The sequence below is a fragment of the Nuphar pumila genome, chromosome 2 (genome assembly GCF_984573655.1).
Source record: "Nuphar pumila chromosome 2, dmNupPumi1.hap1.1, whole genome shotgun sequence".
Classification (NCBI taxonomy): Eukaryota; Viridiplantae; Streptophyta; class Magnoliopsida; order Nymphaeales; family Nymphaeaceae; genus Nuphar; species Nuphar pumila.
In genome coordinates, this window is record NC_143250.1 from 43,005,391 (window position 1) to 43,077,479 (window position 72,089).

The 72,089-nt window shown below is 36.9% G+C and overlaps 1 protein-coding gene across 2 annotated transcripts; it reads left to right on the top strand.

Annotated features, from left to right (window-relative positions):
* The first annotated feature begins 16,734 nt into the window (after window positions 1-16,734).
* LOC149845356 (uncharacterized) lies at window positions 16,735-30,471 on the top strand. Of its 2 annotated transcripts, none has more exons than XM_089995711.1 (9): window positions 16,735-16,776; window positions 17,314-17,743; window positions 18,211-18,896; window positions 19,040-19,198; window positions 20,090-20,158; window positions 20,358-20,492; window positions 28,083-28,133; window positions 29,455-29,601; window positions 29,698-30,471. In XM_089995711.1, the coding sequence occupies exons 2-9, from the start codon at window positions 17,356-17,358 to the stop codon at window positions 30,352-30,354; spliced, it is 2,292 nt and encodes a 763-aa protein (XP_089851837.1). In that variant the 5' UTR covers window positions 16,735-16,776; window positions 17,314-17,355; the 3' UTR covers window positions 30,355-30,471. The 2 variants fall into 2 exon arrangements, with proteins under 2 accessions (XP_089851837.1, XP_089851836.1); XM_089995710.1 differs by having other exon boundaries at window positions 16,745-16,776; window positions 18,100-18,896.
* The last annotated feature ends 41,618 nt before the right edge of the window (window positions 30,472-72,089 follow it).

The window sequence follows — 72,089 nt, forward strand, 5'->3', positions numbered from 1 at the left end:
TAATACGGAATAGTGACCATTTACATAGTTTGTCGGAGTGAACTATCACTCACGGAGTTGCATATTTGGCGACACTTTTTTGTATGACCAAACTAAGAAAACCTTTGAGTGGTTGTTCAGAGTATTTATATAAGCAATAAATAGGAAGCACCCTAGAGTAATACTTACAGATGGTGATCATGCAATTACGGCTGCAGTGTCTCATGTATGGCCATATGCACATCATCGCCTATGTTTGTGGCATATCTTTAAAAATGCAGTAAAGAACACATGACACATTTTTAATAAGAAAACAAGGTTTGATAAAAAAGTTTAGAAAGTATGTACTTGAAAGCATAGACGAAGTCACCTTTATGTCTGATTGGGAGCAAATGATTCAGATGTACGACCTTAAAGATTGTGTGTGGTTACAACATTTATATGCAAACAAAGAGAAGTGAGCATTGACATATGGATGATAATACTTTTGTACAGGTATGATAAGCATACAAAGAGCTGAATCTATGCATGCCATACTGAAAAAAAACCTTGTATTCATGTTTAACAATCGTTCGCTTCATGGAACAATATAAATTATTTGTAGACGGTCTTAGAAAAAATGAGCTTAAACAATATGTGAAATGCTTCAACACCCGCCCTGTAAGTTTGGGCATAAAAATATTGACGTGACCTGCATATCTATATACACTAAATACATTTCAATGGACTAAGAAGAAGATTATACAGGTCATGAATTGCAACATAGAAGGACGTATGCAATATGAGAATATGCACAAATACCATATTGTATGGGAGAGCGAAGAGCATCCAAAAAGGAAAAAGCACATGTTACGTACAATGCTGACAATGGAACAATTGAATGTATTTGCAAAATGTTTGAATTCAAAGGTATTTTATGTCGCTATGCATTAAAGGCACTTAATCAAGAGAAGATACAAGAAATACTTGAGTTATATATAATGCGAAGATGGACGAGACAAACAAAGATTGAACTACTGGATACAAATAATGTTAGTTCATCTAGTGTTGATAAGAAGTACCACATAGCCTCTTGTTACCAACAACTATGTAAGTCACTTATGCATGTTACAGATTTGACATCAAAAAACGAAGAAGCCTATGCATGTATGTATGAGAAAATTGTCAAGGGAATTACTTGAAAAAATATAGTTAATTCACCATGAATCTGTTGCAGCTCATGAACACCAATCTAAGAAAATGGGATCGAACAACATAGGTGAAAATCATGCTTCCCCTGACCCTTATAAGAAGTTGCGCTGAAGCGTAAACATCATCTTCGGTAAGTCAGGAGTAAATGTTATAGATTATGATAAAAATATTCACCCAACGAAGGGTATCAAAAGGAAACCTGCCTCTGATCGCAGTCGTCGAAAATAAAGGGTGCACTAGAATTAGTTGACAAGAAAATGTCTAAGAAACAACCAACCCCTAAGCAATCAAGCCCTTCGCATGAACAGGTATGTAATACAGTATATTTCTTCCTATTTAAATTATATTACGTGCAACTTATCAATATCTAACTTGTGTAATTTCTAACATGCAGCAATACCCTACAGACGTGCACTACAACGTTGGAACCTGCAATCCTCTCTACCTGTTTGAGTAGAACGATGGCATGAGTTTGACAAATCTTTTAGTATGTAACAATTTCGGGAGGATATTTGCATTTCTTGTTGAACTTAATATAGTGTCTGATATTGTTCTGATTCATGACAGACTTAGTTCAATTCAAGAGTGAGCAACACACGTGTAGATTCTTCAGCTACAAAATAGTTGTAGCATTTAACTTTCATTAGTGTAAATCATTGTAATATTTAGCATTCTATAATTCTTTGTTGTAATTCTATATTTCTTTTTTGTAAATCGATAATTCTTTATTGTAAATCGATAATTCTTTGTTGTAATGTTATAATTCTTTATTGTGATACTATAATAGAAATCATACTACAAATATCATAAAAATTGACACTAGAAAATACATAATATCTTACAAATCGATATACAACAATTGAACATAATATATTATAAATCGATAATAACAAACAATTCAGTATAATATCTTATAAATTGATATACGGTAATTCAGCATAATATATTACAAATTGATATTAACAACCAAAATAATATCTCACAAATCGACACTAGAAAAAATATAATATCTTACAAATCAATATACGATAATTCAACATAATATGTTACAAATCTATAATAACAGGCAATTCAATAAAATATCTTACAAATTGATATACGACAATTCAACATAATATATTACAAATTGATATTGACAAACAAAATAATATCTCACAAATCGACACTAGAAAACATATAATATCTTACAAATCGATATACGATAATTCAACATAATATATTACAAATCGATATTAACAACCAAAACAATATCTCACAAATCAATACTAGAAAACACATAATATCTTACAAATCAATATACGGCAATTTAACATAATATATTATAAATCGATATTAACAACCAAAACAATATCTCACAAATCAATACTAGAAAACACATAATATCTTACAAATCAATATACGGCAATTTAACATAATATATTATAAATCGATATTAACAACCAAAACAATATCTCACAAATCGACACTAGAAAACACATAATATCTTACAAATCGATATATGGCAATTCAACATAATATATTACAAATCGATATTAACAACCAAAAATATATCTCATAAAAATCGATATAATATCCTATAAATTTATAGTAGACATCGTGTTAGGAAGCAATATCTCCAAATCGATGATAAAATATCAGAAAAATTGATAGAGAAATTCCTATTAATACCTTAGAAATCGATATTAAGAATAAGCACACAAATCGATATTAAGAATCAATTTGTAATATATTATGCAATATTATATCGATTTGTAAGATATATCGATTTACAAAATATCTGTATTATGATTTTGAAACGTGTGCCTGCAGAATTTACATTGTTGCGATTTGTATACTTGAGGTAGCAATTTGCGTATTTAACACACGTATGCCAAGTGCGTAATTTTGGTTTATGAATCAATGTAAATTTTGTACACAATCTTACAAAATTTGCATACACAGTCTACAAAATCTGTTACAAATGTCTCTACACAAAAAAATTGTCGTGTTCGAGAAATTGAATGTTGAACCAAAAATTGCTCTCTCTCTCTCTCTCAGCAGTAGAACGTAACCCTCTTCATGTTACCCTTGAGAACAAGTAGACGTTTAAAATGACTTCCTCTTACTCCTCGGGGCCTCACATCCTTCGTTGCTTTCTAGGTAATCTTGCGTTTTGGGTTTTTATATCTTCCACAATTAAAAAATCCATCAATTTTTTATATAGTTCAGTGTGGAATCCAGGTATATCATCCTAAAAAAAAACTGAAAGTCAGACCAATATAGAAACCCTTACACCAATAATATAGGATAATAAAACATGTTTAAGCGTACAACTGTTATTATCGCAAAATTTTTCCTGACCTCTGCGAGAGAGAGAAACGATTCTGCTAGTCAAACTCGACCAAAGTTTTGAAGATTGATTTTGAAAATTACTCGCCTCCATTTTTTAAAATTTGTGAAAAAATTTCGTGGAATGGGATCCGCCTGTCGGTACGAGGTTCGACCGTTCCTGACGCCTTTACCAGGGGTAATCGAACCAAGGATCAAACATGTGCTTTGACTAAGTTCAATTTTCTAAATTATGCTCTAACAACAACAACAACAACAACAACAACAACTATGCCTTCATCCCAAAATAATTGGGGTCGGCAATATGAACCAAAAAAGAAAATCATTATGGGTCTTTCACATGAATCCTTCTCCTCCAATCATTTCTATCCAATGCCATGTCCTTGGTGAGGTTCAAAGCATTCATATCCTTTCCTATCACCTCCATCCATGTCTTCCTAGGCCTACCCCGACCTCTTTTAGCTAATATATTTTCCCATTTCTCCATCCTTCTAACTGAAGCATCATTAGGTTTTCGCCAAATATGTCTCTATTTTCCTAAAATGCATAAAGAATCAAGCATGTGCTATGGGATTTTGAAAGGATGCAAGTTTGAGAAATATGATGTTTGCTTGAAAATTAAAATGTGTTTGGAAAAGGAGTTCCTGGGAGAATCATGAATTTCATTGGAAATAAGGAATTTGCATTGGAAAGTGACCTTTGAAAGAAAAATTGATTCTCAGGAAAGTTTAAACTTTGAGAAAATTATTTTTTTTTGAAATTTGGACTGCTTTTTTGAGAATATTGATTTCTAAAATGGATTTGAGAATTCTTGGGAAAACCCAGTTTTAGAGGTATTTCAAAGACTTTGAGAAAATCGATTTTGAACTTTGAACATGAAATTGAGGATGTTAAAACATTGGAAAATCATGATTTGAACTTGGGAAATACTTTGAAATGTCATTTGAAAGCTCAAAGTTTTTGAGAAAATCAATTTCTGAGGACTTAGAAAATTTTAGGAAAATCAATTTCTCTGAATTGAATTAAAAGCATATGAGTGTTTTGAAATAACTGAAATGAATGGATATGAATTTGAAAGATTTTTTTTTGAGGAATTGAGAAAATTCTTTTGAGTTTTTGAGAAATGTAGTGCATTATTGAAGTTAGCCTAAGAGTGTAGGCTGAATGTGGCTAATACGAAGATCACAAATCTAGGTTTTCTTCGTATTCTGACTATGGCCATAAATACAAATTTCACCAAGTTTGTCAACTCCCTAAGAGCTTGTGCAAGTGTGTGTCAACCATAGTGAATTTGAAAAAATGTGCATGAATCATACATTAGATATTGGATTTTACGAAAGCAAACTATATGCAATGCACCCTATTTTATACAGGAAATGTAAATTTTTATTCCAAATTTATATTTGATATTTACATTGAATTGAAATAAATAAAAAATAAATAAAAGTCTTCTTCCTGGATATTTCTGCAAAACTAAAAAATATATTAGCAAAAAAATGTAGGTTTATCTAGATTTATCCGAAAATATTAAGAAATTATCGGATATTATCTAAATGTAAACCCAATTCATACCTTCTTGATATAAACATAAATGATGAAATTAGATTGGAAATATGAAAATGAGCTTTGGAAATTTGAAATTGGGGTCAAAATAACCAAAATGCTCTTGATAGCAAGACTATAGCCTTGAAATCAGGGTTTTTCAGAAAGATATTTTGTAAAAATATAAATTTGAAATTCAAATGAGAATAAATCAAACACAAAATAATATGGTATGATGAAAATATGAAAATCAAAGTTTAGAAATTCGAAATTGAGGTCAAAATAACCAAAATACCTCTGATAACAAGACTATGGCCTTGAAATCAGGGTTTTCTGAAATATTTTTTTGTAAAAATGCAAATTTTGAAATTCGAATGAATGCAAATGATGTGGAAATCAACTGTAATATGATGTGATATGATGATACACATATTAAAACCCTAAAAATATAAAAATATCACAAAATATTGAATTTTGTCTGAGTTTTGCTTTTGATTTTAAAAATTAACTAACACAAAAGGCAAATATGTTTGGAATGGGCTCAAATTTGGCATGGACAGCTAGACTAACCCTAAGAACAAAATGAAATCCAAAAATTAATATTTTTGGTATTTTTTAATACAGAAATTTAAATAAAAACCTTAAATTACATGATTTTTGCCTAAAACCCTAGATTTGCCCTAATGAAAACTGAATTTGAAGTACTAACCTACCATCCCAAATTTTATGAGGTGATAGAGGATAGTTAGGTAAATATTTTTTCCTTTCACAAATTTGGGATTTGACCTATGGTCGGAGCTTTACAACTCTGACAAGTTCAGTCAGAATCTGGTGACTCTGGAATTTAGGGCAGACTGACAAATTTTCACAAAAATTCAAGGAAAAATAAAAAACAGAGGCCAAAACCTTTGAAAGTTTAGGGGGATGTCCCTAACACAAAGATGAACAATTCCTTTTTTGACATTTTCTTCATTGAACATATGGATTGGAAGGACACATAGAATTATCAGACCTCTAGTTCTGATAAAATTGAATTAACAGAGATTTAATCAGTGAACTTGTAAAATCTGGGAAAATAGGAATCCAAACCCTAAAAAATCTGAAATTATGAGAAATGGTAGAGGTGTTCATGAGTAACAACTCCTTTTTTGACAGTTTTGGCATTGGACCCACGGATTGGAATACCACAGAGGATTAGGGTCAGTCTAGACCCTGACAAACAGATGGCAAGATTTCCACAAGGGTCTAGAAAATATGATTTTTGGTAGAGACTAAATACTTTTAGAAAAATCCAGAAAAATACAGGAAAATAATAGGTTCTACCAGTGATCTACAATATTTTTTTGGGAATGAATCGGATCTCCCATGGGGAAGATCTCAAGTCCTCATGTCTACTAAAGGGGAATCTCGAATTTTCATAGGGTTCAAAACCCGTCTTTGTCTTTGATTTATTTAATGGGGTTGCGAAACCCAAATTAGTTCCAACTTTTGGCAGGGGATTATAGACAACTAGAGGTACTCACAACAAAATTTCCAGGATTTATTGCCAAAAATTTAAACATGAAATCATAACTGGACTATGCACATAACGAAAACCCATAGATTCTAAGTTAAAACATTAATAAAACTATGTAGAATAAATGAAATGAATAATGAAATTAACCTAGATGCATTTTTTGAATAGAAAATTACATGAAATATAAGACTAAAAAAAAAATTAACAGGAAAATGATCTATTTTGATATTGGCTCTTAAAATGAGAGATCCAATCCATAGAATGTATGAATCTCAACATTCACTTAGCCCACATATGTGATATATGTGTTCTTTTTTTTTTTTATGACCATGGAAGAGACTTTTTACATCCTCTTGGATCCGATTGAACTTAGCTACACATTGCCTTCATGAAGATGGGGTTTGTGGTTCTCATATCAAAGTGCAACAAAAGGGAAAATCACATAAGATTATCAAAAGAAAAGAAACTAATATGGAATATTGAAAACAAGCAAGGAGGGTCTCACCTTGAATCGACTGAAGCAAAGGCAATGGAATGGCTAGATGGAGCACCTCCTTTGATGAAGACTCGATCTTCTGAAATACCAAGGGCTGACAGACTGGTGTTGTTTCAGCTGGTTCTTGAGTTGCAGATGTACCGATTGGAGTTGTAGCAGTGATCGAGAGGCAGCAAGATTGAAGGCAACGGCTAGAGGGGATACAAACTGGAGCAAGATGAAGGTTGAAGCTTCTCTTGCAGTGGCTGGGGATATGGTTGGAATGGTTTATGTGTTGCTGAAGATGGTGGCTGAAGTCCTAGAGGAAGTGACACTGGCTGGAGGTGAGTGGTTGCACTGCTGGAAGAGGAGGTGGTTGAAACCAAAGTGTTGTCAAGAAAAGAGGTAAGGCTGAGAGAGAGAGAGAGAGATGTGCGTGGATTGCTTGAATCCAAGAGAAGAGGGGCTGCCATATGAGTGTTGGATGCTTAGCTCAAAAATAAAAACTTAGGTTTTAATAGGATTAGGGCTAGAAAATGGGTGTCAATGAGAGAGGGTATGAATGAATAGGGAAGGTAGCCAACCATAGGTGGTTATGGGAAAAGGTAGCAGAGAAGAAAGGGGAAAAGAAGAAAGGAAAGAAAGGAGGAAAGGGAAAAGGAAAGAAGGAAGAGAGGAAGGAAGGAAGAGAAGAAGAAAAAAAAGGGAAAGGGTTGGCGTCAAGGAGGAGAGAGGAAAGAAAGAGAAGGAAGAAATAGAAAAGGGAAAGAAAGAAGAGGAAGAAAAGGGAAGAAGAAAGGAAAGGAAAAAGCAGGGAAAAGGAAAAGGAAAGAAAATGGGAAGAAGGAAAAAGAAGGTGGAGAAGAAGAGGGAGAGGGGGTCGACCCCCTTGTGGGTCCCATATTTCAAAAAAGATAAAATGAAAATAAAAATAAAAGGAAAAACAATTACAAAGAAAAAGCTTTTTTTTTATTAAAAGGAAATGCAAATGGAGAGGCCATCTCGAAGTGGGCCCACCTTTTCAATTTTGAAATTCATTTTGAAGGCCAAAGGGGTAAAGTGGTCTGTCAAAAAATTTCTGGATGAAATGAGCCATTGTTGGCAATTTTTGAAATAAACCCAGAATTTGAAGTTCTGTACCCCGTTGTAAAGCAAATCCAGTTTAGAATTTGAAAAACCAAGTTTGAAAAGAATCCATATTGTTTTCTTGAGAAAATATTTCCAAATTTAGAGTCTTGGGGGTAAAAATGTTAATTTTGGAAACCCAAGGTTTGAAATTGATTTTTGAAAACTTTAAAACTCAAATCTGCATTGAAATTTTCAAAACTGAAATCCTGGATCTCGAAAATGAAATGAAGTATGATGAAATGTTATGAAATGATGAAAAATGATGAGAAATGCTGAGAAATGATATGAAATGCTAACCCTGGATGAAGAATTTTAGATATTGGACCCCGATTGACAGTTATACCAGTTCAGAAAGTGGTAAAATTGATAAAATTGGGCAAAATGGTTCAAGAAATGGTTTTTGGTCTCTACCGGGCCAGAGTGACACTGAAAATATAGGTTTCAGCTGGTTTGAATTGAAATGGACTGGATTGAGCTAGATTCTAAGGTTTCAGAACTCAACTGGATTGACAAGACACTGACTCAACTAGACTCTTAGACTGAATTGTCAAGAAATGCTGCCATTTTTAGAGAAATGGTCACTGGAGTGAAGTGAGTTATGAACAAGAACTAGGTTTGAGCTGAAACAAAGATCCGTAATGTAAAAATGAACTAAAATTAAAGCTCAAACACTAGCTCAACTGGCTTTACTCAACTCAATTTCAGCTGAATGAGTTGAAATGGGCTAAAATGAGCTCGTAGACACTTGAAAGTGGTTTTAAACTGAAACTGGAGTACTTGAACTTCTGATTAGCTCAAGCTAGACTCAGAAGAATAAGATTGACTGAGAATGACTCACTTGAAGACAATTGGATTGGATTTGAATGAGAAATAAGCTCATTTTTTAAGAAATGATCCCATTTTGGCAGGAATGGTAAAAAATGAACATGACCTGCTCACTGTGAGCTCAGGTGAGCTTGAAATGACTGACATTCTAACTGTTCTGAGCTTGAGAATGAGCTTGGTTGACTTCAACTGACTAGGGTCTTAGGATGACCTAGGGGTAAAAATTGTAATTTTCCCAATAAAAGTGGGTAAAATGGTAATCTTCTAAAACAAACTCGGGGTTGGACTCCTATACTGACCTATCAGGGTTGGCACCCACACGAGGGGGGTTGTTTGAGAATGGATGAGGAAAAATTGGGGTGTTTACAGATGCCCCTCTTTGATACTAAGCCGGTTTAGGGCAGAGCTTAGTGGCAAAGAAAAATACACCAAATTTGGGCTATAAAAATGCCTCAGTTAGAAGGATCTGACTTATTATGAAGAGATTAGCCTTGATGAAAAATCGATATGCCTGATGAGACCTGGATTTCGGTTGACGATTTATGTGATTTACGCAATGACGTCTATGTCAATCACAACGATTTGCCTTTGTATATAAAATATTGGAATAGTATAATGCAAATCGCGGTTGTAGTAACATACTATCGATTTGTGAGATATTGTTTTGTTTGTTAATATCGATTTGTAAGCTATTATGCTGAATTTTCGTATCGGTTTGTAATATATTATGCGATATGTATATCGATTTGTAATATATTATGTATTTGCTAGTGTCGATTTGTAAGATATTTGTATTATGATATTGAAACATGTGCGTGCGGCATTTATATTATTGCATGATTTTTGTGGCGATTTGCGTATTCAAATCGTTGTTCATTTAGCGATTAAAATTGAAATCGCTTCACAGCGTCATAGCTCTCATTAAATCGCTGTCACGTGAATCGCTATCGTCAACACACATACGATATGTCATTTCTTTAATTAGCATGATAAATAACAACTCAATGCATACTATAGTGCGATGCAACTGATGATCATGACAGATAACATAAAGAATGATGTGCATGTAGATTTAATTTTGCATGGTCGGCATGAAGAAATCCTTTTGCAGGGTCGACAGGGTTTTGGGATTAGGGTTTAGGGTTTAGGGTTTAGGGTTTAGGGTTTAGGGTTTAGAGTTTAGGGTTTAGGGTTTATGGTTTAAGATTTAGGGTTTAGACATATATTAAGGGTTTAGGGTTTAGCGTTAGGGTTTAGTAAGATATTAAGAGTTTAGGGTTTAGGGTTTAGGGTTTAGGGTTTAGGGTTAGGGTTAGGGTTTAGGATTTAGGTTTAGGATTTAGGGTTTAGGGCTTAGGGTTTATGGTTTATGGTTTACAGTTTAAGGTTTAACGTTAGAGTTTAGTAAGATATTAAGGGTTTAGGGTTTAGGGTTTAGGGTTAGGGTTTAGTAAGATATTAAGGGTTTAGGGTTTAGGGTTAGGTATAGTAATATATTATGTGATATGTATCGATTTGTAAAATATTAAGTGCTTTCTAGTATTGTTTTGTTAGATATTTGTAGTATGTAATTGAAACATGTGCGTGAGGAATTTACATTGTAGCGACATGAGGTGGCCATTTGTGTGTTCAAATTATTCTTCATTTAGCGATTTACGCAATGACATCTATGTCAGCCGCAATGATTTGCCTTTGTATAGAAAATATTGGAATAGTATAACCCAAATTGCGGTTGTAGTAACATACTATCAATTTTTGAGATATTGTTTTGTTTGTTAATATCGATTTGTAAGCTATTATGCTGAATTTCCGTATCAATTTATAATATATTATGCGATATGTATATCGATTTGTAACCTATTATGTGTTTGCTAGTGTCAATTTGTAATATATTTATATTACGATATTGAAACGTGTGCGTGCGACATTTACATTATTGAACGATTTTGGTGGCGATTTGTGTATTCAAATCACTGTTCATTTAACGATCAAAATTGAAATCGCTTAACATCATAGTTGTCATTAAATCACTGTCACGTGAATCACTATCGTCAACACACATATACGATAAGTCGTTTCTTTTATTGGCACGGTAAATAACAACTCGATGCATAGTACAGTATGATGCAACTAACGATCATGACAGATAACATGAAGAATGATATGCATGTAGATTTAATTCTGCATGGTCGGCAGAAAGAATTCTTTTTGCCTCGTAAGTGCGCATAGTTTTCATTCTCCTCCTCCTTCCTTTGCTTTTCCTTCTCTTCGTCATCCTTCTTCTTCTTCATCTTTAGTTCTTCTTTATCTTTCTTTGTTTGCTTTTCATCTTCAATATTTGATGGATCAGGCTCCGCATAATAAATATCCAATAATTTGTTCATGTCTTTTTCATTTTCAATGTTCATTATATTTTGGTACTTTACATAACCCTCATATATATCAGATTGGCGAATGATTTCTCCAAGAGTCATCTCCTCCAACGGTGAAGGCTTTCTTGTCTTACAAATTTTAGTCATTGCTAACCTGCACAACACATAAATTTAATCACATCATTATATGTTACAACTGCCTCCTCAAGTATATATTATTACAAATTATCACATTCGTTACACAATCACCAACATTATAACTCATCGCAATATTTGGCTTCATAAGTAAACATCGTAGTATGATTTATCAAAATTAAGTACAAATCAAGATAACTTCATAATTACACATCGCTACTGCATCAAACGTATAAATTGTTGCCACTTCAAACGTACAAATCATTGTACAAATCACACCCTTCATAAGTACATATTGTTGTAAATCATAAATCGTAAATGTATAAATCATAAATCATAAATCACACTACTTCAAACGTATAAATTGTTGCTGCATCGAATAAATCGCTAGTGCATTAAATGTATAAATCATTGTTAAATTCAAACTTACAAATCATTGTAGAAATTTAGCCTTCATAAGTACATATTGTTGTAATGTTTGGCCTTCATAAGAACAAATAGTGCTAACTGTTTTTTGATGCCCAGAAGGTGGATAGGTACAAATCGATTTGTTTCAGTATGAAAATAGATGTTATTTATCATGAATAGTACAACCAGTTATAAGATTTAGCATTCAAATTTATAAATCGATTTGTTTATATAATGAATCCTTACATAAAACTCATCGAAAGGATACAAGTTTTGCTAATCCGACAGTGGAGAAGAAACACCTAGAAGGTAGATCACTACAAGAAAACTGTGGATTAGCGACGGGCTCTATCCATCGCTAATCCGTCGCTAAACTGTTTAGCGATGGATAGAGGCCATCGCGAATTTTTGTTCGCTAATTAGCGGAAAAAATTATCTGTCGTTAATTCCGTCGCTAATTTGCGACAGATTAGCGACGGACATTATCCGTCGCTAATCTGTCGCTAATTTTTTTTTAAAAAAAATAAAAAAAATTGATCCTTGTCGGGCGGTATTCCGGCAGCACTAAGCCGGACTTATACCGCACCCGACAGGCATTGCATGCACAGAACGATCGCTCTGCCTCATCGCGAACCGACGTCGCCGTCCTCCATGAACCGGTGCTCTCCGGCGTCGCCGTCCTCCATGAACTGGCACTGTCATCTTTCGTGAACCGGCGTCACCGTCATCCTCCGTGGACTGACGTCATCGTCCTCCGTGAACCGGCGCCGACGTCCTCCAGCGATCGCCGACCGTCCTCCGCCGTCACCGTCCTCCGTGAACCGACATTGTTGTCCTCCGTGAACTGGCGCCGACATCATCCAGCGATTGCCGACCGTCCTCCGACGTCGCTGTCCTCCGGCGTCGCCGTCCTCTGTGAATCGGCGTTGTCGTCCTCCGTGAACCGACGCCGACGTCCTCCAACGATCGCCGACTGTCCTCCGGCGTCACCGTCCTCCACTCTCATGTACATGCTCTCCAACGCGCTCTCCGACGTCGCTCGGTTTAAATCGAGCGCGATCAATTTAAATTTCGAACGGGGAGAGAGGGAAAATTTCGTGCTCGGTTTAAATAAAAAATTAGCGACGGAAAAATTCCGTCGCTAATTAGCGACAAAATAATTGTTGTCGTTAATTCGTCGCTAATTAGCGACGGATTCATTAAGAAAGTTTTTTCTAGCTAATCTGTCACTAATTTGCGACGAAAAAAATCCGTCACAAATTTTCGTCGCTAATTAACATTTTTCTTGTAGTGGATGCATCCGATGGTGGCAACAGTGCTCCGACGACAATAGACGACAAAAAGGGGTGCTTCGACGACAACAGACGATGACAAATGGGTGTTTCGGCAGCAGCAGACGACAACAAAGGGTGCTCCCGTGACAACAGACAACGTCAAAGGCTGCATCGTCAAAGGGAGCTCCTGTTACAGCAGATGGTGCATCTTCAAAGGGTAATCCAGAACATTTAGGGTGACATATTGCAAGGAGCACCTGTTAAAACAGAAAGTTTACTCCTTAGGGCAAAAACGATCATGATTTTAACCCTTTCTGGTGGGAGGACATTTTTGACCTTTACTCGAAATATCATTTTATAGTGCTAATGACGGGAAAGGGTACTTAAGTCTTTGCAACACGTACGAGAAAATGAGCCTCATATGCTTACATATGTGGCGCTCATTCAGACTCGAGAACACACACCTGCGTGTTTCAGGGGAGAACATATAACCTGCTTCAACATTTCGTGGGACAAAACACCCAAAAAAGCACACATTTTTTAACAAACATGACTGCTATTTACATTCCACACCCCTGTTACAAAAATAAGGGCAACAATTGAAAAAAAAAGTATCGATGATCCCGGTGGCCGGTGGAGGGGGAGGCGAGGTCATCGTCGCCACCATCGTCTTCCTCCTCCTCCTGCGTCCAAAGCTCCACCATTGGTGAAAAGGGGTTTCTTAGGCTCCACCACCGCCTTCTTCCTACTGACGTCTCGAATTGGAACCCTAATGAGGCTTGCTGGATGGCTTCTTCTTTGCTGGTTGCTTCTGGTCGGTTCATCGATTTTGATTGCCGAATGGCTCGTCAAAGAACAAATTCTGGGAGCGAGAGGCTTCCGACAACATGCTCAACTACCCTAACATGTAATTCTATGATCACTTTGTTCTTGTTCAATCTGATGCCTCTCAATTGCAGATTGAGTTTAGGTCAATGTATCATTCTTGCATAATCCATTGGTTTAGGAAGGGGAAATTAGTTTTTTTTTCTCCCCCTCTGTGGCTCATTTACATATCATGCACACAAAATATACAAAGGTGAATAGGCACACCCAATTAAATCTCTATTTTGCATCACATTGATCACGAATCGGAGGTTCAAATCGGATTGATGTTCTTGAACATCCACTTGCAAAAATCCGTCAACTTGTTTTTGATAACTATTGGTAGAGGTGAATATGATGTAATCATGCTATTTGGATGTAGAGAGTTGACTCTTTATACTGTTGGTTTTCTCTTGTATGAAGTTCACCATCGAGTGAGTTTCATTGTTGATCAATTTGGTGATTCGAATTGCCTACTGGTATTCACTGTTATTGGTTGAATCAAGAGTTGTTGGCATATCCTTATCAAACAACAAACATTTGGAACATAGTATCTTAGTGCAGTCCAAATAAACATTGGACTTGGTACAATTGTTACCGAACGAATGTTCTGTTTCATCTTTTTGTTCATTTCATCCAACCCTGGACAAGCCAGATTTATAATAATATGACGGATTTTAATACTACCAAAACTATACAAGTGTGTAACAACCCCATAGGTCTCCCTTCTTGATCCCATTCCTTCCAAAACATGCAACAATCTATGAAACATATCTATATCGGCTTGTTTTTATGAATATTTTCCCTGTAACACCCATATTTTTTAGGATGTTATACCAAGTGATCCATTCCCAATCTTTCAATTTTCTATACTAAGAGAAATAACCTGCTTCCACTACTTCATGGTAGAGACTTCTAGAAAAAGAACGAAGATAATCTATGAATATGAGGGCAAACAATCTCGTCCCAAGCTAGAGAATGAAAATGGCGGACTTAAAGTTATTTTAATTTTTCCTGAAAAAAAGCCTTTGTTAATATTATTATTATTTTTTTAAATGCAAGCTGGGTTAGGCAGACCCCTACCCGTTAAACAGCTATACCATTGGGTTTTGAACCTGCAACATCCCAACACAAGGTGACTTGCACTAGCGCCAAACCCTTTTGGAGCACGATTTTCGTCACTTACCTCGATGAGAGTTGACCTTGAGGATCAATAGAGTTCTGCAAAAGTCAGGGACTATTATGAGATTAGGGATAAGGTAGGGTTTAATATTGGATTACCCTATATAAGGCATGAATGGATTTGAAAAAAACAGTTTCGTTTTGTTTTTTGGGTTAACCGGAAAAACCATCTCACTCACTCGTGAGCTTATTGGTGTAAAAAAAAAAAAGAATTTTTCAAATACATTCCAAATGTTTCGGCCTAATTCATGAGCATACCAAACTTTTCCCAATTTAATTACCTCTAATTAATTCAGTTATATATTTTTTTAAATAATCATGCTACCCATGTCTTGCCGCATGAGAAAGTCCAGTTTTTAGAAAACTTTTTTTTTTTAAAGCCTAGTTTTAAATAACTCTTTTTTTTTTTTTACTTATAAGTTGTCACACTCTCTTTCTTTCTCAATCATTGGTTTCTTTGCTCTTCTTCTTCTTCTTTTTATCCATGCTCGCCCGGTAGAATATTTTTTTAATCTTATTTTTGCTTATACTTTAGGACTTCTTTATTCATCATCTTTTCTTCTTATCCCTGCTCTTGATCTAATGTTGCTGGTGTCATACTTGGAGAAGGTTGAATTCCTTGCATTTGGCTTTGATTCTCACATTTGATACGGTGTGATGCAAAAAGAAGAAGAAGAAGAGGCTTTTAGGTCAAATGAAAATGCATTTAGTTTCGGTTTGGGTATTTATCGGGTCAACCATTGAGGAACCAAATGGACCCAGTTGCGCTATTAGTGTGTTGAGTACTTGTGGGGTTGATTGGTTTATTGCAATTCAAGCTTTATATAATTTTTTTTTCTTGAAAAATAATCATTTATGGGTATCTGGTTTCTTGCTGGGGAGGTCAAGGTTCAAATGTCATTTTCTTGTTGGGGAGGTATATAGTCAATAAACTTTTTACTAAAAACATTCAGTTGACTGTCCTACAAACTGTCAAACTTACTTTGTTCATGCTTCTAGAATAAGAGTAAACTAGTAGTTTTATTCACTCCCAATATAAGGGTAAAATGATAATTTTAAAACATAAGTTGTGTAATTAACACAAGATTAATTGGACGCTAGCTTATGATTGAGATAATTTGGTTAAATAATAAGAAAACTTTTGGTTTTACAGTAGCAGAATAACATCCGTGGGTTTCAAACTCCTGATATCCCTTAAAACTATGTCACAAAGATACGTCGACACGAGGACGCGTAACACTAATTCAACTCGCAGGTTCGATTTTTTTTTGAAAAAATGGGACACGCTGACACGAAATTTTTAATCAATAAAAAAACTAAGTTTTAATATTAAAAATGCTTTTTTATGAGAATAATACTTAACATCATAAAAATTATTAAAATAGTGGCTATACGTGTCCATTTTCCTGTCTACGTGTCACTCCACCAAAATAACGTGTCCCTGTGACAAATGCCAACTAATTCGACAAGTCGACGAAGCCTTTCGCCCTGTTTTGCGCTCTCGCTCCCTCCCTCAGCGAGAGAAGAAGAGGAGGAGGCCACGAGAACCACTAGCAGGTACGTTTTTTTTTTTTTCTTTTCTTCCTCCTGTTCCTTTTTCTTCTTCTCTTTTTTCTTTTTTTCCCATTTTTTCCTTCTTGCATTTTCTTTTTTTTTTTCCTGTTTTTTTCTTCTCCTCTGTTGATGGCACCAGCCCGTCTTTCGGTCCCTTCCCGTCGATGGGTGCAAGGAAGAGGTCTTTTTTCTTTTTTTTTCTCTTTTTTCCTTATCTTTCTTCTTTTTTTCCCCTTCCCATTTATTTTTTTCTTATCCCCTTCTTCTTCTCGCTGCTGCGACCCGTGAGAGAGAGACAGCGAACAGAGAGAAAGAGCAAAAATGGGAAAAGGAGTCTTTGGTGCAGATATGCATACACTACCAACGAGTTGAAACTCATAGGTGCAAGTTGTTTTGATTCAAACCCTATAGATGTGTAACGTGTTCACCTTAGTCAATTTGTTAGAGATCAACAAAATAAATATGTAAAAGAAGAACGATCAATTCCCCCCCACCCCTCTCTCTCTCTCTCTCATAAAACCTATGCTTCTCTTGATGCAGCTTCGATGCATCGTCCTCTCACGACATTGACAGATTGTCAAAATGGTTGGTTTTGGTGAGAAACTGACAACGAGAGTGTCGACCACCATAGGCGTCGGGAAGCCAATGCCAACAGCCGGAGTTCGTCTAAGAAGCCCCTTTCTTGATTCTGTCACCAGCCTTCTTTCTCTCAGTAATGATGGTGGTCTTCACTCCGAGAACTCTCCAACCTGTGGATTTAATTGGAAATGGGATCCGATCGATTTCGAGACGTCTTCCGTGAAATGCCCAAGAGCCTTGAATCTCCTCTCTGGCCGATTGTTCTCGGCTTTGAGCAACTCGCCTCTGGATCATCATCCTTGCCCTCCCATGACTCCTGGATGCATTTGCAGAAAGGGTCCTGCTTCTTCGGACACAGACGGGAGTCCATGCAATGGAGTTCAGAATGCAGGTAATGGTACAAAACCATCATTTGTTGTTGTTTTTTGGTGTTTGCTATAGATGAATTCTTTTGGCTTGGGCTTGATGAGTTCTGAGTCTTCTGACAAGGTTTTTGTTCTATGAGAAAGAAGAACCATGAAAGGGTTTGTGCTTGTGATTTTGTCTTCGATGAAGCTGCTAGTGCTTTCATTGGCTTTAGAAAATGATTCTTTGGTTAGACTTTGTGATCATGATCATTATCCTCTTAGAAGAAGGCTGACAAGCATTGTTAGCTGCATATTACTGATTCTCTCCTTTTTCTTTTCTTAGATTTTTCAAATTCGCAAGATGGTAATTCACTCTCTTCTTTTCTTTTAATCTATTCAGATTTTTCCTGGATTTATAGGATCCCTGGTTGCGAAGTTGATAGCTTTCTACCTTCTTCACTAAAGCATGGAGTGCAGGGTGGATCTATAAAAACTCTAGGTGTCCTTGCAGGTTCTATAGATACGAAGGATGCTCAAGAATGCTCAAAATCTGAGGGAAGGTTATTGAAATCCAAAGTGGTGTCTTTGGAGGAATGCTCTGTCACTGAAATAGAGAACTCTCGTACTGGAGATGCAAATAGGAATCAGTTAGCACCTGCTGAAGGGTTTGAAGATGCTGATAGGAATGGTGATAAATATTTAGGGCTTCCAGATGTCTCTCTATATGATGGCACTGAAAGGGAACACGAATATCACAAATATAATAAACTTGTTTCTTCTGATGCAAACCCATTTTCTTCTAGCACAGAGGAGGTGGATAGACTGATTACCAACAAGCCACTAAATGATTCTACTGTTTCTGTACAAATGATAGAGCTTGAAGAAGGAGAAATCTCAGATGATGAGCTGCAGATTCCTGTGACAACTCATAGTTTTAATTCACTATCAAATGAAACATGTTGTGACTTTTCAAAGACAAGCACTCACAATAAAACCGGTTTTCAGCATGGTCCTGTTAGTATTCCTATTGTTAAGGATCTCAGCTATTCTGAAATTTGTGGAAAACTAGAGGATAACCTGGCATCACCAGGATCTGTTCCTGTCAATCTCAGACATAAAGATTCCAGCATTTCTGAAGGAAATGCAGAAGGATGGAGTTGGCAGAATGAAGCTTTATTCAAGATAAGGGAAGTTCAGGTAATCAGCCAGGATTTTCTTTCTCTTTGTACTGTGGTCAGTCACTTTTCTGTTTCATCATGTTTGGTCTCTTCTTCAATAGGAATTCTGTATATTCCAAAGTTCCATGTACAGATTCCTAATAAGCTCCAATTTTGCAACAGGCAGATGACAAACTGGTAGCCCAGTGTGAGCTAGAAAATGGAAAAGGAAATGAAGATGGTAATGGAGTCAAACAACTTAAGTTGAATATTTCGTTACCACTGGAAAAAACTTCAGTTGGAAATTTAGCACAAGCTTATGGAACAATATCAGATGAAAAGGTATGTTGGAATATGATGTGCACGCACATGGATTTACACATACATAAAGAAAGAAGGAAAACTTTAGATATTCTCTTTCTTTTTTCCCTTATAATTTTTTTCAAGCAGATTTGAGTGAATTGTCAAATCTCATCGTCTAAGATTGGATGAACTGTGTAGAACCTTGGAAAGGCATAAGGCTTCCAAGTTGACAAATATCATATACCTCTTATTGTCACTGAGAAATATTGAAAGATGTAGCCCTTATAAAATATGTTCAAAAGAATAGATATTTCTGACAAGATATGGATATTCTTAAATCAGTGGTAGGAGGAGATATTCATTTCTTGTAATGGCATAACTTTGTGTACATATGTCAATGTAAAATATTATTTTTATGCATCACTTGTTTTTCAGCTCTCATGTGATCTTGGTCTAAGTAATCAAGGTTCTTTGTTGCAAAAGTTGCTCTTTCTTTAACATAAGCAAGAAAAAATAGGTGCACTAGATTTGAGGAAGAGATGAAACCAATGCTACGGAAGATGATGGCAACACAAATTTCAAATCAAGATCTAACTCTAATGCTTCAGCTCATGAATAAATAAATAGTAAAAATGTTTAATACATGTTCATATCATAGTTATAGTCAATGATGTCAAATAGATTATCAAAACCTGTATGTTGATTCGTGCCCTGCAATCAATGTGTTATGTAAGGTTGTAAAGGTCCCTTAATAACAGTGTTAATGTAGCATAAAAGATCCATAAGTGCATCATGCAACTTGGTTGTTAGTCTTCTGCTTCCTAGTTTGACAACCTTGTGCATCGTGCAACTTGGTTGATGTTATTTTCTTTCCTTTTAACATTGTTTAGGTTGATTATTTTGCTAAAATATACTGATATCCTTATGCAGGATGTTGAGCTCCACAAAAACAAGAGAAAAAGGGGACCTTTAACCAAGGAAGAAAAAGCAAAGAGAAAGGTATGATGATATTTATTCATGGGAATTAATTAGATTGATGCAGAGTTAAACATGTTTATAATCTTTCAGGTTGAGGCCAAAAGTTTATGTTCATGTCTTTTTTCTATATTACAGTTTCCTGAATGCCAGATTTCTTTGGCTATAGAGTGTTGTTTAGTTGTCTTCAAGAACCGTTTCTGACAAATATTATCTTTCCCAGGAGAGGAAAAAGCGGAAAAGAGCAGAGACAAACAAGAAACTTGGGGTTAAAAGGCTGAAGCTACTTCCAGTTCCAGTGCCAAAGCCAAAACCAGTGGCAATCTGTCGATTCTACTTGCATGGACAATGTCGACAGGTTGATCTTTTTTTATTAATACTAAAAGTTTAAGCTTGTGGCTATTGTCATTTAGGAAGTTCCTTGTAAATGTTACCATTCATGTAAACGTTGGTCATCTATTGCCATTCTACTGGCAAGCTTTGTTACAGTTGAATCTTTGTTACAGTTGTTTTGGATAAGATTTTGTTGCTGCTACTGCAATTGCTATATTTCAGATCCATTTTGGCTTATTATTTATTATAGTTTACAGCTAGTTGCTTATGAAACATAATTAGAGTGATATTGGAAAATTACTGAAAATTGTCTTATGTTTACTACTTTACATCCTTAGACTTTTCCTTTTCTTGAGAAGTAACCTAGTTGTCATAGGCGCTAGGCGGAGCCTAGGCGGTGAGCCCCCTAAAAAGCTTAGGCGAGGTCTAGGCAGTACCCCAAATAAACAAAAAAACAAAAAAAAAACATACCAATATGTAAACAAACTACTAAAATTTATAACAAACATGTATACAACATAAAATCAATCAACAATAAGCAATAGCAAAACAAAATATGTCGTTGAACACTATAAGACAATTATATTAAATAACCTTCTCAATACATTGTCCAACACAAAACATTTAACAACACAATATATTTAACTAAACATAGAGTTCAAAAACATATGTCTATATATGAAAGTCATCTTCGTTCTTCTTTAGCAAACTTCATTTCAACAATTTCTTTCGTTTGTTGCATTGTTTAGTGGCTTGAGATGATGATGACGAGTCATCTTCTGAATTAGGGACTACCTTTGGCAATTTTTGTCCCACAAATGCTGCATGTACTTGTGCCTTTCTCTCATCATCTTCTCTAAGACTAGTAAAAAGCTCAACACGAATATTTGAAGGAATGCTATGTGTACATAATTTCATAGTGGAGTTGATATGCTAGACAATAGGACATTTAAATCTATACAATCTTGCATGCATTATAAAATCACAAAAGTTACACTTCACTATTCCTTTGAGAGGCATCTCTAAGTGAACTAAACGAGAGAGAGCCCGAGAGAGAGAGCCGTACCTTTCTTCTTCTTCTTCTTCTTTGTGCCCTAACGGGAGAGAGTTAGAATGAAAAGAAAAGAAAGAATAGCTCTTTTCCCCTTTTTATAGTCGTTGACACGGTCACTGACTTTTTTTTTTCGCCCTGTGCCCAAACCTTTGACAACCAAGGAAGTAACCATTTATTTTTCAGAAACAAGTTGCAAACATAGGTCTAAAGGATGGCACCTCTTAGTCCCAAATGAGAAGATTTTGCATCAACTTTGATTTTCATATATGTGACATACAGGAAGCCTGTTAAAGGGAAAAAAATCTCTCTTTATTAGGTGATGCTCATATTTGTAATTTTAGTAATTAGAAACGAATGTGGTATACACCAATTACCAATGACAACTAATCTACCCTCTTTATCATGGGTGGACAAGAAACCTTAAAGGGTTTCAAAGTGCACTTATTGGGGAAATAAAGGGTTCTTCCTGTTGCACGCTTAGAATAGCTGACTGGTTAGGGTGATAAACTCTACCAAGCCATCAATTCCTGTTTCACGCTTAGAATAGCTGACTGAGTAGGGTGACCAACTCTACCAAGCCATCACATTATCTTGATATTTCTTCATATGATTGGCAATTCATAACATGTACCTTGTCCAACCTTAGAAGGAATTAAGAAAAATAATGCTTCTAAAAGTGATGCATTTTTCCCTATCCGATTTGGTCAGGAATTGGAAAATCTTAGGGATATTCCATTTTACTTGCACGAATGCAATTGTCTTTTTAGACAGTCCAATTATGAAAATTGGCCCAAGTTAATTGCATGCATTTGTTGATATTTCCATGAAGGACATCTGTGGCATGTATACCTTACTACTGGATTTCCCTTGTTGTGACTGTTGATATCAGCCCTGGTCACTAGATGGTATTTATTTTTTATTCACTTCTCCTTTAAGATGTATTTTTTTTTTAGTGCAAACAAGTTGGACCCTACCATCATTATCACCTGGGTACGGGTGCGGTTATGGAGGGTACAACATGGCAATTCCAAAAAATGTTGGTACGTGGACACGACTATATATATTATTATATATACAACAACAACTACACCTTCATCCCAAAACAATTGGGGTCGGCGATATCAACCAAAGAAGAAAATCATTCTGGGTCTTCCACATGAATCCTTCTCCTCCAATCATTTCTATCTAATGCTATGTTCTCGGTGAGGTTCAAAGCATTCATATCCTTTCCTATCATCTTCATCCAAGTCTTCTTAGGCCTACCTCGACCTCTTTTAACTAACATATTTTTCCATTTCTCCATCCTTCTAACTGGAGCATCATTAGGCCTTCACCGAATATGTCCAAACCACCGTAAACGATTCTCTCTCATCTTATTTTCAATGGATGCAACGCCTACCTTCTTACGTATCTCCTTATTTCGAATCTTATCTTTTATTGTATTTTCACACATCCATCTAAGCATACGCATCTCAGCTACACTCATTTTTTGAATATGATGTCTCTTAGCAGCCCAACATTCCGCACCATATAGTAAAGCGAGCCTAATTATCGTCCTATAAAACTTTCCCTTCAACCACAATGGCATTCTACGATCGCACAACACTCCAGTTGCACTTTTCCATTTCATCCACCCAACCTTTATCCTATGATTTACAGCTCCATCAATTTCTCCATACTTTTGAATGATAGATCTCAAATATTTGAAACAGTCATCCACCAGTATTTCTTGCTCACCGAGCTTCACTACACTCCCATCACTATTTTTTTGCTTATTAAACCGACAAGTAAAATATGCATGTTCTAATACATTGCAGGATTATGCATGATTTATGTGCAATGCATGAACAATTTATTATCTTTAATTAAAGTTTTTCTTTCCATATGCATGCCTTATTAAATGCATACAATTTAAGTTCCTCTTTTTAATTACCGTTGCTCGTGGATACACCAAACAGGTATAAATTCCCGAGGTCAAGTTAGGTTTTCAGGGTATCTTAGCACACAAGTTGTATTTTATTTACTGGGTTCTAAACTCAGTCCTCAACCGAATCACATTCGGAACATTATCTAATGTCAGGACACTAAGGACCTCCATATCTAATGTCGGGACACTAAGGACCTCCACATCCAATAGTGTCACTTTCTTGTTATACCAAAACAACAGTTGTGTTGAATACACCACTCCAGGTAAAGTGACAGACTCTTCCTAAAACCGTAGCCACGAGAAAGAACCTCAATATCGGGTTCAAAGATCAAAGTAAAGCACACAAAGTTTTTGTATCCTCATGGTCCCCCAAAATCGAATATCTAAGATTCTCATTCTTCCGATGGGAGATCCCAGAACGTATATTACACCATTCTTATTCATTATTTTTTATTAAAAGCCAATTATTGAGTTTTGCAATTCAGCATGCAAAAAACAAGGGCAAAAAGCTTGCATCTACCCCTGCGAGAACTATCACGGGACTTCCGCCCGTGAAAACACATAGAACAGTGCAATATAGTGCATAAAAATAAATGTGATTTTGCGATGCATTTAAAATACATAAAAGAAGAGCAAACCAAAGTTCGAGGTCCACTAGGCCCATGATGATTCATTTTGAACATCGATGCATCGTATGCAAAAAACATAACAATATGCAATTTATGCAATGATACCAACAGGATTCCAATGTACATTCATTCATACCAATTCAACAATGTGCATGAGCTACCACAATCATATACATGTGTTCACCATCCATGTGAAATTGCTTTCATGTAATCACTTAACACACATGCATTCATTCATGATTCATAAGTACATGAGAACATTTATGCAAGATTGTACATGTTAAACACACATCGATTTCATGTATGCACATGCACTTGAAAGTAATTCATAAATGCACGATAAATAAACATGTCCCATAAATGTAGGCACATGAAACTTTTCATTCATAACATGTGAACATCCACACACACGAACATAACCTGCATTTAGAAATTGAATTTCAGGGCTGCACACATTCATATCATGTATGCACGTGTACCAAAACAAACTTTGCAATAACATGTTAACAGACATGCATTCATATCCAACATGCTAAAATCAAACTAAAACATAAAAATAACTCCATTCATCAGATTAAGTTCACCTTACTTATGTCACACGCAAGTTTACATTCATGGATCTCTTTAAAAATATGCCCTCTTGTGCAACTAATACATATGCAACATAAATCTAAAATTTCAGATTTTACACATGCTCACAAAATTCTCATGTAGTTGACATTACATTTGGACATTGGTTACACATCAATAGTTTGAAAAATCTGTTCTAGCATGCACATGGCTGAAACCTTCACAATGGCAAAAATCTGGAGATATACAAGATTTGTTTTTGTAAGCAACACAAGGATTCAACACCCTTAATATTTTCTTTTTCTTTTTTTTAAAGAGATTTGCACCCAGACAATCCAAGGCTTTTTGTTCTTCACAATAGGCCAATTTAGGATCCATTGCACAGGGTCAACATAAACAAGTAGGGGCCAAATTCCCCGATAGTGAAAGGAGCACCTGTCTAAGAAAATGATAAAGACTAAAGACCCTAACAATAGATTTTTTTTCTATGATACGCCCTCTATTTCTTCAGCAGCTATGAAGATATCTATATAAAAAATATAGTTGCAAATCCATAGCCATATTTTCAGCTATGAAGTTTACAATCTCTGGCAATTCATAGCCAGTCTCATGGTAATCACTGCTGAAGAATAGCATAGCATATTATCTGCTTATCAGAGGTAATTAAGAAGAGAGGCATTCTGAATTTCGGCTTCCTAAAAACAAAATCAACACCCGAGCAAGATAGTGATTAAAAGGCAAAAAGAACCATAAAAGTTTGTCACACTACAACTTACATAACTATCCCACAAGGTATGTCATACGGACACTCTATTTGTCCATTTTGACTATCCTTCCATATCCCTTCATATACAAGTTTGTATTGAAAATTTCATAAAAATTGTTGTACCCCGTATCCGCAGCCATATCCATGTGACAGCCAACATGCCAATCTTTTTATATTCGGCATAAAGATTACAAATGTAGTCCATGGCCAAAATCTGTTAATTATTGTTCATCTATGAAAATCTAGAACCCCTTCACAAGCCATCCAGTATTTTATCTTCCTTAGAGTGAGCTGTGAAGAGTACAACATAACATATTTGAAAGCACTATGTCAACATTTAAAGCTATATCTTAATATGTTTTAGCTGCTAACTATAGGTATTTGACCATACTACATACTTCATACATGTGTTATGCCATACTTCAGGATGGAGATGCTTTGTTCTTAGGCCATCTTGTCTGCGCCAAAAGGTCTACCATGTATAATGAACCAAAATAACTTTTTAAAATAATATTTCAAGATTAGCATAGCACTAGAACTACATTACTAGGCAAATCTTGAAGCTCTTGAAGAATATTCTATCAAGCAAAAGATACCAAGAAGTTAAAGTCGCAAAGGAACACTATTTCCAAATTTTATACCATTTCCAATCTTTTCCACCTAGTTTGTCTTATCTCCTTAAAATGCATTATATGACTGAAAAGAATGTATCCAGGTGATGACTTGTTAATTGGATCCATTTGCTAATCTACCGGTTCTGGTGATGATGTTTTATTTCTTACATTGGATCCATTAACTATTGCATGAGAAACACATCTGTGCTCCTTTTCTCACTCGAGATCAAAAGGGAAACCCGTACCTCAAAATTGACGCGGGGGCGAGCGTGCTCTGTTGCGCAAATCTGTAAACAAATAAAGGTGATAATTAACATACATGAAGTTTTGACTGAGTCAGGGTTGACCCCATGCAGTGGGAGTAGGGGCGGCATGAGTGGGCTCGGCAACTTGGCGAGCCCAGACCTGACCGACTAACCCGAAGGTTGAGGTTAAGCAAACCCCTACCAGCTATACAACTATACCACTAGGATTCGAGCTTGCCAAGTCCCAACACAAGGTGACGTGCACTAACTGCTCCGGGCAGACAAGCAGAGCCCCCGTTGGTCCTACCGAAAGGGGGAATTAGGCAGGGGCATCGTCCCTGCCTGTCGGCCAAAAAAGAGAGGCAGCAGGGGCATGCTCTTGCCTGTTGAAATCAGAGAGGCGATAGGGGGCGAGCCCCTGCCTGCCGAGAACAGAGAGGCGGCAGGGGCGTCACCCCTGCTTGCCAGGAACCGAAAGGTGGCAGGGGCATCGCCCCTGCTAGCCAAAAACAGGAGGGCGGCATGGTAGGGGGCCGCTGGCCTCCCGACGATCGCAAAGAGAGAGGGGAGGCACGACAAGGGGCTGTCGACCTCCTTCCGTCCTCTCGACGCACGCAGAGGAAGAGGGGAGGCGCGGAAGGGCGCCGCCGGCCTCCCAGCATACACAGAGAGAAGAGGGGAGAGCGTACTTGGAAGGGGGCCGGCGTCGACATCAGGCGATCGTCGAGGTACGCCGAACGGGAGGAAGCGAGTGAGAGGTGGGCGTCTAGCTCGCTGGGGGTTGCAGAGAGGGGAGGTCACGAGAAGTGGGAGCAGGGAGGGCGCAGGTTGAGAGTCCTCCCTCCCCTCTGCACGATTATTTAAGGGCACGAAGGGGGGGGGATTCGGGAAACCCTCAAAGGGTTTCCCTTTTCAATCGAGGGGGAAAGCGGCGCAGAGGGTTTTAAAGAAATCCTTGCCCCCGATAACCCTAGCGGGTCCGGGTGGGATCCGGGTCTGACCCGGCTCCAATTTTTTTTTTCCGAAAAAAAAACGAGGGTTTAACAGGCTTCGTCACTAAAATATGTAGCATTTTGCTCTATTAGAGCCAGATTTTCTAAGTGGACATGCTTCTACTCTAGATCCATGCTCTGTGAATAGGTAGCAAAAATGCTCTAGGCAGTCTCCCAGCTAGCTGGGAGTCATTTTGGACTGTGGTTGTGAGGGTGCCTATTGATCCTCATATGCTTTAATACTTATGAAACTATGTTCTCTCTCTCTCTCTCTTACCTCCCTATCACCTATAGTCCATTACCAAGGCAATAGAGCACTCACTTTGTGTAACAATGGTAACCAAGACAGTCCTATGAAAAATCTATTGTCTTTTTCTATAGAACAATTAGGCAATGAACAATATGGTTTATTGGCATACCCATTGGATTCTGTGACCTTGATTGAGAAGAATTAAAATAAAACACAGACAATGTAAACTAGGACAAGTGTGTGATACTAATAAGTTACATCCCTGAAATGTTCTGGGTCTTCAGCTGGCAGAGTTCTCCATGGAGCGCTCCCAATGCTTCTTTGCTCACTACAGTGATCACATATTCTGTTTCACTTTAGAATCTATATGTTTGAAGAAGAAAAAATTACTTTGTGCATATTTAATTGTCTTTATAATACTGTTGGTGTTAATTGGCATTTCAAGAATTGCTATGGTTGAAAAAATTGGTGAGCTTAACTGGAGTCTTTAACACTAACCAATTTATATGGAATGTCTTTATGTTTTTCTTTTAGTGATCTCTTAGATATTTAATTTCTCTCTTCTCAGGGTAATGACTGCAAATTTTCACATGATGCTGTTCCCCTGACAAAATCCCAGGTATGACATTTTTAGCACAAATATGATCAATCTTAGATTTGATTTTCCACTACACTGTATATTTTGTTAAATAGACTTTGACTATTGCATTTGCCCAATCATAAGAGTAAGTATAGTTTGTGTGGTTCTAATAGTTGTATGATTGTATCCTTGTGTAAACTTGTTCTTTCTACCCTGTAAGGATAACATCATATTTTCTGGTCTGGTGCCTTGCGGAAGTCACACAACTTTGAAACTAATTATATCTTAGAAATTACTTCATAACATCAGATTTTGTGGTTATATTTTACTATTTTGTCAATGGGGACCCAATCACCCATTGGGTTGTGGCTCAGCAAGAACTGGATTGCCCCCATTCTCAGATAGTTTGTCCAAGTCAATGCGTAAATCTATGCTCATCAATGTGTTATTCTTGATTGAAGATCACATTAGATGTTTGATATTGGTCATCTGGATTTCTGTTTTTTTCAAATAAAGTACTTGTATGATGCCTTGAAATCTGTGTATCTCAGGTATTCCATTTTTATATTCTCTACCACCACCATGTATGATTCTTAGCAAGAACTCCAGAAAAATGTCCATACCATAAGCTGTAGCTGTATTGTGTACGTACCCAGAAATTCTATCACTGTACAAGTTCTCTTGAATTAGTTCACCTTGTTCATTGTATTATGATTAATGTTTCCTCTGTAATTGCAATAGCTCTTGCTGGTTATCTCCAAATTAATTGTTGTCATAGAAGCTTATTTTATTGGCACATATTGTTCTTTAATTAGCTGCAAAAGAAACTTGTACTGCTATGGAGAAAGATCTAAGGTAGTGTATCTGAAACTTGAGCTTTTCCTTGAAAAGAATTCTGCCTAAGTTCTACATAATTTATGGTCCATGTCATAATCTAGGGTGATGCTTGTGGCATGGTTACCAATAAGTGCCTTCCCTTTTAGGTAGGAAAACTAAACAACACAATTAACTGCATGCTGGTATCCAGTTGTAATACATTACTGCAGGCATGCATGTGCCTCTCTTTCTCTCTCTCTCTCACGCACACACACATGCATGTGTGCACGCACACACATTCCAAGTAATGTGGCAACCATCATGGTCAGTGGTCACAACATTGTATAGCACAAATTTCAGTGTACCTTGTCTAAAGGATTGGAGGCTGGCAATTTCTCCAGTAGCCATCACTTAAGAAGCAAGTCTCCTGTGGAGAAATGGGTCATTGGCTTGATGTGTAGTCATTATCTGTTGTGTTATCGCTGGACCTGGTGTCGTGATTATCATTGTTCTCATATTGCTTGTGACATGACGTTAATTTCAGCCCTGCAAATATTATGCTAGTCGATCTCATCCATGCTTGAAAGGAGATGCGTGCCCTTTTGATCATGATCTCTCGAATTATCCTTGTCACAATTTCGTCTCCGAAGGTACTTGCATAAGAGGAGATAAGTGCCTCTTCTCGCATAAGGTGAAAATACTGTACCTTTTGATTGTATAAATCATCGTCCTAGTGTTGGTTTATCCATCATTATTCTTGTCTGACTATCAATTTTATGCACTGAAGCTACCTCCTAGTGGAGATGCTCCTGCCAACGCAAAAGAAAATTTCATGGAATATGTTCAGAAGCATCCTGAAAAATCAAATAGCAAAAAAATGACAAACGGCTCCCGTAAAGAAGTCCCTGTTGTATCTAGTAATTTAGTGAAGGTTGCTGGTCGGGGCTTGATGGTAGAGCGGCAGCAGTCAGAGAAGCCTTTGATGTTTTTTTCTAAAGTGCCTGCAGGAATAAGCTTTTTGTCATTTGAGAAGCCAGCGGTAGGGGGTGCCAAGATGCTGCAAGTCAACAATTTACCTGCCTCAAATCCAAAAGACTCGACTAGAGCGGGGAAGCAGAATCAGAAGAGAGAGCAGCCACACATGTCAATAGAGACATTCTCCACCTCCCACGGATCTTTTTTTCCTTCACAGCTCTCATCCAAATCTACTGAGCAAGAGCACAAGAATGCCCCATCCTCTGCTGACAAGGCAAACTCTAATACACTTGCATTTGCTGCCACTTCAGATGCTACGACATTGTCATACTTGCAGTCTGATAGTACTCCAAAGAGTAGCTCATGTATTGGCTCGAGTGCGACGGCTCCTGTCAATTTGTCCAATGATAGATCTAAAAGTGCTGCGATGATATTGGAGGAATTCTTATTTGGTGGTGCTAATAGATGAGCTCACAATTTTCTTGTTTCTTTCCCTTCCTGAAGTTATATGCAACCATGCCAATTATTTGTTTGTAGCAGTTAATGAAAGAAGGTAGAATTCGTATGCCAAATAAAAATAGGAAAATCAGGTGTTGAATTGTTCATTTTCTATTTTTCCTGGTAAATTTCCAGGTTTCTAACTGTTTCAATTGAACGCTGTAATCTGTCCATATGGTACAAGCATAGTGACAAAAGTTAAAAACGGCAAAATCTCGGGAGTAAAAAACTCGGGAGATTTTAAAAATTTTCATAAATCTCGTGTTTTTTTTTTTGTCAAAATCTTGGCGATAGAAAACAAATTATAAATTATAAAAAAATATTTTTTATAAGAAAATCACATTTAAAAAAAAGTTTCGTGATAATTATCTGCTAAAACCGTAAATATGCGATATTTGTCACGGTTTGAAAATCTTGCAAGAAATTGCTGTTTATAAATCTTGCGATATTTATTACAGAGGGTACGAGGAACATCACGCCAACTAGTATACAGGCCCAAGCAAAAAATTAGCGAAAACGAGTTGATTTTGACCTTTAAGCAGGCACGGCTTTGCAAGCTACTTTCAATCCATGCAATTAGTGAGCTAGATGGTGTGGCTTGACCTGGTTTGCCTTACTAGTAAGAGCCAAAATGGTGGATTAAGGTAATGGATGGCCTGAGATCACTGTAGCCTGCTTGCCGGGTTTTCTGTTACTAAGAGAATGAAATGAGTTTTCAATTCCAAATCAATTAACTGAGCTAAACAATTGAATGGGAATCCTGAGAATTCAATTTCTGAAATTGAATTCCCCACAATTCCACAAATCCAAACCGGCCAAGGTGAAACTTTCACCTTTGTAAAAGACCACTTGTATTAAGTTGCTACTATGCATGAATAACTGAAGATGGTGAAACCCTGTTTCACCCTAGCACGTCTATATTATTGTTTACTACTAGGAACATGGATCGTGAAAACCTCTTTCCCCCTTTGTGAATACGTAATAAGTTAAGATAGTGAAACCAAAATACCAGACCTATTACTATGAAATAGATCATACCCTCTTTCACCACTGTCAATGTGTTTCTTGGAAGTTGTACAAAACTAATGTTTGGCATCAGCCTCTTCGTTGGGGAGATTTGTAAAATATATCATGAAAATGAGCAAGTATTTGTCGATACCAAGTGAATATTGAAGGGCCTCCAATGTGTTTCTTGGATGATGCAGTTTATTGCTCTTGAAGAAACAATGCTGTATTACCAACGGGGGGCTCCGTTTGTCTGGTAGGAGCAGCTAGTTCACGTCACCTTGTGTTGGGACGTTGCAGGTTCAAAATCCAATGGTATAGTTGTTTAACTGGTAGGGGTCTGCCTAACCCCAGCTTGCCTTTCAAAAAAACAAAAGAAACAATGCTGTATTGGTGAGCATTATCTCATATGCCAAAATTTTCAGCCAATTAGTGATTGTGTAGCATCTCTTTTAAGGCGTATTTGGTTGCATTGTAGCTGGACTTGAGCTTGGCAAGGACTTGGTTTGCACTTAGTAGAGGCTGGACAGGAACACTGAGTAACTTGGATTAGCCTATAGTAACAAATATCACTGATATTTTGAAAATATCATGATTTTTATCATGATATTTTCTTGTCACCTGTTTTGAAACAACACTTTCTGCCCTGTTTATCCAATTAATATGCACCATATTCAAGTAGTTGTGCATGTGCACGCATATATTCTCCTATTCCATGTGAGAGTGAATCGCACAGAGATGAGCTGCAAGCCTCCTTGGCACTCACTTTTTTACTTTCACAGAGACCCCTACACAAGTTCCTAAATACGACATGAGGGCACAGTTTTTTTTTTTTAACTTTTTAATCAAATAATTTTTTTGGATATTTTAATAATAAAGAATATATTTTTATTAAAATACTGCTAAATTGTTATAAATCTAATAAAAGATAATAAAATAATATCCTTACATCAGTACTTTGGGTGTTGAAATGGAACCTTGCTATCACCCAGTAGCACTAAAGAGAGGATCCAATGATCTATTCACTCATCTTCTATATGGCCGTGGCCGATAACATGGCAAAATTCATTCTCCAGTATGATTTGGTTGCATTTCGTGTTGCTTGCTATGCACAAAAAAATGAAATTGTAAAAGGAAGTATGTCAAGATCAGTATAGAAGCTTAAGAGCATTACTATAGAAGTTGCTAGTACTACCACGGTTGTGGTAAACCATGCTCCTTTACTTACCTCTTGATGATGCATAAATCTGCTTACAAGACTAACCTTCTTGTTTTTGCTCAAAATTATGTTGGCATACCTTCCTTTTCTTAGGTTGAGCTTTCTTCTTATGAGCCATGTTGAGTGGTCATCTTCTATTGGTTTTATTGGATGGCCACCACTACCTCTTATTGGTTTTGTTAGGGTGACTACTTCCAATAGAAAGGTAAAATGATCACCAACAAGACCGATAGGAGATAGAAGTAGCCACTTAACAAGACCAATAGGATGCGGAGGTAACCATCCAATAAGACCAATAGGAGGTGACCACTCAACAAAGCTAATAAGAGAACATTTACACAATGAAAGTGAGAAAGATAAGTGATGAGCATGAACATATATATAGGTTCACGGCCACCACCCCAAAGGAAGCTAATAAGTGTACAATAAGTGGTGGCCAACCAACAAGCCCAATTAAAAAAAGGAGGTCGCCATTCAAGGTGAATGTGGTTGCCAAACAAAATCAATAGAAGGTGGATGTGACCACTCAACAAAACTGAGAGGAGGCCAAGATGGCCATCCAATAAGGACCAATATGTGGTGGCCACTCAACAAGGCCAATAGGAACATTTCCACTATGTGTTATTTAGAGGTGTCAACAGGTCTGGATCTGATTCAGACCCAAGTGGGTCCAAACCCAAATCTGACTTTGATGTGCAAGTACCAAGGCAAGAGCGGATCCAGGGGGTGAGGAAGGGGCCCAAGCCCCTCCTAAAGTTTTGAAAATTTTCAACCGAGTAAGTCATGCTTCCCTTTTAAAAGTTTTGGAAATTTTAAATATTAGAAACCAATTTTTTTTAAAAAATTTTAGAAATTTTTCAACCGAGTAAGTGATGCCCCTTATGAGAAGTTTTGAAAAATTTAAATATTAGAAACCAAAAATCTTTTGCCCCCTTTAATAAAAAATTTTGGAAAATTTTCAACAGACTAAGTGATGCCCCCCTTTGAAAAGTTTTGAAATTTTTAAATATTAGAAACCAAATTTTTTTTGCCACCCTTTATGCAAAATTCTGATTCAGCCACTGGTACTAGGTCTGAACCTAGCTCTGATTTGGTCCACCATAAGTTAAACATTACCTGGGTCCTATAAGAATTACATGAACCAAACCCGGTCCATATTCTATAAAATAATATTTTTTCTCTTTTACATTGAAAAATTATGGATCTTAATCGAAACTCGGATCAAACCCGGGTCTACTATGAAATTTCACAAACCATACCTGACTAAATGTACTAATCAGACTCTTTGGGTCCAACCCAGATTCTAATTGGACCTTCTTCTTTATCATGAAACCCTAACCCTATTGGGTTTGGCACGGGTCAGGTCTGAGTCAAACCCGACCGATTGACACCCATAGTGTTATTCCTCTCCAAAACCCAACTTAGGAAAGTAAGTAATTAGGGGCCAAGAATGTTAGGTATGTTTACATAATTTTCAGCCCATAGTCACAAATCTAGACATAAAATAGAATATATCTCGAAAAAAACATCCAAAATATGTTTTTCTAAACTTTTACGCCTCTATTTAATGTCTCACGATTGTATCGCATTTTTAATATAAAACTATTTGCTTTTCTACCTTGCCTTTATTAGGAAAGGAGGTATTAAATGCTGTTTTTAAATTTACCTTTTTTTATGGTAAAAACAAGGCCATTAAAATTGCACGTTTACCTTTTTTTGTCTTCTTTGAAAAAGGAATCATTAAATGCAATCTGCCAAATTAAGTGGGGGCAGACACTTGGAGAGCATAAATGGACCCTCTATTTATAAAATTGAGGAGTGGGGGAGTAGGGAGGGTTTGTCCTACAGAGGTCTCTTCATTATGAGACTCCTCATCCCTAAACCTAAACAAGCTATTTCCATAACCCTAAATAAAAGCTTCTCTCTCTCTCTCTATATATATATATATACATCAAGATGTTCCCATTTTTTTTTAAAAATTAATTTTAAAAATATCTCAAAATATTTCTTTGCCGAAAATATACTGAGAATGGGATTTGTGACTATGTTCCAGCCAAAAAGCAACAACCCCAACTACTAAAAGCTTAACATAATTCATGCATAAATGAACAAAAGCAAATTGAGTGATTGGCCCAATCACTCAAATGCTCGCCCCAGATATGCCCCCTCCTAGAACAGGGGAGTGGGGGCATGGCTCAGTAATGGGCAGAGCCGTACCTGTGTTTTATGGGGCCTGAGAAGGGAAAAAAAATGAGCCCCCTATTAATAGTAGGAGTTTGGGGGCAGCGCCTCCCAATTTTTTGTAAAGAATCAAAATAACAATAAAATTTGCATTCACATTAAACAAATATAATATTCTAAATTATATTAAATAAAATTATATAAAATATTTATATAAACTACCTAAACAATACTCGTCTAGCAGTTTTAGATGCAAAAATATTTATCAAATCAGTATAATCAAGTTGTTCAATTATTTCTTTCTCAATTGACAACATAGCCAATCCATTCAATCTGTCCTCAGACATAGTTGATCTAAGATAATTCTTGATTAACTTCAATTTTGAGAAACTTCTTTCTGCTGCTGCAACGGTAACTGGTATTGTTAGCAAAATCTTATAAGCAATATAAACATTTGGGAATAAACCATCCAGTTTCGCCAAACGACGTAGTACATCAATTGTCGTTCTTTCAGTGGTTAAATAACACTTTAGGGTCATCAATTCTATAGATAAATCATAACCATCAATATCTGAACGTCCATCATGACTTAAAAATTTCTCAAGCTTCTCACAATGCTTCTCTAAGCTATTTAAGGGATCGGCTTCAGTCTTCAACTTCTCTAAGTTTAACAAAAATCCAAAAGTCTCTTCATATTGTTTAAATTGTTCAAACCGGAGTTGAAGGGAAGATCGAGCTTGATCAATTATAAACAGAAAATATTCTACTCTAAAAGATTCTTCACTTGATAGTGTTACATCGTCACTGCCACTTTCATCAAACTGTTTCTTTCTTCGGGTTATGCGTTTTTTTTGAAATTTAGGTTCAAACCCCATGTCATTTGCTAGTTTCTTAGCTTCATCCATGGCACTGAAAAATCCACATTCTCTATACTCATCAAGAAATACAATAAGTCCTTGTAAGAGGTTGACTGCAATGCCAATATCCATACTTTCAGATTGAAGAAACTTACTGACATTATTAATTGCATATAACAATTTGTACCAAATAACCATTCCAAGTAAGAACTCAAAATTCTCCAAATCAAAAATCGCTAAGGTCTCAGCCTCACTCTTTGTTTTGGAATCTTCACTTTTTTCAGCCAATTCAAGCAAAGCATCTCTTATTTGTGTAGTTTGATCTTTTATAGCTTTTACACTCTCAACGTGACTTTCCCACCGTGTTTGTGATAATGGCTTCAGAGTCGGACCGGGTACCATATCTTTAAAAAATTTCCATCTCTTTGGAGAAGAAGAAAACAATGTGTAGATGCGTTGCACTACTCCAAAGAATGATTTAGCTTTAGGACAACATTCTACCATATCCACAATCGTCAAATTAAGACTATGACAACCACATGGAGTGTAGAAAGCTCTAGGATTCATTTCAAGTATTCTTTTTTGTACACCTTTGTGCCTTCCACTCATGTTAGCACCGTTGTCATACCCTTGCCCTCTTATATCATCAATATCAAGCCCAAGTATAGTTAGCACATTTTTCAATTCAGTTGACAATCCAAGTCCTGATGTATCATCCATCTTCAAAAATTCAATCCAATATTCTTCTATTTTCGGTGTGTCTATCGAATCATCAACACATCGTAGTACTAGAGACATTTGTTCTTCATGACTCGCGTCAGGAGTACAATCAAGAATTACTGAAAAATATTTTGCATGTTTAACTTTCGCAATGATTGCACTTCTCACTTCGTTGGCTAATGTCAAAATTAACTCATTTTGAATTTTGGGTCCAAGGTATGTATACTGAATTTCTTGTGCTTGAGCACGTCGAACGTGCTCCTCCATTACTGGATCAAATTCAGCAACTATTTCTATCATTTGCAAAAATAGGCCATTGTTCTCACCATAGAGTTTCTCATTATCTCCTCGAAATGCTAAAGTGTTTTTGGCAAGTCTTTTCACAATGGAAATTATTCTTGTCAAAACTTGCCTCCAATGCTGCCTCTCTTTGTTGATTTGAACTTGCACACTCCGATCAATTGTTTGGTTTGTTTTGAGTCTCTTTTCTAAATCAATCCAAGAAAACATGCATTCCATATGATCTCTACTAGCTTCATGATTTCTAAGACTTCTATGCATATTATGCCAATCGTTGTATCCATGATTGCCCAATTGCCCCATTCTGCTCATCATTTGTGGTGTTTTGAACAACTTGCGGCAAAAGCAAAATATTTTATCTAAAGAGATAGAATATATTAGCCATCTTATATCAGATGTCTGCCCATTTGTCAGTACACGTGTATAATGTGATGAATCAAAATGCTTATTGTTTCTATCTTTAGGAAACAAGATGTCATCCACTCTCTTTGGACCCATTTCTACTAAAAAATCTCGGAGTTTCATATCGATGTTATTCCAATTTGCACAATCCTCTAAATTCGTAGTTGAATCTTCAGTTTCTTTAATCTCTTCAGTTCGAGTTCCATCTTCAGTTTCTTGAAACAAGATGTCATTCACTTCCTCATTTTCATTCAAGTCCATAATTTCATTCACTTCCTCATTTTCATTCAAATGCATAGTTTCATAGCTTTCCTCATTTTCATTCAGATCCATGAATTCATGGGCTTCCTCATTTTCATTCAGATCCACGGTTTCATGGGCTTCCTCATTTGGTTCCACAGTTCTATTAAAATATTTGTTGATAGCTCCGGTTTGACTTTAAATTAATATTGCTTCCCTTTCTCTTATTTTTCTCTTTTGAGCACCAGATTTATGCTTAGGAGGCATTTTTTGTTGCTTATAATTAACAAATCACAAATACCTATAATTAACAAATCACAAATTAGAAATCAGAATTTAACAAAATACCTATAATTAACTAAAGTACCTGAGACACCCTTAAAATCTGATGATTTTGATTGTCGCTGAACATATACACAACCGAGGCATTTACTGCATATCATAAACAAGTGAAAATTTTTATTACCATTAAGATGCTGAAGCATTTCACAGATATGTAGCAATAATACAAGTACAAGCTGCTGATAAAGACTCTTCAAAGCATTTTCAAGAAAGATTCTTTTAAATACTTATGAAATGGTGCAGAAGAACAACATGTTTGACCTGAAAACATAGAAAAGTATGTAAAAGGTACATAAAATCGTCCAAGTAGGAAACACTATGTGGAAAAAAAAAAACAGCAGGTTTTTGGCTTGAGTTGCACATATTTTATGACACTATATATAATATATTGCACATATTTCTTCACACTTTTGAGCTTTTCGATTTGAAAACTTCTGGATATTTTGCTATCTTGTGTGAGCTATTTGTATATAGTGATGGTTTGCACTGTTAATATTTGTCCTAAATTGTGCTGCAAAAGTAGTTTCTTTTTTCTTTTCTTTTTTTGTTCTGTTTACCAAGACTGGTTCTGGAAACAACAGGATTTCAAGTCATGATTGTTTATACTTTATACTCTTAACATAACTGCTATACTTACCCTACACAAATTTCAATGATATATTTCTTACATATGCCAAACATAATAATGTATATTTGAAGATTATTATGAATGTAACTCATTTTCTGGAGCTCCAGAGCAGCTAAAATGAGGGAAAAGTATTTCCCTAATTTTGTAATTAAACTTTCTGCCTGTTACATGAAATTCAAAAGGAAACACTAAGAGAAAAAACTGGCAGCAAACTTTAGAAAATAAAAAAACAAAGATCAAGAAGTGGCTGCACATGACACCACTAACATGTGAAATGTGCATATTCAGGAAAAATTGTCATCATGCTGCAGTTGAACAGAAGACAACCCTGAGAAAAAACATCTAGGCCCCCTGGCATCTTCCTCTTCATTCACAAGAGGACAGCTTTGCTGATACCAGTAAATAGGCCAAACAACCAACAACCTATGTCACACACACTTCATTTAGTATGTTGATCTTGTGTTGATACGATATGACACTCGGGCAAGCCAGGACACTTCATGGACCCGGTCAAACCTCTTGAGGAAGCTATGCAACATAAAAAATTTATTTGTATGCCAGAAATATCGTATCATGGTGAAGACAGGCCTGTAACTTGTATTAGTAAGTTCTACTATAATCAGTAGATGACCATAAATTTTGACTGCACAAGATACATAGGAAAAGAGGGCATTCATAGTGCAAAAAATATGTTCAACAGTAGCAGACTACATTAGGAGGCCCACCCACCCATCTGTATGGAAGGTTGTTTTCTAAACAAACTCACATCTGAGTAGTAGGGGACCTAGGGGTGATCTACAATTCAATAGAATGAGTGTTGAATTAAATGGCATGTAACTTGTATTAGTAAGTTCTACTATAATCAGCGATGACCATAAATTTTGATTGATAATGCTGCACAAGATACATAGGAAAAGAGGGCATTCATAGTGCAAAAAATCTATTCAGGTTGATGTTAAAGAAAAAAGCAGATACAGATCATACAGTGGTGATATGATTCTATGAATTAAACTAACCTTATAAGTTATAAGACCAACCAGAGGAAGTCTGGGCAATGACGAGAGGGCACAGCCGCACAGATTGAAGAAGACGAAGGAATGACGAGAGGGCACAGATGGAATGACGAGAGGGCACAGATCCACTGTATGAGACTCTCCACCAGCACCAGGCACCACACCAGATGGAATGACGAGAGGGCACAGGCACAGGCGCACAACCGCACAGATTGAAGAAGACGAGGGGGCATTGGGCACAGATTGAAGAAGATGAGGGGGCACTGGGCACAGATTGAAGAAGATGAGGGGGCACTGGGCACAGATTGAAGAAGACGAGGGGGAAGAAGACGAGGGGGCACATGTTTTTTCAATGTTTAATCGGATCCGGGTCGGGTAAAAGATCCGGGTTTGATTTTTTACCCGAACCTTTTCTAAACAAATGGGGAGCTCAGGCCTTAAAAATTGGCCCCTAAAAAATTTTTGGGCCCAGGGGCCCTGAGGCCCAAGCCTCATTGGCCTCTTTACAGGTCCGGCTCTGGTAATGGGACCCAGTCCAATAATTGTAACTTCTCTTTGAACAAACGGGAAATAATCTTGATGTGCGACAAAAATGATGTCTTTTCTGTTATAATTTTTAAAATTCGTTCAATGTGCAAATTCACAAATTTCTTATTGTAAAAAGATATTTTTACATTCACACAAGCGATATGTGAACTTTCTTCCAAATATTCAAATATGAGAATTTTCTTTCAAATTTTCTTTTAAATATGTGATTTTTCTCTCACATTTGTGAATGTCCTCAAGCTCGTGCCCCTTATGCTATTTTATTAAAATGACACACATTTTGGTAACAATCACAACCATGAGTTGCAAAGGTCTCCAAAATGTAGGCACCTTTTTTAAATAAATACCTTGCAAAAATTCTTGGCCTTCAACAATTTGATCTGCAAAAATTAAAGATTTATAGGCTCTACACTTTTTCAACAGTTTACACATTTTGGAGAATTTTGCAATTCATGATTGTAAATATTGTAGTGTATTTGTGAATGTCATGACATGTCATACAAAGGGTCACTTGTTTGATATTTAAAAAACCTTTAGCTGCGCTTTTGAAATGCCATTTTTTGATGCGCCGCTAAGTTTTTAGGAGAAAATTTACATATTTAAGAGAAAATTTGTACATTTTGAAGAAAATGCACATATTTGAAAGAAAATTTACACATTTGAAAGAAAATTAATATATTTAAGAGAAAATTCACATATTCTCATATTTGAATTTTTTTTATCATATTTGAGAGAAAATTCATACACTTAGAAAATTTGCATGTGAAGGGTAGAAGGATCTTTTTAAAATAAAAAATTTGTGAATTTAGACAATACTTGTTTAAAGTCTTTTATGGTCCTATTCTTCCTTAGACCCTTCAATCTGTAACAGAAACCGGTCCGGATATTGTTTAAAGTCTTTTATGGTCCTGTTCTTCCTTAGATCCTTCAATCTGTAACAGAAACCAGTCCGGATATTTATGATCATGGTGTCAAATATCCACATCATTTTCATAATATATTATTAGTCTAAGAAACCTTTCCTAACAGAAGGGGCAAAATCAGAGAAAAGCCATTTAATTTCTAAAAATTTGGAAAGAGAAAAGTTTTACTATGCTATGTTTAATAAAACTTACACCCGGAAGTTTGTCTTCTCTTTTTCCTTTTTTTCTTTTAGTTTTTAGTGTATAGAAAAGCAAAAGCACAATGGGCTGATTGATACCTGTCACAAGGACATGGGTAGGACACGAGACACCATTTTTCTGCAATTTTTATTAAAAATAGTATACGAAGGGACACGACTCTAGAGCAAGTTGAAGAATCCATGTGACATAGATTGATACCCAGACATTTTTGACATTGGAAGAAATTCGTTAAATTTTTTTCAAGAAACTGATTGTCCCGTTCTCATCTTAGAAGACATTTTCATGCGTTTGATTTAAAATGGAAGCTCTCTTCTCCAAAAAAATACATAATTTTTTTTTTAGAAAACTCTAAAAGTTGTATAAAGTGAGAAGTTTCTGTATGATATTTAGATATGTGAATTACATTCATCTTATATCTGAAAGGTGCACTCACTCGTAAAATAGGCTCAGCAAGCCGAACACGAATGAACGAGTATTCAACTCAGCTTGGCTTGTAGGCTCGTGAACTAGTAACAAATATAATGTTCAGATGGTTGAACTGTTTGGCTTGCAAGCAATACGTTTAGAACTTATATCACTTTGAAACTCACCTAAGTTTCGGAAATTTTTAAATACACCTAAAGTTTTGTCATTAATAAAAACACACACCTAAACTTTGAACTTTTTAAAAAAGGGTTGTACCATTAATCAAAAACAAACTTTCATCCAGTTTACCTAGGTTATCACTAACCCAAGACGAGTCAAGAAAGTTAATTTACTACTTAACCTTTCAAAGACACCTCAATTTTTTAAGTGTATTTTTTTTTTAAATATGATATTGAGGGTAAAATGATAATTTTACAACACATTTAGCAGCAAACTTGACGATAGTAAACTCCTAAGACTTTTTAATTAACTACGATATTTTTTAGGTGTTTTTTTTAAATTTTTGCAAAAACTTAAGTACTTTTTTTTAATGTAAAAACTTTAGGTGACATTTTAAAAATTTCCCTTTTGTAAATAAGCTAGTTTCAGACTCGGTAGGTTTAGAGTCCAACCCATTTAGTGGGTCTTCTCATTTTCAGGGGGATGAGGGCCTTGTGGCGCAATATGAATGGCCATATCATCGGTCAGAATTGGCATATGATGGAGACCTATCATATGTGAAGCAGGTTATATGTTCCCACCCCCCCGGAACACGCATGTGCGTGTTCTCGGGTCTGAATGAGCGCCACGTATATAAGCATGTGGGGCTCATTTCCCCGTGTGTGTCAGCATCACTTAACATCAGAGTCTGGTGCGTTTGCAAAGACTTAAGTACCCTTTCCCGCCATTAGTGCCATAAAATGATGTTTTGAATAAAGGACAAAAATGTCCTCCCGCCAGAAAGGGTTAAAATCATCATCATTTTCGCCCTAAGGAGTAAACTCCTCTGTTTTAACAGGTGCTCCTAGCAATATGTCGCCCTAAACATTCTGGATCACCCTTTGGTGATGCACCATCTGCTATAACAGGAGCTCCGATTGATGACACACCCTTTGTCGTCGTCTGCTGCCGTTGGAGCACGCTTTGTTGCTGTCTGCTGTTGTCGGAGCACCCTTTATTGTCGTCTGCTGTTGTCGGAGCACTCTTTGCCGTCGTTTGCTGCTGCCAGTGCATCTTTTGCCATCGTCATTGTCTATTATCACTGGAGCACCCTTTGTCGTTGTCTGTTCGTAAGAAATAGTTAAACTACTAGAAAAATTAGCATTTTGTCTATTGTTCATCATGATACGAGGGTGCAAGTGTCGAACTGAGTAGACAGAGAATAACGATTTACAACAAAGATAATGATGGCAATGTCAAACTAAATAGAGTAGCGATTTATAATAGAAATCAGATAAGAGAGTAACGATTTATAGTAGAAATCAAATCAGAGAGTAGCGATTTACAGTAGAAATCAGATAAGAGAGTAGCGATTTAAAGTAGAAATCAAATCAGAGAGTAGCAATTTACAGTAGAAATCAGATAAGAGAGTAGCGATTTAAAGTAGAAATCAAATCAGAGAGTAGCAATTTATAATAGAAATCAGATAAGAGAGTAGCGATTTATAGTAGAAATCAGATAAGAGAGTAGTGATTTATAATAGAAATCAAATCTGAGAGTAGCAATTTACAGTAAAAATCAGATCAAAGAGTAGCGATTTACAGTAGAAATCAAATCAGAGAGTAGCGATTTACAGTAGAAATCAGATAAGAGAGTAGCGATTTACAGTATAAATCAGATAAGAGAGTAGCAATTTACAGTAGAAATCAGATCAGAGAGTAGCGATTTATAGTAGAAATCAAATCAGAGAATAGCGATTTATAATACAAATCAGATTTTTACTGTAAATCGCTATTCTCTGATTTGATTTCTAGTGTAAATCGCTACTCTCTGATCTGATTTCTACTGTAAATCGCTACTCTTTGATTTGATTTCTACTGTAAATCACTACTCTCTTATCTGATTTTTATTGTAAATCGCTACTCTTATATCTGATTTTTACTGTAAATCACTACTCTCTGATTTGATTTCTATTGTAAATCGCTACTCTCTGATTTGATTTCTATTGTAAATCACTTTTTTCAACAGAGAATAAAAAAAATCATGGCCGCTCAGAAAGAAATCTTATTGCTCTTTTCAACAGTTACAAGAGAGAAAGAAGATAAAGAATTTATACAAGGCAAGAGCGACAACCCTAAACCTAAACAAGTTGGGTCTGGTCCATAAGAAACTGAGTCTCAAACATAAGCCCAAAAAAAAATTTCTTTTGGGGGGCGCGGCTCTCTCTGGACCCCCGCCCTCTGACCGCGCAGCGGGACCCGCACCGGGAGGAGCCCCGAACCCCCCTTCCTGCAAGGGCAAACACTTTAAATCAGGCTCCATAACTCATCAGGCAGGAACGAGAAGGCGACCATGCATTGTAACACAAGCTAAAAACAAAGGCGAAACGTGCAAATCTATTTACGGGGAGCGGGAGGACATTTTTATCCAACATATATCTATCTTATCGGAGGACATTTCCATTAAAAGCATATCTACCTTTTTTATATGTTATTTTATTATAAAGTCATCGTGAGCAACATTGGCATATGAATTATCGTGGGTCCCAAGATATTCCTTCGTACACACAGGAACATGCGAATTTGTGTTTCGGAGAGAACACACACCACCCTCTCCATCATATGCCATACTACCTAATTTGCCTCGGCCAAGGCCCAAAACCAGGCATGGGTGCTTAAGCGCCAAATGGCTCCAGACCCAACATTGCTTTTGACTTAAGATAATCCACTTTCACAAGGGTCGAAACAACGTAAGAACCCTAATTGGATTTGGAGCAGATTTAGGCTTTACTGAATCCTACCTAATTAGATATTGCCTAATTGGATTCCCTTTTATTCAGATTTGGATTCAGAAGTCGAATAGTCTGATTTTTTTTTTTTGAAAGGCAAGCTAGGGTTAGGCAGACCCCTACCAGATAACTCTTAAGACCCATGTGGGAGAGGGATTCGAACCTGTGTCTTCAACTTGGCACAAGACCCGGCTTATTGTTAAGCTCTTTACTTTGCCGACTATGACTAAATGGATATGGATTACTCACATATTTGATCCAAATTTGAACAACTGACATCCCTACCCCTAGGAATGGCCATCGGGCTGGCACGGACCAGCCCAATTATGGCATGAAAGGCCCGACCCCTATTCTGGCCAGAACATTTATAATAAGGCTCGGGCAGGACTCAGGCCAGGCCCGACCTAATTAACAAGCTAGGGCCAAATTGCCACACACATAAATTTTTTTTCGGCTTTCACAAAGAGCGAATCCGATCATTGTTTATTCTCTGAAAAAGCCCCTTATTTTTCACAAACAACGATTATGATCACTGTTTGTTCCCTGAAAACAATACATATAACTAACCTTTCTTTGCTAATTTTCTTTTTTTTTTATGTTTTTTCTGGTTTTTGATGGTGGTTGATTTCCATGACAATGCGCGCACATGATTCCGACAGGGATGGACTGTTGGCGATTTCTGTAAAACAAACATAGAAAATGTACCTGTATTTGCCATAGAGCGCGCACAGGGTATTCAGTGTTCTCCTTAGCCAGTCGATGCCCACGATGAGCCCATGCCTTAGGTCGACAGTGAGCAGGACCCTATACCACGTAAACTGGATATGGAATTTGGGTAGGCTTACAGCTACGAATCTCTCATCATCTCCGTAGCATCCTACCCCCTTATATAATGGGACAAATAGGCAGTTACGTGAATGTGGTCTCTCCACATTCACGTAACTCCCACCCACTAACCCCATTATGTGGCCCACTAATGGCTGTCAAACCAGGTCACCCTGTGGGTTGGACCCAGACTCATTATGTCCAACATTCTCCCACTTGAACCATTGACACCAAAAGTGTACTAAATCGATGTGTATACCGTTATCTCAATTTAATTCTTCATGTGGGTTCACATGCCACTCTTTATCACAAGGAAGAATCATATGAGTCATGGAGACGAACACTCCTTTATGAAATGTCAAATTCTCATGTACTACCCTATAATTCACCTTCAATGCATAGGCATCTAGAAATTACCTTTATGAATAGGTTGATCTCTTACCTATTCTATTCGTCCTTTAATATTATTATTCTGCTATTCTCTCTAACCCATATGAGAGATCTTTTATGCAAAATCAATAATTTACAAAGCCATAAAGAATCAAATACACACAAATGTGATCACAAAATGTATTATCATACATCAGAAGGAATAAAAAAGACTCATCCCCTTTACATGTTGGGAATATAATCTCGGTGCTAGCCCTTTAGTAAGAGGATTCAAAGTCATTTTCTTCGTCCCAATTGTATCAATACATACCAGATGATTCTGAGCCATTTCTTTAATAACAAAAATTTTTAACTCCATGTGTCAACACGATGTTGAGCTCTTATTGTTATTTGAGAAGGACACGGCTGCTTCATTATCACAAAAGATCTTTAGTGGTCTCTCAATAGAGTCCACAATACCAAAACCTATAATGGAGTTTCTTATCCAAATGGCCTGTGACGAAGTCTCGTATAGAGCAATAAATTCTGCCTCCATGGTATGAGCAACTGTGGTAGACTGTTTTTCACTTCTCCATGAGACAACACCACTCGTTAGTAGGAAAATGTATTCAGTAGTGAATTTTCTATTGTCAATACACCTTCCTAAGTCTGCATTAGAGTATCCAACAACCTCTAGGTGGTCAGCTTTCTTGTAGGTCAACATATAACCTTTTGTTCATTGTAAATAGCGCATGACTTTTTTTGCAGCCTTTCAGTGCGCAATACTTGAATTTGACTTATATCTACCAAGCATTCCCACAACAAATGTTATATCAGGTCGAGTGCAGGTCTGCATATACTGCAAACTTCCAACTATTGAAGCATATGAAACAACATCCATCTGAGCCTTCGTAATATCATCCTAAGGACAATCCTTTAAACTCAATTTATCCTCTTTCACTATAGGTGCCGAACCAGGAGAACAATTCTCCATCCCATATCTTTTAAGAGCCTTAATGATATATGATTTCTGAGAGAGGACAAGGACACCCTTAGTTATATTATGGCAGATCTCGATTCCAAGGACATAAGTGGCCTCACCCATGTCCTTTATATCAAAATGAAAGGAAAGAAAATATTTTGTTTCATGTAATAGACTCAAATCATTAGTTGTGAGAAGAATATCGTCAACATATAAAACCAAAATTATGAGCTTACTCCCAATAGTCTTAATGTAAATACACTGATCAACAATATTTTCAGTGAATTCAAAGTTCATAATTACCTGATTGAACTTCTTATACCACTGAAGGGAGGTCTGTTTAAGTCCATAATTTGACTTATTCAATTTGCAAACTAAGTTATTCGAGTCATTTATACTAAAACCAGAAGGTTGTTGCATGTATACCTCCTCATCCAGATCCTCATTCAGAAAGGCAATTTTTACATCCATCTGATGTAGCTCTAAATCAAAATGAGCTACAAGGGCTATGATTATCCTCAATGATTCCTTAATTGAGACAAGAAAAAAAGTTTCATTATAATCAATGCCCTCTATCTGTGTGAAACCTTTTGCAACAAGCCTAACCTTGTACCTCTCTATATGACCTTTAGAGTCTGTTTTGGTCTTATAAACCCATTTACAACCAATAGGTCTAACTCCATCAGGTCAAGGTACAAGATCCCACACTTGGTTCTTTGCCACAGAATCAAGCTCTTCTTTCATGACATTAATTCAATGTGTTGATCTTTCACTTTCAATGGCTTCTACAAATGTGAAGGGATCTTCATCAATGTCTATGAAATCATTTGACTCTTGTAAATACACTACATAGTCCAGATGGATAATAGTTTTCCTGATTTTGGTGAACCTTTCTTTAAGCATACAATTTCTCCTTTCAGCTATACCATTCTAGTAAGCACTATCATGCATTATATACTGAGGTACAATGCCTTCCTCTTTTAGAAACCACGCTAATGAACATTTCTTTTGCCCCATCTTAGTGAAACGACCATAGTATTCGCCGCCTCTATCAGACATGACAACCTTAATAACTTCATAAGTTTGTTTCTCTACTTCTTTCTTAAAGTCCTTAAAAACGTGAAAGACCTCTGATTTTTCAGATAATAAGTAGAGATACATATACCATGAGTAATCGTCTATAAAGGTGACAAAATATTTTTCACCCATATAACACGGTGAAAAAGGGCCACACACATCCGTATGCACTATTTCTAACTTTCCATTGTTGCGTTTGACATCTTTCTTATACGTGTTAGACTGCTTAGTCTTTATGCAGTCAACACATGAATCTATATTCGTAAAATCAAGGGATTCAAGGATTCTCTCTTTTATGAGTCTTTGGACTCTCTCTTTCGAGATATGTCCTAACCTCCGATGCCAAAGCAGATAGGATTGATCATCCTTTAAGCCACGTTTATTGCCAATCATTGTGTTCGCAATGGAGTGAGATTCTCAAATTTGGAATTTGGTTCTTAATCGATATAAACCATCATGCATATATGCAGAACCTATATTCATTGAATTTTTTATAATAATAAGTTTGGAATTTTCAAATTTAAATACAAAGCCAAACTTATCAAATTTTGAAATTGAAATCAGGTTCTGACTATAGGATGGAACATAAATTGTATCAACGAAATCCAATATGAATCCTGACTCCAACAAAATTCTGCAGGTCCCAACATTCTTGGCATGCGAACGCATCCTATTTTCAGAAAAGATGCTTCTCTCATGCTCTGTTGGTTCCTTCTTATTCAGAAATGCCTGCAAAGAGTTGATAATGTGTATCGTGGCACCAGAATCAATCCACCAACTATGCAACAAAACATAAATTAAATTGCACTCATGAGAAACAAATGACTTATTACCTTTATTTTTGAGCCACTTCTTGTACTTTAAACAATCCACCTTCTTATGCCCCTTCTTCTTGCAGAGGAAACACTTTATACAAAAGCCTCTTGACTAAGATTTAGCTTTCGCCTGAGAGTTTAAATTCTCCCCATTGACTTTCTTCTGATTCTTCTTTTTGAATGAGCTTTTCTTTGGCCTCGACCTCTGTTTTTTCTTATGAGAGGCCATATGTGCACTTGGCACCCTCTCACCATTCAATCTCTCATCTTCTTCAATACACTTTGCCAAGAGATCATTAAAAAACCACTCATCATTATATGTGTTGTAGGAGATTTTGAAGGGTCCATACTCAATAGGTAATGAGGTTAAGATCAGATGGATCAAGAAGTAGTCAGAGATGGCGAACTTCATGTCATTCAACTGAGTCACAATATTTCTTATTTTCAAAATGTAATGTCGGATGTGACTGTCATTAGCATATTTCATATACACCAATTTGGACATGAGTGTACTGACCCTTGCCTTATTAGAAGTGACGAATTGATCCTAAATGGCTTCCAAAAATTCCTTCATTATTCTGCAGTGAGGAATGACGTCTCAAATATTCTTAGGCACCCGAGATTGCAAAAGCAACAGGCTAAGTCTGTTCAAGCGCTCCCACTTCTAAGAGACAATCTTCTGATCGACTGTACTCTGCTCTATAAGAGAGGGAGGTTCGTCAATTCTAAGGGCTAGATCTAAATTCATATAGTCCAAAGTGAACAACATGATTTCTTTCCAATCCGAAAAGTTAGATTCGTCTAAAAGGGGGACATTACTAGAACTGTCGATAAGGAAAAAACCTGATAAAACAAGGAACAAAAAATGGAAAGATATTACTATTATTGCTCAGACAAGACTCGTGTTGAAAAGGTAAAAGTGAGACCTTTTATTTTTACTTTTTTTTGAGACAAGCATAGTTGAGTCATTATCGTTCCACTTTGGTGGAAACAACAATACTCATAGTTGCTTCGTCTCTTCAATTCTCAAGGAATTGACTTCAGTTGGTGAAACTAGCAGATCATGTATCCAAAGGCAATTCAGCACTATACCTTTGGGTATGAACATGCTTCATGGGCTAAAAAATACATCTACTATAACACCCTGTGTGAATTTGGAACACATCGACCTACCTTTGGGTAGAATCGATGTTTTATAAACTCACACACAATCATAATAATGAATCTTAATACGGTCCAAAGAATCCTTAATCAACAAGACTCGGATCACTTTGGTGATTACATGAATCAGTCAATCAAGATCTTTTACCGAAAACCTATTCATATTATAGAGCATGCCCATGCACACATTCTAATACATGTATATTAATGACGTAATACAAGTTCATGCTTCAACTAATATTCATAAACTAACTGTTATGAATTTAGTCACAATTCATACTTAAAACCATCATGCACAACTTAACCAATACAAAACACATGAATTAACAAGCATAAGTCATGCATTATTTAGAATAAGCACTTTATAAGGCATAAAAAATGACAAAAGCATGCTCATATGGGTAAAACCCGGGGTCCTCAAGGAGGAACCAATCTAAAAACACTCTAAACCGGCCTTGAACCAGTCATCTAAGGGTCCGAACCGGTTCTAAACCTTATGAACCGATACCAAATATGAATAAAAGTTCATAAAACCCTATAACAGTATGTCAAAATCTCTCTATCTCCTTATATTTACGAAAACAAGGTCTTAGCATTTCAGAACTGGTGAAAAACTAGAATGAACCGGTCAAAAATGGCTCTGAACCGGTCCCAAAAACGGCCGAATCAATTCATGATCCGGTTTAGGCCAAATAGTGCCCGGATCCTGCAGAAGTATGGATCCAATTCTGTCCTAATAGGGTCTGGATTTGACCCTATCCGAACTGGACCCGTGTCTGAACCGGTCCAAAATAGACCCAGATTTGACCCTATCCTAAATAGACCCGGGTCTGACCCGGTCCAAAGTGGACCCGGTCCGAAAAGGGATCCGAGTCTGACCCGGTCCAAACAAGGACCAGGTCTGACCCGATCCTAAGTGGACCTGGTCCAAACAAGGACCGGGTCTAACTCGATCCTAAGTGGACCCGGGTTGGACTCGGTCCGAGCAAGGACCCGGGTCCGGCTTGGATCAGACCCAGACCCAACCCTAACAACATTAAAATGAAAACAGAAACCCTCAGTTTCTGTTTGGGTTTTACTTAGAAACCAAAGGGTTTCTCCCCTTCGTCGCCCCACGGTGACCGACGTCGTTGACCAACCGACGACGGTCACCTCCCCTGGTGACGTTCCTCTGACGATAGCCCCGACACCGATAGATCCAGATGGCGATGACAACCAGTGCATCCGAGGAGCACTATTGCCCCCGACGACACCCCAGCGGCGCCGGCAAGGCCGTTGGTGACCGATGGTTGCCCCTGCCAGTATATCGCCCCACGACATCAACCCGAGCGAACTCACCCCCGACGACAGGTAAGGGTTACTAATTTTTTTATGTATTTGCCGTCGAAACAGCCGGTAATCGACGATGTCGCCGGGCAGCGAGTGATGCCGGTAAGGCCGCCATTATCGCTTTCACCTCCTCGGCGAAAAGCCACCAGCCAAAATCCTCAGTCCGATGGCTGAAGGGTTTTGATGAAAAGGGGATTTTTGAACCCTGCATTTTTCGGCAACCAACGCAATAGGTAAGGAGTTCGCCGCACTCCGCCAACAATCCAGCGGTCTGGCAAAACCCCCTCCCCCGTGCGACATCCCGCGACGATCTCTGCACCGGCAAACTTTCCTGCTACCCAACGGCGACGGGTAAACCCTCGACCCTCTGCATATTTTTTTTTATAGAGGGTCGCCTGAGCCGACCGCTGCCGAAAATGGCTGTCACCCCACGACAACAGTTGCCGTCATCTGGCAACCAACGTTGCCCCATGGCGATGGGCGGTCACCAACTAGAATGGCTCTGTCGCCGGTGAAGGTTGTCGCCCCATGGTGATAGTCTGTCGAAAACTCTGTCGGCGACAATTTGCCGAGAATAATTAACAGTCGCCTCACGGTGACTATCACCATCAACCTGCGAGTTAAGTCGCCCCAGAGCGACAGTGGCAACAAAAATGCCGAAAGGCCCTACATGCTAGCACGCGTAGCAGAAGCGTGGTGGGCTCATAACCCAATGTTGGCAATTTCTATAAAACAAACACAGAAAGTGTACCTGTATTCGCCATGGAGCACGTGCAGGATATTCAGCATTCTCTTTAGCCAGTCGACGCCCACGATGAGCCCAGGCCTTAGGTCGACGGCGAGCAAAACCCTATACCACGTAAACTGGATGTGGAATTTGGGTAGGCTTACAACTACAAATCTCTCATCATCTTTGTAGCATCCTACCCCCTTATATAATGGGTGAAATAGGCAGTTACGCTCTCCACATTCACGTAACTCCCACCTACTAACTCCATTATGTGGCCTACTAATGTGACCCACTAATGGCTGTCAAACCGGGTCACCCTGTGGGTTGGACCCAGACTCATTATGTCCAACATGGATTTGTTGCGCTCTGATACCAATGTAGGGAATAGAGAATGCAGAAGCACAAATTCAATGGGTTGAAGGGTGCGCAGTTAAGCTAGAAATGTTCAGGGAAGGTCAATCTTTCAACCCACTTACAAACTGTGCAGTAATTCTCTGTCTCTGTAAACTCTGATTACTCAAATTTCTCTTCTGCATTGTCTTTTTGCATATGATTTCTCATGTTATTCCTGAGTTCAAAGAGTCATTTTTATAATCATGTAAGAGAAATCTCTTTCAGCCCAAGAAACACATATCTTGATATTCATTCATATAAATACATATTAATGTAGATTAATTATCTTATTAATTTAATTAGATTAATTTTATCTTTAACTAATATGTGTATGACCAGGTGCAGCCATTGAAAGATAGTGACTATTGGGATGGCCTAACAACAGTCTTATTATTGCCACACGACAATTTACATGTCGCTTGTTCTTAGCTTCTAAGTGAGACCCTTTAGACTAAACAAAAAGTAATGTAAGAAGTACCGTGATATTACGAAAACGCTGTGATTTTATGATGCTTAAAAATAAATTTTGAAAAAAGGTGTTGTTATCACAAACTTATGCAATAAAAACAAATTTAAGAATTTTTTTACTTTTTTATATATCTGTATGCATTTTTATATTAATGATTATATTTAAGTCGGTTTTATTTTCAAGAGATTAAAAAAAAAAAACAAATTTTTTAAGTTATCGTGCACACAGACACGATACTCCTTATGTAGCACATACCATTGGTCTTACAGCACACTGAAGCTTAGTGTCCTTAATTAGCACCATGGCGGGGTAGCCCGCGTGACTAGCGGGGTGGTTGTGAGGGTACTAAGATGCAGGCAGCGGATCAAGCCCCACTGATGCACGAGTGTATCCATAACTTTGCCATGTAAAACAGGCAGGTTGCGGCCCCACCAAGGTTTTCCTTGCTTAAGCCAGGGTTCCTCGACATTAATTTTTTCCTTGAAGGTGCGCTTGCTACATGCACACCTAAGGGAGTGCATTTTTCATGGAAAATACACTACCATGGGGAAGTGCTAATTGTGTGCGATCCTGTTTTCATACGAAAATGGGGTTTTGTATATATGCGCCACCCTATGTTTTCCCATGGGCGCATTTATGTCTTCGCCCATAGTTGGGAACGGGGTGGTTTGTATGTGCCACCCCTTGTTTTCCCATGGGCACGTTTGTTTCAACGCCCACAGCTGGTAGGAGAAAGAGGTCTGTGTGCAGGCAGGGCATAGGACGGGTGTGCAATTCTAACCGTCGAGAATTAACGGTCAGGATTGGTCAATATTCATGTAAACTGATCTTAGCTGTCCAAATGCATCAACTGACATAGGATGGAACCCCGTCCTTTTTGCCCTTTTCCCAGGACGCGTGTGGGCTTTTCTTCCCTTTGGTAAAACAAACAAACAAACGGGCCCTGAAATCGAGGGATCATTTTAGGTCTGTGTGCTAATTGTTTGTTAAACAGGTTGCTGCATGCCCACCATGCAGCGACACTGCATACAATGTGAAGTCTTTTGTAAAAGACATCATTAGATCACAGCACAGCACAACACAGACAGACAAGGGACTAGGTGCTGCGTTCTGGGTGACCGGTTCCGATTACTGAATCCCACCTCCCCTCTTGGGTACCCCTTTTTCATTTTAGCATCATCCCCTTCCCTCATTTTAACACTATGAGAAAAGGGATCAACTTGGACAAGCACCATCCCAAGAACCAGACATTCTTACTTCTCTTACTAGTGCTAAAATGGAACTGAAAGGAGAAGATACTAATACCTAACATAGAGAGCAGTTACAGTCATATTGTATTCAATCCCCACCCTCACATCTCATTTGGGGAAACCATGAAACATGTAATGGTGAAGCCCATTCGCACCTTCACCGAGTAAGATGTGCGGTGGTGATGGAATACAACATCATATACAATATGACAGTAAGAAACTAATCGCTCACCTCAGGGTTTTGATGGCATATGGGTGAACCCTCAACCAGCTTTTGCCTTATTGGATGCAACTGGACCTTCAAGCATAAGCCAATATTGGAAGATGTAGCTTTCCCTACAGTAGACCATAGATTGGAACATTATGCAGTGGTATATACATCAATATATGGTTTTCTTGAGTGCTACAAAAGTTTGAAATAATTGTTAGAAATGTGTGAGGCCTCTTTAATAGGGGTGTCATGAACCGTCCTGGTTTACCCCAACCTGACCCAAACCAAACCCTATAGGATCCGTGTATGGTGATAAATAAGAAGACCCGATTAAGACTCGGGTCCAGACCCGAAGGTCCGATTAATATATGAACCCAGGTATAGTTTGTGAAATTTTATATCAGACCCGAACCCGAGTTCTGATTAAGACTTACAATTTTTCAATATAAAAATGATAAAAAATATATGGTTTTATCGGGTTTGGTTCATGTAGTTCTTATCGAGTTCGAGTATGATTTTTTTGTAGTAGATCCGATTAGACTTGGGGCCAAACCCGATACTATACCCGAAAATCCCATCCAAGCCTGGTTCCACTTGAGTCTGAACCAAATCCGACCCGTTGACACCCCTACTCCTTAATGGAGCAGCAGGAATGGACAAAAAGCAAATGTCAGTATTTTAACTCTACCAAGCCCACCATGACTTATTAAAAGGAGTCGGCTCAGACCACACTACTTTGATGCCTTAAATATATCCTGCTGCACAGTGTGCAATTCAAAAATGGATTTCCTATGCCATTTAGGACAAGGAATATATCATAAATTATTGCAGATTTTATCAGATCATCACTAAATATTTAGATTATTTGATTTTTTTAATAAGTGGTTGCCTTTTATTTACTTGTTTTTTGGTTTATGCACTTAGTGAACTCTGATTGGTTCGTTATTTAACAGTTTATCGTTTGATTTTCAAGTGTTATTTATTGTTCTTTTGTGTCAAAAGAATTAATTAAATTTTTTTCTTTAATTTAAAGGGGTTTTTCTCGTTAGCACGTGTCCAAGATTCCTTTTTCTCGGCACACTTAATCCATCTAGAGCATGTATGCATAAATCTAATTTCTTTTGGATTTATAACTCCAGCAAACCACACACGAAGACCGGAAGCAGATCAAGCATGAGCAAAAACGCTCATGGTCAGCATGACCTGATCTGCTTCCACGAAGACTTGGTGACACTGTGCCGGTGGTGTAAAACTTCGAAGTTAGGACCCCTCAACCCAGGGTTATGCTAGACGTCGACTTGCGCAAAGGGGTGACGCTCATGGGAATTAAACCTTAACCACCCGTCTAGAGTCCAAGCGAAGCCGGTTATATGTTTCCCCCCCCAGAACACGCAGGTGCCTGTTCTCAGGTTTAAATGAGCGCCACGTATGTAATCACGTGGGGCTCGTTTCTCCATGTGTGTCGGCATCACTTAGCATCAGAGTCTGGTGCCTTTGCAAAGACTTAAGTACCCTTTCCCACCATTAGCGTCATAAAACAATGTTTTGAGAAAATGACAAAAATGTCCTCCCATCAGAAAGGGTTAAAATCATCATCATCATTTTCGCCCTAAAAAGTAAACTCATCTGCTTTAACAAGAGTTCCTCGCAATATGTCACTCTAAACGTTTCGGATCATCCTTTGACGATGCACCATCTGCTCTAACAGAAGCTTCGATTGATGATGCACCCTTTGCCATCGTCTGTTGTCGCCGGAGCACCCTTTGTGGCTGTCTATTATTGTCGGAGCACCCTTTACCGTCGTCTGCTGCTGCCGGAGCACCTTTTGCAGTAGTCATCATCTATTATCACCGGAGCACCCTTTGTCGTCGTCTATTCATAAGAAATAGTCAAACTATAAAAAAAATCAACATTATGTCTATTGTTCATCATGATACCAAGGTGCAAGCGTCGAACTGAGTAGACAGAGAATAACGATTTACAACAGAGATAATGGTGGCAACATCAAACTGAGTAGAGTAGCAATTTATAATAGAAACCAGATAAGAGAGTAGTGATTTACAGTATAAATCAGAGAGTAGTGATTTAGAATTTTCTTTAGTAAATCGCAATTGCGATTTACAGTGTCTCTTAGTAAATCATTGTGTGATTTACAATTGTCTTCAGTAAATCGCTATTGCGATTTACAGTGTCTTCAGCAAATCGCTATTATGATTTATGATGTTGTTCTGCAAATCACTATTCAAATCAGGGCCAACTTGCCGGAGGTGTATCTCCCTAACCGAATATCGTATTTTCGATCTATAAAAAAAAGTATTTTTGTGATTAAATCTAGTTTATTTTTGCCAATTTGCAGTGATTTCTATGATCATTTCATACGACATTTTGATTAAAAATGAGACCCCTATTATTCTGCATTATTTATATTGCACATATTTTAGTTCATTTTTTCAGAGTCATATCTCCCCAACGAGAGATTATTTTCCAAATTTATAAAAAGGGTTGTCTTTTTTTATGTGTCTAGTTTATTACTGTCAATTTTTATATCTATTTGTTATTTTAATTCTATTAAAAAACAGAATTGGTTACAGAACTTTAGGTTCTATAATAGGTTCATTTCCTGAAACAGAACGGTGACTTCCCAAAGTCATCATTTCTAAACCAGAACTGATTTTCTCATTCTGTAACTTGAGAAAGTTTTCTAATCATGTTAGGAAACTTCTCCCACAAATTTGGTATAATTTGAATTCATATGACATCTGAAACATCTAAATTACAGAAGTCTGTTCACTTTTTCTCAAATTCCTGTTTTTGACAAAAGACCTTCAATTTTGATTTTTTCTTCCAAGATTTCTCAAAAATCTTCAATCTTAAATAGTTTTAAGATAAGTTCAGTGTCTTTATAATGATTATGAGTATTTTGATACATCATTTATTTTATTTTGCTTATTTTTTCTTATTTTGGAGCTTGAAAGGCCTATTTTGGATGATTTCCTTCATTTTTTCAATATTGAAGGAAAATTCGACTAAGTCTACATTTATTACTAATATGTTTGCTCAATTTTGCAGGTATTTTATTTTCTTTGTTATTTTCTTTTTAGTTATTGTATTCAATTCGAGGGTTGTAATTAAATACTCAATGAAAATTTTTACTTTATGCTTAGTTTAGGAATGACTGAGCATTTAGTTTAAGCTTAATTTCATGATTACCTTGTTCCATTTCTTTTTATTTTATTTCAAATACACAATGGAAAAACATGAATGGCACGTTCACCATTCTAATAAGAGGTAAATAACCCTAAGTAAATGATTCACAATTATGGCCATAGTCAAAATGTGAACAATACTTAGGATTTTTATCTTTCATGGGATAAAATTTGACCTCTACTTCAGGTCCCTTTTTGAAAATCATCATACTTCACTAAAATAAATTTTCTTTTCTTCCTCTATCAGAATTTAAGATATAAATTAATTTGAGATATATTTGTAGCCATAGTCATGAATATATTAAAAATTAATTTTTTTCAAATCCTATAAAGGCCCAAAAATTTATTTTATTCTTTATTAGAATTCAAATGAAGATTAAACTATAATATATTTGTGACCATAGTCATGAATATATTGAAATTTAATCTTTGTTTTAATTCTATTAAAGAATAAAATTTGCTTTTAATTCTAATTTCAAATAAATTATTTTAATGCATTCATCAATTAAGATAGAATTGCATTATTATTTTCCATCCTTTTCAAATTATTTCAAGTTATTTTCAAATTTCCAAGTGATTTTCGAAATAAGTTTTCAAAAATAATTTTCATTTCTAAATTCAAAGTCATTTTTTATTTCCAATTATAAATTCAAATTTATCTTTTTATTTCATTTTCAATTTCATTCAATTTGAAGCTCCTATTGGAAAGGCTTCGCCTTTGCGCAAAACTGTTTTTTCGTAAGAACTAAGTCATTTATGCATGACCTGAATATGGCCCAAGGTTCTATCGAACCTTGATGGATGCAAAGTACGCACAACGATGCACATCTATTCCTGAGTTAAAGCATAGCGATTTTTTCGTCAAAGAGGGAAAGTGTTGCTGGAATTCTGAAAAGATGTTCAGCGAGCTTAAAGGAAATGCACGCTTCTTCAAATAAAGAGAGGGAGTGCTGCAAAAAAATTTGAAGAAACTCAACCAAGTTCGGAAAGAGCATTGCATGTTACTTCATCATATAGAGGAGGTGCTACCCATGTTTCGTCAAGTACTTTCTATAACGTAGAAAGGTTCGACTCACTCCTGCCGTCGAAGCAGGAGAAGTGCTGTCAAAATGGTTGGCAGAAGAGCTGTTGAAACTAGTTGAATGACACGATGATGCCATGTTGTTGGAATGTTACCAGAATGACCCGTTTCTATGTTTCGTCTATAAGGGCACTTTACTCTTAAGGGCTGCAGAGCCAGAGTAGTTGTTGTACCATGAATAGGCCAACTGCTCATTGCGGTGATTCACGCCGAGCAACTGATCCATTGAGATTGAGTCATATGTATGCTCATGGATACTGTTATACAACTAGACTTGTAAGGGCCGCTGTGCCCGAGTACGTTGTCCACCCAAAGGAGGTGAGGTGCTCGTGATGGCCGTAGTGCCGAGAGCTCAGTTAAGCATGCATATGAATCAGACTTAAATGTCTCATGAACCCCGTGACTGATGGCCATGTTAGGAGGGATTACTGAATGGGGTCGGGTACATATATCCTTGATGTGGGATGCACTGGCTTATCCAAATGGCAAGAACATATCCGACAAGTAATGGTTAGACTCACAGACCCCTTTAGGACTAATGATCACCGTGGCAGACGGTGATAGTATAGCTCCAGTGACATGTATTTGATTATGAACCTAACAGAGTTCAATGGGACCTCGGTTACTCAAGGGGTTTGAGGTTGTGGTTATCCTTAAGATCTAAGGATTGAACCCAACTACTGCAAGTAGTGGATGCATCCGAACCGACCTGTTAGGGTTCTCCTAGTACGAATTTACAGCCCTAACATGGATGAGGTTGTGATCGTTGCAAAATTTTTCTCTTTTTCCTTTCTTCTTTTTCTTTTTTAGGGGAAAAGCAGAAGAGAGAAGAGAAACTCTTTGCAAGGACTTACTTGACCTTTTGAAAAAGATGTTTTGAAATTACTCACCTCCGTTTTGAAATTTTATGGGAAAAATGAAGAGACGAGATTTGCTCGTCGGTATGAGGCTCAACCGTTTTTGGTGCCTTTATCAGGGGTAATTGAACCAAGGATTAAATTCATGCTTTTACTTTGCCTAAATTTATTTAAGTGATTATTCTAAGTCCTAAATGTACATTGAATCAGGCTTGTGCTAGGATTTTGAACTTGAAAATATGTATGCTTTTGGAAATGCTTCAGAAATTAGGAGTTTTTCAAGTGATTCTGAAATGGATTTGAAAATACCTTTTTAAGAAATGACCAGAAATCAATTTTGATTTGAAAAATCAAAACTTGAAATGAATTTGAGTTGAAAGTTTGAAATTAAAGATTTTGAAATTGAATTCAAAGTTAAGTTTTGGAATTTTGAAATCTGAATTGATTTAAAAGAGGAAAAATCAAAATTGGAGTTTGGTTGAGAATTGAATTCAGAAATACGACTTGGAATTTTGAAATTGTATTTGGAATTTTTCGGATTTTGAAGTTGAAAATCAGAATTGGGTTTGAAATGTGAAATTGAACTTAAACTTCAAACTTAGAATTCAAAGTTTAAATTTTGAATTTAGGATGGAAATCTTGAATTTTAAAAATTAGAATTGAATTTGAAACTTGAAATCAGAGTTGAAATTGGCTTCAAATCATAATTGAAGTTTGAAAATCGAATTTAAAATTTAGAATTGAAATTGGAATTTAATACAGAATTGAATTCGATTTTTATTTTGAATTTCGAAATTGTTTTGAAAATTGAAGTTTAGAATCCAAAATAAAAAATTAAATGGAATTTGAAATTGAAATCTGAAAATTGGAAATTGAAATGAATTGTTGAAATTGAAACTTGAATTTGAAATAGAGTTTGGAATTAATTTAGAAAATTGAAATGAAATTTTAGAATTGAAAATAGAATTAAACTTTGAAAATTAAATTGGGAATCAAAAATCAAAATTGAGATTCGAAAATGATATGGAATTTGGAATTTGAAATTCAAAGTGAATTTTGAAATTGAATTTTAGAATTAAATTCAGAATTTAAATTTAAAATTGGATTTGAAATGAAAATAGAATTTGAAAATTGGAATTTTGAAAGAAATAAAAAATTGAATTTAATATTGGAAATGAAATTCAAAATTGGAATATGAAATTTAAAAAATAAGAAATTTAGAAATAAAGTAAAAAATTTGGAAATTGAAAAATAGATATTTGAAATAGGATTTAAAATTGAATAAAATTAAAAATAAAATTGGAAAATGAAATAAAAAGATAAATTTGAATTTATAATTGGAAATACAAAATGACTTTGAATTTAGAAATGAAAATTATTTTTGAAAACTTATTTCGAAAATCACTTGAAAAATTGAAAATAACTTGAAATAATTTGAAAAGGATGAAAAATAATAATGCAATTCTATCTTAATTGATGAATGCATTAAAATATTTTTTTTGAAATTAGAATTAAAAACAAATTTTATTCTTTAATATAATTAAAAACAAAGATTAAATTTTAATATATTCATGACTATGGTCACAAATATATTTTAGTCTAATCTTCATTTGAATTCGAATAAAGAATAAAATAAATTTTTGGGTCTTTATAAGATTTAAAACAAATTTAATTTTTATTATATTCATAACTATGACCACAAATATATCTCAAATTAATTTATATCTCAAATTCTGATAGAGGAAGAAAAGAAAATTTATTTTAGAGAAGTATGATGATTTTAAAAAAGGGACCTGAAGTGGAGGTCAAATTTTATCCCATGGAAGCTAAAAATCCAGAGTATTGTTCACATTTTGACCATGGCCATAAATGTGAATCATTTACTTAGGGTTATTTACCTCTTATTAGAATGGTGCACGTGGCATTCATGTTTTTTTATTGTGTATTTGAAATAAAATAAAAAAAAATGAAAAAAGGTAATCATGAAATTAAGCTTAAACTAAATGCTCATTCATTCATAAACTAAGCATAAAGTAAAAATTCTCATTGAGTATTTAATTACAACCCTCGAATTGAATACAACAACTGAAAAGAAAAATAACAAAGAAAATAAAATACCTGCAAAATTGAGCAAACATATTAGCAATAAATGTAGACTTAGTCGAATTTTCCTTCAATATTGAAAAATTGAAGGAAATCATCCAAAATAGGCCTTTCAAGCTCCAAAACAAGAAAAATTAAGCAAAATAAAATAAATGATGTATCAAAATGCTCATAATCGTTATGAAGACTATGGACTTATCTTAAAACCATTTAAGATTAAAGATTTTTGAGAAATCATGGAAGGAAAATTCAAAATTGAAGGCCTTTTGTCAAAAACAGAAATTTGAGAAAAAGTTAATAGACTTCTGTAATTTAGATGTTTCAGAGGCCATACGAATTCAAATTATACCAAATTTGTGAGAGAAGTTTCCTAACATGATTAAGAAACTTTCCCAAGTTACAGAATGGGAAAATCAGTTTTGGTTTAGAAATGGTGACTTTGGGAAGTCACCATTTTGCTTCAGGAAATGAACCTATTATAGAACCTGAAGTTATGTAACCAGTTCTGTTTTTTAATAAAATTAAAATAACAAATAGATATAAAAATTTATAAAAATTTTTAGGAATAAACTAGACACATAAAATAAGAAAACTCTTTTTACAAAATTGAAAAATGATCTCTCGTTGAGGATATATGACTCTGAGAAAATGGACTAAAATCTGTGCAATATAAATAATATAGAATGATAGGGGTCTAGTTTTTAATCAAAATGGGGTATGAAATGACTATAGAAATTGCTGCAAATTGGCAAAAATAAACTAGATTTAATCACAAAGACACCGCTTTTTACAGATCAGAAATATGATCTTCGGTTAGGGAGATACGCCTCCGGCAATTTGACCCTGATTTGAATAGCAATTTGATGAATAACACCATAAATCGCAATAGTGATTTGCTGAAGACACTGTAAATCACAATAGCGATTTACTGAAGACACTGTAAATCACAATAGCAATTTACTGAAGACAATTGTAAATTGCACAACGATTTACTACAGAAAATTATAAATCGCAATTATGATTTATTGAAGAGTGTCGCAAATTGAATGACGATTTGCTAAAGAGGACTATAAATCACAATGGTGATTTGTCAGAGGACACCACAAATTGAAATAGCGATTTGCTAAAGAAAGTAGTAAGTCGAATGATGATTTGCTGAAGGACACTACAAATCAAACAACGATTTTCTGAAGGATGTTGCAAATCAAATGACGATCTGATTTCTATTGTAAATCGCTACTCTCTGATCTGATTTCTACCGTAAATCACTACTCTCTGATCTGATTTCTATTGTAAATCGCTACTCTCTGATTTGATTTATACTGTAAATTGCTACTCTCTTATCTGATTTCTATTATAAATCACTACTCTCTGATTTGATTTCTACTGTAAATCGCTACTCTTTGTTTTGATTTCTACTGTAAATCGCTCTTTTCAATAGAGAGAGAATAAAAAAACCACGGCTGCTCAAAGAGAAATCTTATTGCTCTTTTCAACAGTTACAAGACAGAAAGAAAAGAAAGAATTTATACAAGGCAAGGGCGACAACTCTAAACCTAAACAAGTTGGGTCTGATCCATAAGAAACCGAGTCTCAAACATAAGCTCCAAAAAAATTCTTCCCGGGAGGGAGCGTTGCCCCCCACGACCCCCCCTGGACCCCCGCCCGCTGATCGCGCAGCGGGACTCGCGTTGGGGGGAACCCTCGGACCCCCTTTCTGTAAGGGAAAACATTATGAATCAGGCTCTACAACTCATTAGGTAGGAACGAGAAGGCAGCCATGTGTTGTAACACAAGCTAAAAACAAAGGCGAAACATGCAAAACTATTTACGGAGAGTGGGAGGACATTTTCATACAACGCATATCTATCTTACGGGAGGACATTTCCGTCAAAAGCATATCTATCTTTTTTATATGTTATTTTATTATAAAGTCATCGTGGGCAACATTGGCATATGAATTATCGCATGTCCCAAGATATTCCTTCGTACACACAGGAACACGCAAATTTGTGTTTCAGGGAGAACACACACCACCCTCTCGAGTCCAAGGCCCTACCCCACTACACCAACCCTTCTTAGGGTGCATAAATCCAATTGCATTTGCGGTCTTAGTGATTTTTTTTTGGGTTATCAGCATGATGATGACTTCAACGACAAACTGGGCCCCATTTGGTTGTGGTAGTTCACGTTATTATGGGATTTTTATGCAATTTTATCATTTTGATGTGTTTTCATTTTTGAACATTGTATTTTAACAAACAAGATACATACCTAAAAACATTTTATTTTCTAAAGTATTTAAAAGAATTTTAAATGATATTTTACCATTATTTTAAGAAAAAAATCTTACAAGTGTCTGTAAAAAAGATGCAGGTGAGGGTGAGGATTGTAAAGTATTAAGCAAAGGAACTCAAAACACAAACATACATTGCCTACCTTCATGACTCCATATGTTCCTCTCTCTCACACACACTTTTCAACAGACAGTTTACAACTCATTTTGATTTTCCACCAGAATTAATCAGCTATAATTTAGCCATTACAATACATTAGTTAGGAAAACACGAGAATAGCTCACAAGGGTTTCACTCTTCTGGTAGGAGCGACGTGTGAATGTCACCAAGTTGATGGGAAGTCGTTGAGTTCGAAACCCACAGGTGGTGTCTCATGCCGCAAGGTTGAAGCAAGGTGTACACCCCGATGGGCAGAGGAACCTCAAGGGTTTTACTAACTGAAGGCCAAAATATTTTTTTTTAAGCGAGGGGGTTGAGGAGTTGGTTCCCTTGGATTATCCAAAAAAATAGAGAAAACACGAGAATAAGAATAAATGAAGTTGCCAAGTAGGTTTTCTTTTCCTCCAAGCCAAGGAAACCTTCATTCCTTATCTTATTAATCTTTCCATTTATTTGTTCAAGCTCACTAGAATATTTTGTCTTTACTTCTATGATGAAGTGGCTGGATCCAGTTAGCGGTATTTGGATATGAATCTTAAACAGGGTCAACACTTGAAACATGCGACAAAACCCGCCTAGGGGACAACACAGTCCCGGTGGGCAGGTTGTCCACCGTTTGCAAGGTGCGTCCCCAGGTTGTCTCAAAAACTGTAGATGCCGAAGTCAAAACCCCTAACATCCGAGTCTAGCATGAAAACATGTCCTAAAGTGCGAAGTAGGTTATATGTCCCCTCCCCCGAAGACGGCCGTTAGCTACATCTCGTGTTCGGGGGTCCCAATGAGTGCCATGTATGTAAGCACGTGTGGCTCGTATCCCCATGTTTGTCAGTATCAGTTAGCATCAGAGTCTGATGTGGTTGCAAAGACTTAAGTACCTTTTCCTCCATGGGTGCCATAAAAATGACGATTCTAGAAAAAGAGCGGTTGCAAAGACTTAAGTACCCCGAAGATGGTTATTTAAGACTCAATCCCCGCACTGCAAGAATATCCGAGAAAGGAATCCCCCCTGAAGAAGGCCATGAACATCAACCCACTCTCTCTCCCTTCTCTTTCTGCCTCTGTGCACATCCAACAAACGATCCTACACTGCTCCATCAAGCACCGACTGACCTGCGCACTGACTGTAGCATGGTTCAACTTGATGAGTTATGGAACCTGATTCAGAGTTTTTGCCCTTACAGGAGGGGGGTTCAGGGGCTCCTTTTGGCACGGGTCCCACTGTGCGGTCAGCGGGTTTCTGGGGGGCAGTGCTCCCCAGAACAAATTTTTGGGGGCCTTGTATAAACTATTTCTTTTCTTTCCCCTTTTGTAACTACCAAAAAAGATCAATAAAGTGTTTTGTTTTATCGTGACATTCATATGTTTTCTTCGGTTGTTTCTTACTCGAGGTTTTCGTAACACCCTTTCCCATGATTTTCTGTTTTTTTTTTCGATACGCGATTTTTGTAAATTGCTACTCGATTTAGCGATTTTTTATTTTTTTTTTGCTACGTGATTTTCGTAAATCGATACTCGATATAGCGATTTACAAAAATTGCATAGCGATTTGCCATTTTTTTTTTGCTACGCAATTTTCATAAATCGCTACTCAATTTTGCGATTTGCCATTTTTTTGCGCTATGCGATTTTCGTAAATCGTGATGCCGAACACTGCCCTCTTGAGCATGATCTTCGTCGTGATCAGACTGTAGTCGCCAACCGTCCCGATGGCAGTCTTGAGGTCCGTGATAAAGAAGCCAGAGAGAAATGTGCCATTCTCGACGCCCGTGTTAAGCAACATCAGGATGGCTTGGAAGGCATAGCTCTGATCAGAAGTGTTGCCGACGTAGGGGGTAGATGGATTGTAGTTTGAAAGACTCCATTGTAGGTGTATTGGAGGAAGATTCCGTTGTAGGTGTCCCTTGAAGGCAGAGGAGGGGCCGCTGCAGTCGGTTGCCCGCTGGATGAGGGCAGCATTCCGGCCACTGCTAGCAGAAAGAGGATGACGATCACCATCGGATCGCCGACTCTTTGCCTCCCTTAATTTCTTATCTAGAGAGTGAGTGAGAGAGAGAGAGAGGGTTTTACAGTGTTTCACGGAGAAGGAAGAAGAAGATGACGATGAAAAGTTCAAACAGAAAAGAAAGAAAGAGTGCTTCAGCTTCGTTTCGTTGTTTAGACTTTAAAGAGTCAACATCATCCTTGACTTTCTGGATGGAGGACATTTTTGTCTTTTTTTTAACCGTTGTTTCCCTTTTTTTGAATGAATGACATTTTTTGTCATTTTCTTGAACCATCGTTTCATGACAAGAATAGCAAGAAAGGGTACTTAAGTCTTTGCAACTGCACCAGACTCCGATGCTAAGTGATGCCAACACACATGGGAATACGAGCCCCATGTGCTTACATACGTGACTTTCATTCAGACCCCCAAACACGCATTGTGTCATTCAGTGTGTCTTCGGGGGAGAACACACACCACCCTCTCCCTAAAGTGCTTTTTATTCAATCTCTCTAAGTGAAATACTTTAAAAAACAAGGCCCTCAATTCTCTTACATGGATCACCCCTTTCCCTTTTTGCACCAAAAGTTGTTACTTTAACCCCTTTGCAAAAAGTATGATCATACTTATAAATCATTGGTTTAAAAACTTTCCATTGTGTTTTTCACTTATAGATAGGCAGAAAACTAAGAAGACAATATCATTCCATGGGGTAATAACAATGGGGATCATTTTTTTCTGGAGAGTGAACAAAAAATGTTTAACCCTTTTCTTTTTTTATTCCGCCTGATTCACTAATCAATTGAAAAAAGGTAAGAACCTTATGTGTTTTTTTTTATAAAATAAAGCAGATTTTACCAAAAACAAAACTTTTTCAGATGCCTCCATTAAGGAGGCGTTTGCATGTCACGGAATGGGGTGTCGCGGCACCCCATTCTGTGGATTCATCTGCCACAGAAATAGAATTTGACCTTTCGAAAATCGTTTCTGTGGAAAATCCACATCTAGCGCATAAAATGACACACCCGTTGAGGGTTTTCCATGAAAAATGGTATTTTTCACTGTTTGTGTTGTCACTGTGGGCCCTGTGGAAAATGCATGTCCATCGCTGCATTTCCGTGAAAACAGCCACTTTCTGTGACACACAAACGCACCCCTAAAGCTTTTTTCGGGAGACTTGCATGCATTGGAGGCCGATTGCAGAACTTTTGACGCCTTCCAATTTTTGGGACCATCTGCTTTATTTTGTTTTGTGTTTTTTTATAGGCAAGCCCGTTACCGTTGAGATTTGAACTTGCAACGTCCCAACACAAGGTGACATGCACTAACTGCCCAACAAGACAACTAGAGTCTGGTTGGTGTTCTGTTGAATCCTTTCATTGGGGTTAGAGTTGGCAATTCAACTCAATCCCTGACGCCACATTTCAACACCACCAGAAAAAGAAAAAAATGTGTTTTTTCGTGACTCAATGATTCAGTGCTCCTCGATCTATGTTTTTCAAAATCGGTCTGTATCCGCTAATTCAGATCAAATCGGCCCAAAAGTGATTCAGACCGAACCCGATTCAATGCATTCTTTAATATTTTTTTAAAAGGTTAAAAAACATACTTTAACAATCTTTATTTTTTAATGACACGTGTCATCTGATAGTAAAAAAAGCTAATTCAGGATCAATTGAATTCTATTTTTTTATTTTTTAAAGAAAACAATTCACCTTGAACCAATTGTAACATTTCTCTCATGCTGCTTTGCATGTATGTATCCAGAGATTAACAAACTCATGACCAATGTATGTTGCGCGGATGCCCCTTATTATCTTTTGATTGTAGATTAAGTTGTATGAGTTGCCCTCTTTTCGATAGGGGATCCGAGCCAAACAATTTGTGTCTCACTCGATTATTATTCACCAAGAAGTCAAAAATATCTCTCTCTTGAGTAGTGATGACAGTGGACCGGGAGACAACAGAGCCCCGCCCCGCCTTGCCCCGTTTGGACCAGGGATGAAGGGCATGAAATGGGGATGGAGGCAAAGATGAAGGTTAAATCTATCTCTGTGCGGGGATGGAGGCAGAGATGGACTTACGCTTTCCCCTGCCCCACCCCGCCCAGTCCCCAATCCTTTAAGGGATGACTATAGACCGAGGAGAAACAAGGCCCCGCCCCACCTCGCCCCCGTTTGGACCGGGGATGGAGGACTTGAAACGGGGATGGAGGCAGGGATAGAGGTTAAAATCCATCCCCGTGCGAGGATGGAGGTTCAAATTTTGAGACGAGGCGAGGGTGGAGACCTTGTCTCCCGCCTCAGTCCACTTCCATCCCTACTCTTGGGCAGAAAGAGATTGAACATTCATTTGATCTTGATCCTTGTGAAGTGAAAAAGGCACTAAAGTGGATTTGCATAGACCTCTAGATAAGATCCATAAGCAAAACACAATGAACACATTTTTGTGTCCTACTGGATGTCGTTGTTCTACACACATCCAGCATTTGTGCGAAGCAAGTTATATGTTCTCCCCCGAAGACACAATGTTTGCTACAGTGCGTATTCGGGGGTCCGAATGAGCGCCAATTATATAAGCATCTGAAGCTCGTATCTCCGTGTGTGTCTGCATCACTTAGCATCAAAGTTCAGTGTGCTTGCAAAGACTTAACTACCCTTTTCTGCCATTCTTGCCATGAAACGATGGTTCGAGAAAAGAACAAAAATGCCCTCTATTTAGAAAAGCAAGACGACAGTTTGAGAAAAGGACAAAAATGTCCTCCATCCAGAAAGTCGAGGATGATGTTAACTCTTCAAAGTCCAAATGTTCTGTTTTTGCCCTAAGCAGTAAACTTTTACACCATCTGCTGTAACAGGAGCTCCCTTTGACGACACACCCTTTGTCATTGTTTGCTGCCATCGGACCCTCCTTTGTCATCGTCTGCTTCCACCGAAGCACCCTTTGCCGTCGTCTGCTGCCGTCGGAGCACCCTTTGTCATCGTCTGCTGCCACTGGACTCTCCTTTGCTGGCGTCTACTTCCACCAGAGCACCGTTCGCCATCGTTTGTTGCCATCGGAGCACCCTTTGTCATCGTCTACTGCCGCCAGAGTACCCTTTGCTATCGTCTGCACAGTGGCAACATCGTTGCCAGCATCGACTGCTTCTACCTTTTGGGTGTTTCTCCTCCACTGTAGGATTACCAAAACTCGTATCATTTCAGTGAGTTTCGTGTAACATTTTGTTATGCAAACAAATTGATTTATAAATCTGAATGCTAAATCTTACAACTGGTTGTACTATTCATGCTAAAGAACACCTATTTTCATACTAAAACAAATTGATTTGTAACTATCCACCTTCTAAGCATCGAAAAATTGTTAGCATGATTTGTTCTTATGAAGCAACAATGATTTATACATTTGAAACAATAACGATTTAATGAAATTACCATGATTTGTACTTAAGTTCGATAAATTGTACAACAATGTTTACATATGAAACCCAAACGTTACAACGATATGTACTTATAAAGGTTGCAATTTCTACAATGATTTGTTAGTTTGAAGCAACAATGATTTATATATTTAAAGCAGTAGCAATGTGTATTTATGAAGTTACCTCGATTTGTACTTAAGTTTGCTAAATCTTGTAATGATGTTTACTTATGAAGCCAAATATTGCGATGATTTGTAATATTGGTGATTGTTTAACGAATGGGATAATTTATAATATTATATACTTGGGAGGCGGTTATAACATATAATGATGCAATTAAATTTATGTGTTATGAAGGTTAGCAATGTTTAAAGCTCGTCAGACAAGAAATCCCCTGCCATTCAATTTCATGAGAGTTACTGAAATGATTCGTCAGTCCCATCTATATGAGCGTTATGAATGTACTAAAATATAATGAAGATTGAGAATGATAAAGAAAGGGACAAAGCATTGGAATTATATTATGCAGAGCAATATCCATCAGATATTGAGGCTGAAGATCAAATGAAGCATGATAAAGAACTAAAGATGATGAAGAAGAAGAAGGATGACAAAGAGAAGAAAAAGCAAAGGAAGAAGGAGGAGGAGAATGAAAAGCAAAGGCAAATAAAGAAGAAGGAGGAGAGAGAGGGGGAAAGGCAAAGGAAGGTGGAGGAGGAAAGGGAAAGGCAAAAGAAGAAGAAAGAGGAGGAGGAGAGGGAAAGGCAAAAGAAGAAGGAAGAGGAGGAGAAGAGGAAAAGGTAAAGAAAGAATAAGGAGGAGGAGGAAGAGAAGGAAAGGCAATTGAAGAAGAAAAACGAAGAGAAAGAGAAGAAAAGACAAATGATGAAGATGAAAGAGGAAAGGTAAAGGAAGAAGCATCAGGATGAGGAAGAGAAGGAAAGGCGAAGGAAAGAGAATGAGGAGGACGAGGAAGATAAGGAAAGAGAAAAGAAAAAGTAGGAGGAAGAGAAGGAAAGGAAAAAAAAAGCAGGAGGAGGAAGAGAAGGAAAGGGAAGGAAGAAAAAAATTGAAAAGCAGAGTAGGGAGCCGAAGGAGCGAAGGAAGGAAGAAGAAAGGCAGAGGATGGAGGGAAGGGATGAAGAGAAAAAAAATGTGACCAAGGTACGTAAATCGATCATGTCTGTCATAATTTATTGTGATAGTTATTACTATGTATAGCGATTAATGTGATATCGATTACTATGTATAGCGATTACTATAAACGATTTACTGTTATAGGTATGATTATATATAACGATTACTGTGATAGTGATTACTATGTATAGCGAGTGTGCAATGATTATTATTTATAGCGATTACTGTATACAACGACGTATAAAAGTATAAATGAGATTAATTTTGATTTGATACGAAAAATATGCTATTTTGTGTTACAGGGAAGTCACAAGAGAAGTAGACTACTAGGTGAAAAGCTCAGAGGGCAGTGCCAGTGGCTTGTAGTTCTGTCGTGGTATAGACAACTGAGTGAATATCAAAAAGATCGATTGCAAAATATGCACTTCAGCGGCCTTCTGGACCAACATTCTTTTGAAACGTGCTGGAACACCATGACCCACCTGGTAAATAAGTGAAATAATAAGACAAATATATTTCAGTTTGATTCTTTTGAGATCACCATGACCCTAGAAGATATAGCGCGGATTACAGACCTTAAGTGCCATGAAAGTGCTATCCTATTACAGGATTCAAACTATACCACAAGGGACAAATGCATGGCCCTTCTAGGAATGTTGATGGAGGACTGGAGGCAATGTATTTCTGGTGAAAACAATTCTACATCGATGAAAGTTTATTCTTTACGTAATAAATGGGAAGGCCGGTCCGCTATATGTGCATCTGAAAGAGCTGACCAAGAGTTGCACGACTTCCTTCTTTATTTTTTGGACTTACTTTATTTTCTGATTTATTTGGTTTGAGAATAAGTTACCTGTGGCTGCAATTCTCGAAAGACTTAAATAAAGTGGATAACTATGCATGGGATGCTGCTATACTCGCACACTTGTACAATAAACTTTACCGTGCGAGTAATGGTACAAAAAACATCGCAGGGTTTTGGCCATTCGTCCAGCTAATTGTTTATTACATATTTGTAGTTGTAGACTAAGATAGTTGAAGATTATAGTCTTACTAATATATATGATTTTGTAGGCATGATTGTGGGAGCATATTATTGCCTTGCATCCTAAGTGTGGCCCTGCGATTTGTGGTTTTCTAAAGATCGGCCAGTGGACTAGAATAAATATAAAGCAAGATAATGCTAAGTTCATTTTAGATGGTCTGCAATTAAATGAGGTAAATGGTTTAAAATTGTTTATAATCATTTCAGCATTTATCATTCATTGGTATAAATCGTTAAAATGCTTAGCATTCTTAAGTAATCATCGTTGCAGGATTTTCACTTTGTTAGTATAAATCGTTCTAATGTTTAACATTCTTAAGTAATGATCATTGCAGGATTTTGTATTCCTTAGTACAAATCGTTATCGCTTTAGCATTTAACTTTCATTAATATAAATCGTTGTAATCGTTAGCATTCTTAAGTAATGATCGTTGCAGGATTTTGTATTCCTTAGTATAAATCATTAACATGAATAATTATGTCTATACCTAAACCATAATCTCCAATGTACAGGTTATGTGGAGACCATATGAAGATGGGGAGGACAAGGACGAGGACCAAGAGATTGTTGGTTAGGCTGCGATATTTGACTATTTAACAATTATGAAGCCGAGTTGCAGCATGGTAGTCAAGTTCTCCTACAAACTGGCTTGGGACAGTCTTCCCCAAAGCAGCCCGTGGAAGTGAGAAAGAAGATGAAAAGTGGTGGGGCCAGAAACTTGAATTGGCATGATCGTTTCAGGAAATAATTGGATAGCTAAAACAAATAAGGTGTTTGTGCCATAGCGTATGATTATAAAGAACGACAATATGACCCCAACTATTTCAAAAAATATTTGGAACCCATGTGTCGAAATTTGGAGATTGAGAATAAGGAGAGTG

Excerpts from the sequence above, each read along its gene's own strand:
- LOC149845356 (XM_089995710.1), top strand. The coding sequence starts at position 17,356 with ATGGTTGGTTTTGGTGAGAAACTGACAACGAGAGTGTCGACCACCATA. Across the intron at positions 17,744-18,099 it reads CAATGGAGTTCAGAATGCAG|ATTTTTCCTGGATTTATAGG; the intron begins GTAATGGTACAA and ends TAATCTATTCAG. Across the intron at positions 18,897-19,039 it reads TCAAGATAAGGGAAGTTCAG|GCAGATGACAAACTGGTAGC; the intron begins GTAATCAGCCAG and ends ATTTTGCAACAG.